The following is a 72,089-nucleotide window of genomic DNA, read 5'->3' on the forward strand; positions in this document are numbered from 1 at the left end:
GAGACTTGTGCCTTGGTAAAGTGTGAACAATGGAGATTGGGCTTCCAACTACGGTTCCACTACTTCACTTGCTTGATTTGTTAGTCAATCTTACACCTAAGTTACCAAGTAATCTTACTAGTAACAAGGTAACCAAAGTACACCAATTCTCCAAACATTTGCCATGATTGAAATGCACTAGCCTAGTTTGAGATCACTTGGTTATTTGGTGACCCAGATGATACAATGTTCCAAGTAGCTTCCAAGAACCAAATGAACCAACCCTACCTCGTCTCCAACACTTGCCATATTGGGTATGTAGTTGATGTGTTGGAGCGTGTACGGATTTTTGATGTATTTTTAGTACCTTTTTACCTTTTTATCAAGCGTTAAATTTATAAAACATGATATAGAACTACAACTCTCCAACACCAGTGCACCCATCATTGGCGTAGTATAGTGATGGTAAGATACCGAGGTCGTCCAAGGACATAAGAGCTTTTAATGCCGGTTTATCGTCAACGTCTAATCAACCCAAACTTTGAGAAAAGAGTTTTAAACATTTATAATAAAGAAAGAAAATAAAAGAAATGAAAGAAACAAATAACAATAAAGAATCACTTGGCTCTGACTTATCTATACTATATTATAAAACATTTCCTCAAAGGCTTCTTAAAAATTAAGAGGTATAAGTTTAACAGCTTCACTACTAGAAAACTAGGCAATTGCGATGAAAATTTGCGACCAACATCATGCAGTCGCAAAATTAGCGATTGGTTTGCGATCAAAACCAAAACAGTCGCAAATAAAAAGACCAACCCGGATCGGTCGCAAAACGGTCGCAAATTTTGTGACCACATTTTGCAGTCGCAATATTTGTGACCATTATATAAAAAACAAAAGTTACGACTGTCTAAAACAGTCACAAATACAAGATATATATGAAAAACAAAAGTTGCGACCGCCTAAAGCGGTAGCAAATTCAAGAAAATCAATTTGGAGTAGTACCATTTAAATATCAAAATAAATGTGTAAAGTGTGCTGCATCTAAGTGTTCACACCTGAGACCGTAATCATACACAATTAAATAAGTAGAAAAAAAACCCTTGATTTTACCCCTTGTAAACAGCATAGTAAGCTAACCCCAAATTCTCCCTTTCACACCTCTTCAACCTAACAACCACACGCCACTTACAAAACCACCTGCATCCCCAAATTGAAATTCAAAACCCTAAATCCCCAAATTTCACCACTTCTATTCTATATCCATAAATTTGTCAACCAATTCGCCTGGAAAAAGACAAATTCAGTGAATCGTCACTCATCCGGATCAGCTTTTAACAATTAATTTCGCCGTAAGCTCTGTTCCTTCACAATCTCATCATCATCGTCCTATGCTTTCTTTCTCCGGCGAGAATCACCGTCACACGTAACGGTTACGTGATGTTATATCCGTCCATTCATTTTTTGACCTATCACCTTCATGTCTCCTAACTGTTCGATCGCGTCGATGCTGTTGCGTGATGTTCAGAATTCCGTCAAACTCTGGTGACTGTAACCACGAGATCCGCCATGGTTTTACGGTGAGTTTTTAATGTTCTCATGCCTCTGTGGTATTTTAATCTCATTTATTTCAATTTTTTTTCTCTCATTGTAATTTAGTGTAAAATGTGTAATTTGATCGTGTTTGTGCTAGATATTTCAGGTTTTGCAAATTGACATGGTGAGATACTTGTATCTAATGTTTAATCTGATTGTGTTTATCCTACAAGCAAGGTAAAGCTTAATTCAGGTTCGAGTTTATTTGGCTTAAATTAGTGAATTGATGCATGTGCTAGGGTTAGTTCAGATTTTGATGTAATATGTTCTAATGAAGTTAACATTATACAGGAGTAAACGGTCTTATCGAAGCAAATCTATGGCTTCAAGTTCCGAAATAGGGCTTGCCGCAGGGATAAATATCCTTACCGCATTTGCATTTTTGGTAGCATTTGCTATTCTTCGGATTCAGCCTCTAAATGATAGGGTTTATTTTCCAAAATAGTATTTAAAGGGGTTAAGGAATGATCCACTTCAATCAGGTGCATTTGTGCAAAATTTGTAAACTTGGATTTTAGGTCGTACATAAGGTTTCTGAATTGGATGCCTGCCGCACTACACATGCCGGGGCCTGAGCTTATCGATCATGCATGCAGGATTGGACTCCGTTGTTTACTTGAGAATTTATTTAACAGGGTTCGTAATAGTCCTCATATTCCTCCTGTTTTTTCTTGTGTTGTTTGTTACATTTAACAATTTTACCAATGAAATTTTAGATTCACTAGACTTTAAGGGCTGTTTGGATGTGTTTTTAGCCTGGTCTTAGGGTAAGCTGATTATGATTCTATTGTTAGGGCTCACCCAATAGGCTTGCAATGCAAGAATAGCTACTTCTCAGTTAAGCTTGCCTGAACTGCAGTTTGGTATTATTCCTGGAGGTGGAGGTATATCATTCTTCTGAAATAAACAATAAAAATGATTTATCATGCATATTACAATGTTTATAAAGTTACTGAAAAAATCGTAGTGTAACTTATGATTTTGCATCATTTCAGGAACTCAACGGCTTCCATGACTTGTTGGTCTACCAAAGGCCCTTGAAATGTTGTTGGTAGGCTATTTACGTGCCTCTTTCAAAAATATATTTGATAGGTTCAATCGCCATAAGAAGTTGATATTGACTTGAGTCAATAAAATTCAAGTTTCAATTATTCTATCTCAAGGGAATTTCAGTATCTGACCCATTTACTTATTCTGAAAGTAGAGGTTACAATTTCAGCCCATTTAGTTATTGAATGGATCGATTCGGACTATAAAGTCTCCTAAAACGGTCGCAGTTTGTAAAAGGCATGCGGTCGGTTTACGGTCGCATCAAGACCGTCGCAACCGAAGTCCCACAAAACCAGGAACAGTCGCAATATTTGTGACCATTATTAAGGTCGCAAAACCCAGGTCGCAAACGATAGTAGCAGTCGCAACTTAGTCGGAATAGAGCAATTGCGACGGGTGTTTTTCCAATCGCAGCTCCGGTCGGAAAACGGTCGCAACAGGGCAATTGCGACTGGTTTGCGACCAAAATTGCGGTCGGAAAAACCTAGTTTTCTAGTAGTGCTTGTTATACAACACATAATGCATTTATTAATTGTTTTTGAGGGGTAAATTTGTCTTTAAACTTGCTAGCCTCTTCGTTTGTTCTTCTAACTGATATCCATCTATAGAATTAAATCATGTAATAATACTCCAGCAAATTGGATTATACGTTCAAACTTTGGACTTCCCCATCATTAAATGATTAATTAATTTATCAATATACTTCAACAAAATTATTGGACTATACCTTACAAATTTTGAGTTTCCCATCATTAAATTATCGAATTAAATGAGTTCCCCATCATTAAATTATTGGATTAAATACTAGGTGCAAGAAGAAAATTATTGAATTTTATTTGTTGTGGTGCACATATCTCACCTCTATCATATAATATCTGTATTCTGACAAACTCCCTCCCATTTGATCATAATCATTACATCTCTCTGTTGTCTGTTATCAAAACCACGGATGATAACCTATTTCAAGTTTACAGAGCCCAATCTTGAAAAAGTTCACACCATTCAAATCTGATAAGAATCTGATTCCAACAAGTTTAGATGAGTATTGTTTAATATCCAGTTTTTTCAATTTCATATTCATTTCTGCATATCGTCATTAAAGCTCCAAACATTGATGTTCATCAGTAAAATTTGGTTCAAGTTAATACAAAGCTTGTAAGCCTTTTAAGGTATGGATTTCCCGGTCTCTTAATTTTGCCATTATTATATTTTTATTTGTTCCCGTATACAGAAACTAGGCTCTTTTTATTATTGTTTCATTATTTTGTTTATTCTCGTATCGTACGGATTATGTCATGCATTATCATAGTATTATTTGCGACTCTCGCTAATCATATAGTTTCGTAACCCAATATTCGTTTTATTACATAATCAACATAAAACTTTGTTGTTTCATTATTTTGTTTCTTCTCGTATCGTACGGATTATGTCATGCATTATCATAGTATTATTTGCAACTCTCGCTAATCATATAGTTTCGTAAGCCAATATTCGTTTTATTACATAATCAACATAAAACTTTGGTTTCTTGTATTGCTGTTTACATGTTGAGTTTAATTATTGTGTTCATACAGTTTAATTACTTTGGTTTCTTTTGGGCGAAGTACATAATTCAAGATTTTAATTATTGTGATCATTGAATAAGGTACGGATTTCGTGGTCACTTAATTTTACCATTATTGTATTTTTATCATCATCATCTGGGTGTTGTAGGTTCTGGAATCAACCTAATCGTTTGAATCTGTTCTTCAGAAATTATAAACACGGTAAGCCCGTCTTCATGCATGATTCTGGTTTTTTTCATATGTTTTATTTTTATAGGAGGAACAAATGAATCAAATGATGATCGTATTTTCGATGAAGTGCATCAGCTTTTATATTCGGTTTAAGGTTTTTTTTAATCAAACCTTAATGTGTATCAATGTTTGTTTGTTTTGATTTTGATTGCATCACTAAGGTCTTTTTATTATAAAACCTCCTTTGGTTTCTTTATTTGTTGTCTTTTATCTTTATTTTTGGTCTTGAATACCAGAATACGTAAGAATCCAAAGATCAATTTAAAGAGTTTATGTTATGGCTTTTTAGCGTGGCAAGAGCTTGTTAAACAGAGAATGCAAAGATCAATTGAGAAACGTGATTTGTTATGGCTTTTAACGTGAACAAAGAGATTTTGTATGTTCATTTTATTCATAAGTTTTGCAACTTGACTTCATTGGACCGTTTCTTACAAATTGGTAGATAAATTGTGAAAATGACATCACCAAGTTAAACTTTTGACCGTAACTTGGCGTATAAAACGGAGTCCCAAACTATATTCGTTATCATAGATTTAATGATTTTTGAGGTGTGTGCAACTTGTTGGTTCAGTTCGATTTAAAGCCATAACCATAAACAAATCTGAAGTGTTATGGTTCCCCGCCGCAACGCACGGGCATCGTACTAGTCTTTTATATCTCCCTTGATGATTTCCGCATTTTGAGTTTTTAAGAGATTATCTTAGTTATAGTGGCATGTCCCTCTTTTGGAGACAACGCTACCCTCGGCTCTATTGGTCTGAGTCAGCAGGGATACATTCCCACAAGGCCGGATTATTGAAAGGTAACTAATAAGTTATTAATGCAAAATATGGCATGTCCCTCTTTTGGAGGCAACGCTACCCTCGGCCATATTGGTCTGTGTCAGCTGGGATACAGTCCCTCAAGGCCGGTTTAAAGTTTTGATAGTAGTTTGTCTATAAGGGATTAAAAGTCGTTCTTACTTCCCCCGATTTGATGCTATCTACCTCAAGGGAAGTCCTAATAAGCTTGAATCGGGTCCTCGCAAGATCTATACACTGAACGAGGCAAGAACTTTACCCAAACCACCCTTCTAACCCCCTTGTAGGCAGTTAACGCGCTTTATATAAACCGTAAAGACACGAATGAGTGAATTAACAAAACATGAATAACGATAGAATAAAAATTCACCTTCAATATAAAAAAAAACTAGTTAACAAAGTCATTAATACATACCCAATTAAAAAGTGACCAAAGGTTGGAAATCAAAAGTGATACATAAAAGATTCCGTCTTCACCAAGTGATGTAAGAGATTAGCCAAGCATGACCATAATTTGACAAAAGCTCTTACTATCGATCTTGGATCCGGAGACTACACTAACTCTAACTAAAGTGGTGGAAGATGATGGTACTGTGGTGGTGGAAGTGAGAGAAATGGTTTGCCATGGGATGGTTTGCAAGTGAGCCAACCACCTCTATTTATAGTTGGAAACAGGAGACTCACACGGCCTCGTGCCTGGTGGGCATGGCCCGTGTCTTTCATCTTCTCTGTCTTCATTTAATGCTCTTGTCAGCTCTTCTTCACACACGGCCCCGTGTGTCAATGGCACGGCCCCGTGGCCTCTATACTTGTTGTACGAACCCAGATATGCAAATCTGAGAGTTGACCACGACCCGTGCTGAGGTGACACGGCCCCGTGTCCCGTGTCCCTTGTCGTTTTTTGTTTGTCTTTATTCTCTAAGGAATCTTGAATGGGGCACGACCCATGCTTGGTAGGCACGGGCCCGTGTTGGGCTTCTGACTTGTTGCTTTCATTCTTGGGGTGAAGCTTGGAAGTCGGTACAATGTGTCAACTTCCTTTCTTCGTCTTTTATGTTGGTTTTTGTCGTTAATTTGTTCCTTTTGTTTATTTGAGCTTATTTTATCCTGAAAATCAAACGAACACAAAGAAACGAACTTTTTTCCAATATTAGTACTAAAAAAGGGTTATTTTTATACCTCATTTGATACCATTTATATGTTACATTTTGTGCATATCAGTACTCGTCGGGTTTTCCTTATTTGGCTACTTAGTAAATTATGTACTTTCAATTTTAGTTTATATTCATGACCAACCGAAATCATCAACTAAGTTGATGATTATGTACTTTGATGAATCATATAATGAGGTTTAATGGATGTTGATCATCCTAACTCCTTGCGTGACCATTACATGGTGCCTTACTTTACATTTGACTATAATATGTAATGTATCCTATTAATTCTGAATCCAACCAATCGAATCCACAACTCACACACTTCCGTTTCGTCCATCTTAGGGTATCTTCAGTGTTCCAAAACTCAAGACTCGTTAAACTCACTTATGTGGAATTACTACGCAAACTGTGAGTATACATGACCCCCCCCCCCCTCCCCTTTATTTTAAACACACTTTGGGTGTAACCATATGTAAACTATCAAATTCATGCTTACACATGCAATCACACTATTCAATCAACCAATCCAATTATGCATGTTATTATATTATGCTTAGGATACATGTATGCTAGAAGCCATTCTTGCACTATACTTGTCATTAACTTCACGAGCCTACCTTAACATGTATAGCGCTATAGGAGTAGCACACCTCCAATTTGTGGGTCATTGTTAAGTATTCAATCTTTACGGTCTTATCGCTGCGACGATAAGATTACGCTAGTGGACACGTTGGGTTGACTTGTATTTGTTGCATGTTGTATTTTATGCCTTAGTATATAGTTAATGTAATGTTTGGATTAAAACAATCTTTTATTACGTATGCTAGTATCAAACTTGTATGCTCGCCAACGCTTTATGTGTTGACCGTTACTTTAACATATGTTGCAGGAATTTGATGATGAGACGTTTCAAGAAATCAACTAAGATGAACTTAGAAACACACCATTTTAATTTTATGTATTTCTTATGTTGTTTATGTTCAAATTGCAAGATGTTGTACTTTTCTTTTCAAAACGGTGTATTTTATCCTAGTATGAAATGAAATATCGTTTATTTAAATATTTTCACAAATAGTTGTTATGAAGTCTCGAGCAATCTTGTTTTCGTCTCACTCTGATGTTTCTGCCATCGGTTGGGGTGTGACAGAGTTGGTTCCTGTAAATGCTCATGGAAGGTCAAGGGTTAGTCTCTATTTGGGACCCAGGGCAATTTGTAAATTTGGGATTATTTCAGATAACAATTTTCTGGTAGTGACTGGGGTTTTAAAAGATAGTTACTACCTCATCAACGTGGCTAACATCTATGCTCCTATGGATGCCACGGTCAGGAGAAACTTGTGGAATAAATTGCTTATGCTCCGTTTTGAGCTTTCTAGTTTATGGGTTTTGATTGGAGATTTTAACGAGGTGAGAGTGGCAGAGTAACGGTTACACTCGATTTTTGATAATCGTATGGCGTTGCTCTTTAACGAATTTATTCGAGATGTCGGTTTGCTAGAGTATTTCATGTGAGGAGTTAAGATCACTTACATGCCTTTAGACTGGTCCGACATGAGCAGACTTGACAACGCATTGATTTGTGATGATTTTATGCAAAAGTAGACGACCACTAAATTTGAAACTCTTCTGCGTTTCCTCTCGGACCACTCCCTGATTCGGGCTAACGCCTTTCAGATTCTATAACTCTTGGTTAGAAGCCCCAAGTATCTTCGATGTGTGACATATACGGTTTTAAAACACCAAAATAACCCGATTAATTTTCTCAATTTTCTGATGGTGCTAAAGGCTCTTAAAGTTAACAATAAAACTTAGAGGGTTAAGAGTAAGACAGAGGAGGAAGTTGTCATCAAAACAGCTTTGGTGAAAGTTGATTTGTTAGACCAGATTGCGGTTGTGAGGTGCCTTAACAAAAAAGAAAAGTATAAAGGGTGAATTGTAATGCTCGAATAAGGGGTTTTGAAAAAAGAAGAATTGCGGTTTTGCAACAAAAGGCACGTATTTCTTAGGAAAAATTGGGCGACGAAAACTCGGCTTTTTTCACAAGTTTGTCAATATTATGAAAGCCTCCAATCAAATCAAATCTATTGTTGTTAATGGGGTTTCTTATTGAGATCCGGTTGATATCAAGCGTAAAATAAGGGTGGCTTTTAAAAGGCTTTTTTCGAAGCCTAAAAGGTCTAGACGGAAACCCCCCTGCTGGTTTTAGTAGGCTGGACCAGCTGTCCGCTAATGCTCTCCTTGCTCCAATTTTGATTGAAGAAATTAAACGGGTGGTATGGGATTGTGGTACCCAGGTTAGACGGTTGTACCTTTAAATTTATGAAGTGATTCTGGAGCACCTTAGAGCTTTTTTTGTGAATTTGTTCTCTCTATTCCGGTAATCCGGAGGTTAGTAGCACTTGTAACTCCTCTTTTATCGCCGTTATACCAAAGGAAAAACACCCAAAAGTGGTCAAAGATTTCCACAGACTATTTCACTTATTGGTTTGATGTTTAAAGTGATTACTGAGGTCCTTGCTGTAAGACTTAAACCGGTTCTATCTTCTCTCATTTCTCTGATTCAATCCGGGTTTATAGAAGGGAGATCTATATTAGACGGGTCCCTTATTTTAAGCAAACTTATTTATTGGGCAAAGACATCTAGAAAGAAGATCCTTGTCTTTAAAGTCGACTTCAAAAGGCATACGACTCGATTAATTGAAATTTTCCTTTGGGTATTCTCAAACACATAAATTTCCCGCCGCTTTGGAGAAAATGGATGGAGAGCATGTTGAGGTCGGGTATGTTCTCGGTGCTTGTGAAAGGATCTCCCACCTCCGAATTCAAACTTTTTAGAGGCCTTAGGCAAGGCGACCCTTTTTTGCCTTTTCTTTTTGTTCTCATGCTGGAAGCATTGGCGGTAATCATGAAAAAAGCGGTGGAAACGGGTTACTTTAAAGGAGTTTCTTTGCCAAACAAATGTCCAATTTTAACCCACTTTGCTCGGGTCTTAAAGTTAATCTCCGAAAAAAGTTGTGTTTATGGAGCTGGAGTGGGAGAAGTGGAAGTTCAATCCTTGGCTAATCTCATCCATACAAAAGTCAAAAGTGGGTATGTTCATGTTTACTTTTATTTGTTTGCCCTTAAGAGCCAACATGAAGAGGGTTAAGTAGGGGTGGCAATTGTATCGGGTTGATGGGTTGACGGGTTACAGATTGGCGGGTTGGTGGTTTGAAATGTTCAACCCGAACCCGACTCATATTATTATTTGGGTCAAAGATTTCAACCTAACCTGACCCATATTAATTCGGGTTAGTCGACCAAAACCTGTTTTTTTCGTGTCGGGTTCAGGTCGGGTTAATGGGTCGTGTCAAGAATTAACGCCCCTAGGGTTAAGTATAGGAAACCTAATATTAACAAATTCAACTCCAAACATTCTAAGTTGAAGGCGGAAAACCTCTCATTGGCGGGTAAGGTTACACTAGCCAATGCGGTTCTAGGCGCTCTCCAGAATTATTATTATTTTTCTCTTTTCAAAGCACCTTTGATTGTCAATAAAAATTTGAAGAAAAATAGAAGGAACTTCATGTGGGGATATGACAATGGCGGAAAGAATATTAAATGGGTGGAGTGAGAGAAAATGGTTTATCCTATATTTAAAGAACAGGTATTTGTAGAAAAAAAGCTTCATCCTCTTTAATTTCCATACTATATTTTAGATTATCCAATGAAATATTTTTTTTGTATTTTTATTTGATTTTAGACTATAAATTTAATTCTTCAACCCGTGTAGTACACAGGTAATAACCTAGCTTAAGAATATATGAATCGCGAATTTAATTTAATCACGAATTTATAGATCGTAAACATTCAATTCTGAAGAACTGATAATAATATAAATTCATAATTAGAAAAGAGATTTAATGTGATTTTCTCACTAAAAAATTATCTATTTTTTCAAATGATATTTTATAATATTGCATACTAGTCTAAGATCCCGTGAATTTTGCGGGTGGCTTAACACCAACTAAACACATAAAACATTCTAAACGTAGCATATAAACCATAAGTATATACTTATAACTGTTCGAAAATGGTACCACACGAAATACATGGTAGAGGCATAATAATCGCCAATTTTGTCCAAACAATATTGTACGACGATAAAAACTTTAAACATGAATACTACAGGCATAATTGTTTACCACATATATTATCGAGAAAACATACATTCCCTAAACGTTGGGGTTTGCAATGAGCAAACTGACGCTCAGATCCGGCCCAATGGGCTATTGAACCTAGTCTCAGGCCTAGGGCCACCAAATTTGAAGGGCCACCAGTTTTCTAATAGATTTTCTTTATATTAGACCCATTTTAGCATATCAGGCCCAAATCTCTAATCATAAACCTAATAACCCAGTGGCATATCTCTCAATCTTTGAATATTGAAAGCACATGCAGCTGTGCAGAAGCCAAAACAGCGATATCATCAGAGACCGTCTCTGAGAGACGTTTGAGTTTACAATATGGAATCGAGCAATGAGCAATCAAAGTATCAGACAGAGACACGCAATAATCATGGCATCAGTTTTGCGATTTAATCAAAGTCCAGTGTCTCTGCTAAAACCACTCAGAAACGTGAAACAGTGAAAGGCGGCTAATGAATCAGACATATGGTTGAAGAACACAGGTAACAAGGGCTATTTTTAGTTTTTTACATACTCATCTCAATCTCGGTATATACATTGCTCAAACCCTCAAACATAAACTAGAATCAGTTTTGTGATTTGTCGATTTGGAACTTGGAACTTGAAAGACAGACGACAATGGCATTTGGTTTTGCGACTTAATCTTGTGGCTGGCTTAGAACTATGGTAGTGTGGCAATCAGGTTAGATTAATATCCTCATTTGTTGTTTAAAGTGTATTTGCATATTTGAATTAGTTATTTAAGGCTTATTCTTCTTTCATTATTTACTGGTTGTTTAGGGTATTGGTTGAATGTGACTGAGTCCTATGGGACCCCAACGGTTAGAATAATGACGTTGGTAACAAGCACGTGGAAGTTACAGAAGCTAAAAGTCAGCAGTTTGTTATTTTATTGTTTCTCTATTTAATTCAGTTTTGTTTTCATTTTTGATGCACCAGAATCAGTCGAAAAAGCTCTGTTTTATCTTGTAATCATAAGCAGCAATTGTGCCTGCAACAGTGAATAAAATTCAATCTTTCGACTGATTAATCTTGTCTTTTGCTTTCGATAATACTACCTCATACCTCTGATTCCCAACATTTGGTATCAGAGCTTTGAAAGTTCTGATCCATTTATATGCCAAAGTTCTTTCGATTCAACCCGATGTCGATTGTTACCAATTCTAACCCCTCAAAAGAAAGCCCAGTTTCGTTTCAGTGCCCGATCCTCACTGCTACGAATTATAACACTTGGTCGATAAAGATGGAGGCGATCATGGACGCCCACGGGTTGTGGGAAGCCATCGAGCCACCGACCGGAGTGGTCGTTGATGAGAAGAAATCCAAGCAAGCTCGAGCATTCATCTTTCAATCCATCCCGGACGAGGTTCTCTCGCAAGCTGCGAAGAAGAAGACGGCCAAGGAGGTTTGGGATTCGTTGAAATCTCGGTACGTAGGTGCTGAGCGGGTTCAGAAAGCAAGGTTACGCATTCTGAAATCTGAGTTTGAAGGGCTACAAATGAAGGACGGAGAGTCTATTGATGAATATGTCGGAAAGTTATCGGGTATGGTTTCGAAGTACAATAGTGTTGGAGCAAAGTTGGAGGATGAAGAATTGGTTCGTAAACTCTTCGACACTGTCCCGGAGAAATTCATTAATCTTGTCGCTTCCATAGAGCAAAGTTCGGACGTAGATTCGATGCCGTTTGAAGAAGCAATTGCTCATCTGAAGGCGTACGAAGATAGGTTGAAGTTACGTCAAACTCATCAAAATAGCGAGAACTTACTATTTTCAAAGTCTGATACGCAGCCGTGTTCGAAGGGTCATGGGAGGATACAGCAATCAGGTGGTAGAGGTAGAGGTGACCGGGGTGGTCGAAGTGGTTCACGGGGACGTGGCCGTGGTAGGAGTAATCGCGGCGGACACGTTGGGAATCACGATCATGGAAGCAATTCAAGAAACAATAGGGAGAAGAAGCACATCAAGTGCTTTAATTGTAACCAATTCGGTCATTACGCATCGGAATGCAAGGAACCCAAAGACAAGCGTGATGAAGCTAATTTGACACAAACACAAGAAGAGGAGCCAGCTCTCCTCTTGAGTGTGTGTGGTGAAGAGTCGCCCAACATGGTCCTGTTAAATGAAGACAAGTTCATTCCCAATCAAGAATTGGCTCACGGTGGTAACGCAAAGAACGTATGGTATGTCGACAACGGCGCAAGTAATCATATGACAGGTGTGAAAGAGTTCTTTGCAGAACTAGATCAGAACGTAACGGGTCAGGTAAAATTTGGGGACGGTTCGAAGGTTCCAATACACGGAAAGGGTTCTTTGCTATTTGAATCTAAAGACGGTGAGCAACTAATGGTTCCAGATGTATACTACATCCCAGCACTAACAAGTAACATTTTAAGCTTGGGGCAGTTGACCGAGGAAGGGTACGATGTAAGGATGCATGGTGATACTCTTAAGCTGTATGATGGCTCACAAAGATTGGTTATGAAGATTCAAAGGTCAGTAAACGGTCTATACAAAATTGCTCTACAAATTTCGAAACCGGTATGTTTGGCAGTAAAATTGGATGAAGAGGCATGGGTTTGGCATGCAAGAATGGGCCACGTGAATTTTGATGTACTGGAATACATGGCTAAGAAGGACCTGGTAATTGGCATGCCTTGTATAACTCATCCTAAACAAATGTGTGAGGGGTGCATGGTGGCTAAGCAAATGAGAAAACCAGTTCCAAAAGAAGCTCACTGGAGGGCATCGAAGCCACTGGAATTAGTCCACGCGGATTTGTGCGGACCTATAACTCCATCGACATATGGGGGTAATCGGTACTTTCTTTTAATTGTCGACGACTTTTCTCGTTTTATGTGGGTTTATTTGTTGAAAACAAAGGATGAAGCTTTTACCATGTTTAAGAAATTTAAAGCTGAAGTGGAGCAAAACAATCCCTATCAAGTAAAGATGTTAAGAACCGATCGCGGGGGTGAGTTCAATTCTCTACAATTTAATGATTTTTGTCAAAGAATGAAGATTAGACGGCAATTGACCGCGCCCTACACTCCTCATCAAAACGGAGTTGTAGAGCGTAGGAATAGGACTGTAGTTGAGATGACGAGGTCGTTGTTGAAGACGATGTCCGTTCCGGACCAGATGTGGGGGGAGGCCGTCCGACACTCGGTGTATCTGCTCAATCGGGTTTTGACCAAGTCGGTAAAAGGTGCAACACCGTACGAGGTATTAAAAGGTGAAAAACCCAAACTTAGCCATGTGAAGGTCTTTGGTTGTACCGCATATGTGAAAGATGTATCAAAGAAGCTTACAAAACTAAGTGACCGTGGAACTCCTATGGTACATCTGGGAAGAGCCGAAGAAGAAACAAAAGGGTATAGGCTTCTAAACCCTAAAACAATGAAAGTTGTGATTGCATCATCAAGTATTGTGGAGTTTGATGAGTTTCGAAAGTGGGGCTGGAAGGTAAGTCAAAATAATGAGTCCATTATACCCTGGTGGGCCAACATTTTGTCAACTGAACCAGAGCCCACTAATCAATCCAATGTCCAGTCCAGTGGAGCCCATCCCCAATCTCAAAATAATGCTGTGAACATAAACTCCCCAGAAAGCCCTAATTTAACTTCTATTCAATCTGTACCTGCGAGTGCGAGCAATCATGGAAGTGAAAGTCAAGCATCAGCAACAAGTATACAATCATCGAGTACAGATACCGGAGACTCTACAGTTCCGTTTGATAATAGTCCAATACAAGGATTTCGGTCACTAGATGGTGTGTATCAAGAAACGAACCCAATGACGCCGAACCAGGTACGCGAACTTTATGATAAAGAAGATGAATTGCTCTTGATCGATGGTGAACCAACTTCATACGATGAAGCTGCAACCGAAGAATCATGGTTAAACGCGATGAAAGAAGAACTGGCTTCCATTAAAAGGAACAATACCTGGAGCTTAACAAATCTTCCAGCAGGTCAAAGGGCAATCGGGGTCAGATGGGTATTCAAGTTAAAGAAGAATGCTGAAGGGAAAATTATTAAGCATAAAGCGCCACTGGTAGCAAAGGGATATGTGCAGAAAAAAGGAATCGATTTTGAAGATGCATTCGCTCCGGTTGCACGGATCGAGACTATTAGATTACTATTGGCGGTTGCAGCTAAAGAGAGTTGGGTTGTACATCATATGGATGTGAAGTCGGCTTTCCTCAACGGAGAACTCGTAGAGGAAGTTTATGTAACACAACCAACTGGATTCGAGATAAAGGGAAAGGAGCAAATGGTCTATCGATTGCACAAGGCGCTTTATGGATTAAGACAAGCACCCAGGGCTTGGAATGCTCGGTTGGACAGATCGCTTAAAGAGTTTGGTTTTAGCAAGTGTGCCCACGAACAAGCAGTTTATAAGGTACACAAACCAAACTATATTATCATTGTTGGAGTTTATGTTGATGACTTGATTGTAACTGGGTCAAATGAGGAGAAAATTCAAGATTTTAAAAGAAGTATGAAATCAGTTTTTGATATGAGCGATCTAGGAAGTTTAACTTATTACCTTGGGATTGAAGTGCACCAATCCAAGGATGGAATTGTGTTAAAGCAGGAGAATTATGCAAACAAGATCTTAAAGTTGGCAGGGATGACAAAGTGTAATGCAGCAAAGTATCCCATGGAGCACAAATTACGACTTGTAAAAGATGAGAAAGGCAAAGAGGTTAATCCCACAGAGTACCGAAGAGTCATAGGTTGCCTTCGGTATTTGATTCATACCAGGCCAGATCTTAGTTACGCTGTAGGGGTTGTGAGCAGGTTCATGCAAACACCGAAAGAGAGTCACCTTGCAGCCGTCAAGCAGATTCTTAGATACATTAAAGGTACAGTCGGGTATGGGCTGATGTATCAGAAGGGAGGAGACGGGAAGCTGCAAGGGTATAGTGATAGCAGCCATGGGTTGAACTTACAAGACAGACGAGGAACCACTGGTGTAGCATTTTATTATTCTGGCAATTTGGTCACTTGGTCATCACAAAAACAGAATACTGTAGCACTCAGTTCTTGTGAAGCCGAATTTATGGCTGCAACTGCAGCTGCTTGTCAAGGTCTGTGGTTAAGGAATCTCGTTAGCAATCTGATGGGAAGAAAGGCTGTGAAAGTGAAGCTGCTTGTAGACAACGAATCAGCCATTGCACTGATGAAAAATCCCGTTTTTCACGGGAGGAGCAAGCATATCGACATCAAATACCATTTCATCCGCGAATGTGTTGAAAGAGGTCAGATTAGTATTGAACATATCAGTGGAGAGCTGCAAAAGGCGGACATTCTTACCAAAGCCTTGCCACGGATTAAATTTGCTGAAATGAGAAGTCTCATGGGAGTTGAAGATCGGAAGAATGAGGTCACCATTCAGGGGGAGAATATTGGTTGAATGTGACTGAGTCCTATGGGACCCCAACGGTTAGAATAATGACGTTGGTAACAAGCACGTGGAAGTTACAGAAGCTAAAAGTCAGCAGTTTGTTATTTTATTGTTTCTCTATTTAATTCAGTTTTGTTTTCATTTTTGATGCACCAGAATCAGTCGAAAAAGCTCTGTTTTATCTTGTAATCATAAGCAGCAATTGTGCCTGCAACAGTGAATAAAATTCAATCTTTCGACTGATTAATCTTGTCTTTTGCTTTCGATAATACTACCTCATACCTCTGATTCCCAACATAGGGAAATAGGGCTTAATTTCTTATTTAACTTTGTTGTTTAGGCCTTTAGGGCTTGTTTGCTTATTTTAATATGTTGTTTAGGGCTCATTGTTAATCTCTTAAATAGGGGTATATTTTAGCAATATCAAACTAAATCTGAGCTTTTGAATTTGGTCATAAGAAAAAAAAAAAAAAACTTTCAGCAAGGAACTAGAAGCAAAGTTTTAACATATTACAAATCAATTGTGTAAATGAAAATAGCATGGATAAGACTCGAGCTAGGTGGCACACAAAATTGTGTAAATGTAAATTCACAAGTAGAGTAATGGTCTCTCTAATTGCTCCAAACTTTGTTTGAGTTTTCTTACTGAATCAAACAAATTTTGCAAATTAATATAAGTGTATTGTATAAATACAAATGCTAGCGCAATGATTAAGTCTAGAAAAAACTTAGCCGAATAGCATGTACTAGCGAGTGAGTATCGTCAAAGAGTAATGCACCTTTCCAAAAAAAACTAAAAAATGTAAAATTTTAAACTTCGTCAACTATAAACTTTTTAGTTTATAATTGCCGGTCCCAAGCCTAGATAAAGGAGGAGGGTTTTGTTGCTAAATATATTGAAAAGGATAATATGCAAAAGGGCCTCCAATTCGTAGTTCGCTTAGGGCCTCCAAAAACGTAGGAACGACTCTGTTAACGCATACCTAATCCTGCCATGTGCACTTTCTTCCCGCATCTCCAAAGTCATTGAAAAGCCATCTTCAGTTTGAACTGTCATTTCAACAAGGACAGAAGAATATCATCGGTCGCCGGTTGTGCTCGCCGACGGTGAACCCACCGGAATAGTGAGCGAGGAAGTATCGGCTCCGTGCCTTGAGTCTTCCTTTCTTCCTATTTGGGTCAGTTCCGATTCCATTCGACGTCCGGGGCCGGGGGTCTTTTCTTTTTTTTCTGTGCGACAGCGTCTTGTCTTTGTTATCCTAACTTCATTCCGGCGGCTCGACGAGGATGGTAAGGTCGGATTAGCGAGGGAAGTTCTGTCGTTCTGGCCGATTGGGTACAGTCCTTGACGCTACTTCTTTCTCTAATCAGATTCATGTAATCCATTCGTTGTCGGCTGTGGTTATGGAGGGATCGTCGGGTGTAGGAATCGATAAGGGGAAGGGTGCTAGAGTCCCTCAGATAACGAAGCTCTTTGTTTCTAATCTGCCAGAAGGAAGTACACCATGGGAGTTAACTTGTTTCATGCAAAGGTTCGGAGATGTTTGGAAGAGTTATGTGGCCAAGAAAAGAGACAAAGTTGGCAATAGGTTTGGTTTTATCTCCTTCAAGTATGTTATCGACTGGAAGGAGTTGGTAAAAAAGATCAATGGAGTCAATATGGGAGGTCGTAAGCTGAAAGTAAACGTTGCCAGATTTGCGGTCGAGAACAATGGTATCGATAGGGAGCCGGAGAGAAGAATGAACAGTGATGGGGAGTCGGAGAGGTTGAAAACGAATGAGGGCCAAGGTGTTGGTTCCTTTCGTCATGATGGACCGGAGTCCTTTGGTTTGAGGGGGGTAGGTCGTATAGGGATGTGGTCGGACATGGTGCGTCGGCGTCGGAGATCAGAACGGAAGGTAGTTCGTCGATGTAAACGATGTAAACGATGTTCCTTAGTCTTGTAAGTTTAACCAAGTCAATCGTCCTCCTGGTTTGACTTGGCCAAACAGTTAGTATATGGTTGTATTTTGTCTGTCTCGAAGGATAAGACATCGAAGGATGATATAGATCCTTCGATGTGCTCGAAAGTTAACCTTCGATAGTTAACCTTCAATAGATGATGTTGGACCTCGAAGGATATACCATCCTTCGAGGTATATGTGTATCCTTCGAGAGCTGGATGCTCGAAAGATGATCTATCGAGCAGTCCACTTGATCTTTCGGACAGACCTGCTGGGTTTTGGTATAAATACCCATGCAATGTGTTCACTTAGTTAGACTTGCACACAAAAGGAGAGACTTGTGAGACAGATACACACACACTCACTTGAGAGCATTCTGTCCAGAGAGAACACACACACACTAGAGGGTTTGCAAAACTGATTTGTAAACATTGTGCTTGTAACCGAAACCTTTCATTCGCATTAATACAAGTGGTGTTAATCGGTGAATCTTTGTGTGTTTGTTTCTCTACTTGCTTCATCCCGGTTTGCTTACTAGCTTGGATTCCGCACTCGCTAGTAGGTTTGTATAACAAGGTTTAGGTTCGTCATCCTCCATGAAGGGTCCTACAGTAGGTCGTATAGGGATGTGGTCGGACATGGTGCGTCGGCGTCGGAGATCAGAACGGAAGGTAGTTCGTCGAAAAGGGTGGTGGTGGTTCCCGAAGCGGTTAGTGGGTGTGTGGAATTACACCGTAGAGCAGTTGTTGGCCGTACGGTGGATTTGGACACGCTCGTTTTTTTATCGCCTTTAGAGGATTGGTATGGTCGTGAAAATTCAATACTTAGGTGGGCATTTTGTTTGTGAGCTTGTGTTTGGCCCGTTGTCTTTTTTAGGCCCATTTCGAATTTCTGTCTCTATTTATGTGTTGCTCTAGTCATTTGAACAATCAGACTTGAATTTTGAAACTACTCAATTTTTCACTTCAAATTCCGTGCCCTTTGGGTTGCAATTTGGGGGTCGGGGAAGAACAACACGGGTATTCGTAGAATCAACGTGTTTGATCTTCATTATCGTACTACGCACTACATCAATTGTTTTGTGCATTGCAACCGCAAACGTTTAAAAGATGTTTTTTCGGCAGTGAACATCATAAAGATAATTTTGCACGACTGCTTTCAAAAGATAAAATCACATTGAGGGAAATTGTAATACATATTTTAATGACATTTATTGTTGACAAGTTAAATAAAGTTTATTTTTACATCAGTTTTTTTGTGCCCCGTGACTAAAAATGTTGGATTCTTCACTGATCATGCCCAGAATATGAGCCTTGTAATCATGCATACATAGCAACCAACTATCAATATCAAAACCAAATTTTCATTGAAAAATTTTCCGTAACACACTTTGGTCCTCGATTCGTGCTTTAGCGCTATCGAGTTTTAACTAATGGATCTGAGACACTATACATGGGTTCGTTTATTTAATAGGCTTTCTTCTTTTCCTTACGGAATTAGACAATTTGAGCTTTCTTCATACTCCAAGCACTTAAACTTGAGATACTCAAACTCTTAGTGCCATTGTTGAATGCATAAAGATGTGCTTGTTCTCCAACTGCCAGTACTGGATATACTCTTGATGTAATGCAAGCCAACCCTTCTCCACCAAAGCTTTCTACAATGGAGTGATCTATCTGTAAATCAAAAAAAAATGATTAAAAAGAAAAAGTGCCTCCTCTAAATGCACATATAATCATACAAAATATATATATATATATATATATATATATATATATATATATATATATATATATATATATATATATATATTTGTAAACTAGTAATAAAAATACCAAGGTTCTCAAGGAGATCTTTGCGTATCGAGGATCAAGTGCAAGAAAAGCTCCATAGATGGGTTTGTCGATAAATGGTTTTAAAGACGACCTATTTTAAGAGGAAACAACAATGTAAATGCAGCATTAAGTGGCTTTGTAGCTATTATAATTTCTGTAGTCACATTTGAATCACTTTTTATTTATAAAAATAAATAGTTTTGCACAAAACCTGCTTGGGTCAGCACACATGAGCACTTGGAAACTGTTAGCAATTCTAAAGACACGAAAGAAGACCGCAGTGTGTTCAGTAAGGTTCTTCGAAGCCAAAACCAGCAAACCGAAAGGCCCAAATTTGCCATCTGTTGTAGCATTTTTTTGTGTACAAAGAATTTGGGGATCAACTACTTCAGCACTCAACACCTCAGCATGTTTGAGATTTGAGACTCTAAATGTGATTTCTACATCAGCCTACAACAAGAGGTAAATTATCTGTCATGGAAATTTGTGTAACCCATTGACTATGAGGTCAAATGAACTTCATCTCAGCCGCAGAGCTAATATAGTGTAAATGATTTTTGGTCTGTTTAATGTTAATTAAACGGATATACATGGTACAAGCTATACTGATAATCTAATTAGTAACTAAAACCGTATTTATTTTCTCTGTGTAAAGTAGTTTGACTTTGAAGTCAAATAACTGAATAAGTACAAGATTAGATTTAGTCACCTGTGAAGCTGTGATACCAGAAATTTCAATCATGGACCTGCCCTTGAGTCTTTTATTCTTGAAATGCACTTTTCGTGTTCGTAGTTTCTCTAGTTCCTGGACAGGCCACTGCACCAACTGATCTTCATTTTTACTAAGCCAGATGCTCCTAGGAATCGTCTGAAAACGTGTTATTAATTACATATATAGACTGTGTCTAAAATTAAAATAAACGGGTGATTTAGATTGTGTTTTATCTCCAATGGTTATGCTAAAAGATTAAACTATAAAGGAAACAATTCAAATGGGTTGAACACGTGACACATGTTGAAAGTTATTCAAAGTAGTGTATAACCACCTAAACCGCCTTATTAAAGAATGCTACATTATGAATATAGTCATAATATAGATTTTATAATAATATCAATCATCATTAGATTAAAGAAACAGATAAAAAAGGTATGCTTTTCAGCCCAGCCCACCCCAAAACATACCTTTTTTATAAAAGAAACAGATAAAGCCCACCCCAAAACATACCTTTTTTATAAAAGAAACAAATAAAAAAAGATATGCTTTTCAGCCCAGCCCAGGCCACCCCAAAACATACCTTTTTATAATCGTCACTAAATTAGACACACCCCAAATGGCAAGATAAACAAGTCTAGATTATTACCTGAAGGCCAGACCAACCTTTTTCGATAGCATCTGGTGCAGTATCACTTTCACTAACCCATGACCATAATATCCTTCTCTTCTTCTCACCATCATAAAACGACTTTGAAGCATAAAACTTCCCATAATCATACCGTAACCACTCTTTACTCTTCATGAAGTCAGCATCAACATCGTAGCGGTCACTTTCTGGATCATATTTTCCCAGTATATAATAATCCTGGTCATTAAAACTAGCTTTAAGAACATGCTTAATGTCCTTCCCTTGAACGGATATAACTGATGTATCAAGCCCGCTTTTCCCGTCAGAAATAACAGGATAAAACTCAGGACATTCCCAAAATGTTGTTATGTTAGAAAGGGGAAACGGGCTCAGAGACCTATTCCAACTGCGAAAATCCTTACTTTTGTAAAGAATAGCTGCTCCTTGATGATCAATCCGAGTTCCAATCACAACCCTCCATTCTCCATCCGCACCCATCCAACCAGTTGATGGATCTCTATAAAAGGATGGGTCAATTTCATCTGGAGGACTCAATATTGGGTTAAGTGGCCATTTTACCCATTCTTTTAGTAGCGGGTCCGATATGTTTTTGGGAAATGCCAAATTTTGCACTTGGTGTAATTTGGCATCAACACCTGTGTATAGGATCGCCGGTTCACCATTTGGTAGTATCTTTGCCGAACCAGAAAAGCACCCATTGATATCGTAATGCTCGTTTGGTACAAGAGCAATATCAAGATGAACCCAGTTGATAAGATCATGTGATATGTGTAGGTCCCTCTCGGAGGATGAGGTTCAACCTTAACCTTGTTATACTAACCCACTAGCAAGTGCGGAATCCAAGCTAATGAGCAAACCGGGATGAAACAAGCACAAACACAAACACACAAAGATTCACCGATTAACACCACTTGTATTAATGCGAATGAAAGGTTCCGGTTACAAGCACAATGTTCACAAATGTGTTTTGCAAACTCTCAAAGTGTGTGTGTGTGTTTCGGACAGAATGCTCTCAAGTCTCTCTATCTCTCGGTGTGCATCTAACTCTGTCTAACACACTGCATGGGTATATATATACCCAGCACAGGTTGCCTTGTCCGAAGGATCCGATAGATGGTTGAAGGATCATCTATCGATCACAAAGCCTTCGAAGGATTCACAGGGACCTCGAAGGATGATCTTTCGAGGTCCATCAATCGAAGCATATCTTTCGAGTAGATCGAAGGATCCACATCATCCTTCGATCTCTTATCCTTCGAGACAGACAACCATATACAAACATCTTCTAACTGTTTGGCCAAGTCAAACCAGGAGGACGGTTGACTTGGTCAACTTACAGGACTAACAAGGACATCGTTTACTTCGTGACTGAATACAGACAAAGTACAGACACAAGTGCACCAACAAACTCCCCCTTGGCTGTAGCTTTGTCTCGATCTACGATGTTTGCAAATTTGTCTCGATCTTGATCATCTTCGATCTTCATGTCTTCAAGACTCTGATGTCCTTTCAAGTCTTCAATGCCGGAGGATCTTCAAGGTCTTCACGTCTTGAAAGCAGAGAGTGTATCAACAAACTACCCGTATCATGTAGGAAGTGTGTCGACAAACTCCCCCTTAACATAAGCTCCCCTTGAGTTATGCTCGTGAATGACTTGATCTTCAATGCTTGAGATCCTTGTGGTGTTAATGATGGTCAGCGGCTAGTCGATCATTTTCATCACTTGAGTGCCTTCACGTCGTGTCTCCATTCCAAAGCTTTGTCATCGACCATGTTCTCCTAGCCTTTAGAATCTGCACATGCAAGAAATCTAAACGCGTAATGAGAACAACTGCTTGGAATTAGTTACCATAAACAAGTGACACACGTATGACCATGTTTCAATCAAACACCGTCCGACAGTTTGAAAGTTTAATAAATTTGTCAATTTTAGTTTCCAACTTTCAAAACTTGCAAATTTCGACCGTTTATGAAGATTTAGTCAATTCGGTTTTCGTTCAGGTTTCAGGTAACGAAGACTCGAGCTCCAACATCGTACGATCGAAAATAAAGTAGAAATAAAATCTTTTTGGTATTTTTGAATTTTTCAAATGTAAAGACTAAAAGCAGTAAATAAATATATACAGACATTCTTTTTGCGAGTTTCGAGGGTAAGAGAATCATATCAGTGTACGGTCATGCCAAACGCTCCTCTTGTTCAGTTAGTTAACATTAAGATAAGCATCCTATAACAATTATCGGTATTGTTGTCCACTTAAGCTCAACTTATCAGATGTAATCATGGCGAGGAGATACGTTAAGGTATGATTTATACTTACCGACCGGTGTTCATCCACATCACGACACATTCCCGTATCAAGGTATGCACGAGAGTTCATCTTACCGGTGAGTATACCGATTATCATCTGTTTGACCGTATATGATGTGAGATTCTCACTTATTTTGATTTGAAAACAAGCCCTATGTGATAGAATCACTTATTGATGAGGAACTTGATTTTCATATGCATGAGGGCACAGGAGCAAGTCCGTGAATAGGTCAGTACTTTCGTACAGCAGAGAGACGAACTTGACTCCCGGAAAGATGTGATATTTTATCACTTATTTGTAGGGACATGTGATTGTTTATCACTTATTGAGGTCAAATGCAGTATGTAATATGTACACGTATGTATAGTATCATGGAAGATCTAGACTTGCGTCCCCGTTATTTTTCGGTAAAAGATACAACCATGATACTCAGATGATAAGCAGCATAACGACCGAATATCTCAGAACCTTGGCAATCTATCAAACGAAATTTCGGTACTAAGACCATATGCCAATGAATGGTTCCCACCTGGTCTTCAGTCGATTTAAGATTTATATCACCCTGCACACTTTAAAATGATTGTGAGCCTACCGATACATCTTATATAGAGCTGCTTATCGTTTTTCATTTAAGGTTTAAAGAGGTTTGGATAGACCATTAATGTACTATCATTTTCTCTTTTGCTCACCAGGAAACTCATTTTTGTTTTTCTATTGTTTTTGTGTTTTTGAAATTTTTCGATGTTTTTATATTTTCAGATTTTTGGATTTACTCCCCCTAAAATCAATAAACTAAGACAAATTTAAAACACAAAGGTATTTACAAAAATGATTTTCCGATGTTGGTTTACTCTTGCTTGACCTTAATGCCGTTTACCAATAATAAGAAGTCAAATCTTGATTTGTCAAAAGCTTTGGTAAAAAGGTCGGCACGTTGGTCATCGGTGTGGACCTTAACGACATCGATTAGCCTTTTCTCAAAGCAATCACGTATGAAGTGATATTTGATTTCGATGTGTTTGGTCTTTGAGTGCTGCACAGGATTTCTAGTGATATCTAAAGCAGCAGAATTATCAACGTAAATAGGAGTAGTTAGGAATTCAAAACCGTAGTCCCGCAATTGTTGTTGGATCCAAAGAACTTGGGAGCAACAACTTGAGGCAGCAATGTATTCAGCTTCGCATGTTGATGTAGCGACACATGTCTGCTTCTTGCACTGCCATGTGACTAGGCGATTTCCTAAAAACTGACATCCAGCCGTTGTGGATTTGCCGTCGATTTTGCATCCGCCGAAATCAGAATCACTGAATGCAACCAATTCAAAGTTATTATCCCTAGGGTACCACAGACCGGTGTCAGGGTAAGCCTTCAAATAACGAAAAATCCTTTTGACAGCTGCAAGATGTGAGGCCTTCGGATTAACTTGATATCTGGCAAGCAGGCACGTTGGGTACATTATATCTGGCCTTGATGCTGTGAGGTACATAAGAGATCCGATCATTGCGCGATAGTTTGAGGGGCTAACAGCTTCACCCTTCATCTGGAGTAATTCTGTGATTAGTTGGCAATGGGGTACCAATGGGCGTTGCATCAGACATCTGGAACCGGCTCAAGATGTCGCCAACATATTTAGTCTGATGGATGAATATCCCAGACTCTGTTTGTTGCACTTGTAGGCCCAAGAAGAAAGTCATTTCCCCCATAGCACTCATCTCGAATTTATCCTGCATAATGCGCTCGAAATTCCTACACAAGACATCATTAGTAGAACCAAAAATAATATCATCAACGTATACCTGTACCAGAAGAAGATCTCCATCTTGTTCTTTGATGAAAAGAGTACAGTCGATAAGACCTCTACGAAAACCGTTCTCCAGCAGATAGTGAGATAAGGTTGCATACCAAGCTCGCGGTGCTTGATGTAGACCATAGAGAGCTTTGTTGAGCAACCAAACCCGATCGGGATGGATAGGATCTTCAAAACCTGGAGGCTGTTCGACGTACACCTCTTCTTCAACCACACCATGTAAAAATGCACTTTTGACGTCCATCTGGTAAACCTTGAATCCTTTGAATGAGGCATAAGCCAGAAAGATTCGAATTGCTTCGAGACGTGCAACAGGTGCATACACTTCGTTGTAGTCGATTCCTTCTATCTGACGAAAACCTTGAACGACTAAACGTGCTTTGTTTCGGATAACAACTCCGCGGTCATCCTTTTTGCATTTGAAAACCCAACGGGTACCAATCTTCTTGTATCCAGCAGGTTTCTCTATGAGTTTCCAGACACCCAGCTTCTGGAATTGTTGCAGCTCTTCCTGCATTGCTTCAACCCAAGAGTTATCTTTCAAGGCTTCTTTCCAAGTTCTTGGCTCTTCCTGTGAGACATAACACGCGAAAGACCAATCGTTTTGTTGCCCGGATTCTCGAATAGCCGCATACAAGCCTACATTGTTGTTGTTTCGCAACATGTTTCGTGTTTGAATGCCACTTTGCACATTTCCTATGATGTTTTGTTGAGGATGGGTATTATGAATCCTTGTTTCAGGATTTTCTCGAACTGGAATATTTTACCCAGGTTGTTAAGATTAAGATCAACAACCAAATCAAGGCCCAGAATTGACGAAGAGGATGATGCAGTAGCCTCAGCTGTTCTATGGGCATCCACTGGAGGAGTACCCTCTGAAGTACCATGAACTGCTGTTGTTGGGGCTTCTTGATCTGCATCTAGAAATTCATCATCCTCTGAAGATTCGTTCAATTCGTTTGCATCATGAAAATCCTCATTGTTGAGAGTATTATTGTTCACCGAAGAAGATGGTTCTTGATTAACAAGAATTGGACGAACCACCGGTGAAACTGTTGCATTGTCACTCTCGAAAAACATCCTTGCCGCAGCACTTTCTTCAACGGCTTCAACATTGATCGAATTGAAAAAGTCATCGTACTCAAACATCCACGGCTGACCAGGACATTTGACTGGCAAAGTGTGCCTTTGTACTCTGACCTCAGACCATTCCTCGACCCTTTTAGTCTCTAGATTCCAGACTCGTAAGTTAGGGGTGGCATACCCAAGAAAGTATCCATCAATTGCTTTTGCCCCAAACTTTCCATTAGGATCGATGATTGTACAAGGAGCTCCAAACGGTTCAAGATAAGACAAATCTGGTTTCCGTTTTTGAAGAAGCTCAAAGCAGGTCTTGTTGTGCCTTTTGACTGTAAGGACTCGGTTCAATGTGTAACATGCAGAGGCCACAGCTTCAGTCCAGAAGGGAATGGGCAACTGTGACTCTACCAACATTGTCCTAGCAGTCTCGATCAATGTGCGGTTCTTACGTTCAGCGACGCCATTCTGTTGAGGAGTATAAGCTGCACTAAACTCATGAAGAATACCCTTTGAAGTGCAAAACTCCGCCATGGCATGATTTTTAAATTCAGTACCATTGTCGCTACGTATCCGCCTAACCTTTAACTTATACAAATTCTCAATCTGAATGATCAAGTTTTTGATAATGCCAAAGGTTTCACTCTTGTGTGCCATGAACGCCACCCAAGAAAATCTTGAATAATCATCTGTAATCAGGAGGCAGTATTGATCACCCCGAATACTCTTGTGCTTGACAGGACCGAACAAATCCATGTGCAAACGCTCAAGAGGAACTGCCACCGTGTTGATCTTCTTTGTAGGGTGCTTCTTCTTCGTTTGTTTTCCCTTCTGGCACGAAACACAGACGTCTTGAAGATGGAAATTTTTGAGGGGAACACCATTCACCAATTCATTTGAAACCAAATGATTCATTTTGCGTAAGTGAATGTGACCCATTCGTCTGTGCCAAGAGATAGAGTCTTTTTCTGTGGCTTTGGAAACGAAACAAGTTGCTTGTGCAGACGTAGTAATAGCTTGGCTCATATCAAGGACGTACAAATCATTTATCCTTGGAGCTGACAAGAGAATCCATTCTTTTGGAATTTTGAAGCCGGGTTTCAGCACATAACATCCATTAGCATCAAAGTGTACTGAGAAATGCTTGTCACAGATTTGAGAAACACTAAGAAGATTGTGATCAAGTTGTTGCACAAAGTTGATCTTGTCAAAGCTGACAATCCCGTTGGATATCATTCCTTCACCCGTTATATATCCACCTTTATCTCCAGCAAAAGCAACATAACCTCCTCTAATAGATTTGACGTCGTAGAGAAGCTTCATGTCGCCTGTCATGTGCCTGGATGCCCCACTATCAACAATCCAATGACTACTGATAGTTCCTCCTGGAACACCCTGCACATGAACTCAAAATGATTAGTTGGAGATGGGGACCCAAGCCATTGTGGTCTTGGGTCTTCCATTTTCATCAATGACAATAACTTCTTGTCTTTGATGGTTGGTGAATTGTGATGTTCCCCCTGATTCAGTAACCGTTTTAGGTTTCCATGTCTGTTTTATTTTACCAGTGTCTTTCTTTAAAATTTTAACTTCATGGTTGTCTGAAGTTTTTGAATTTTCTGGTTTGACAGAAACAGATGATTTGTTAACCACATCGGTTTTAATTGCCTTTTCAATTTTCTTGACCTGTTGGCGTTTTTGTTTCTTTTCCCTTTCTTTTACAAGGCGGGGATCTTGCTTTACAGAAACAGATTGTTTACGGCCAGTTTGGTCACGGGGAACATCAACCTTTTCTTTTTGCTTATGAAGATATGGACAATTTCTAATTATATGTCCAATTGTTCCACACTCAAAACATGATCTTCGTTCAACAAACCCCGAAGTATCATGTGATTGTTTAGCCGATGATGTTGAACTTTGTGAACCCGAGGTACTAGGCTTTGAACTGTTTTGCTCATTTCTTTTCAGAACTGTAGCTTTCTTGACAAAATCTAAGTTAGATTTGTTTTCAAACGTTTCAATTTTGTCCGTTCCCGTCGATTTCACAAAGTTTACATTCTTGTTTTTCTTCTGATTCGGCTTCTTTTGCACTTGAGCCGGTGATTTTCCTTTTGGCTTGGTATGATTTTGTTGTTTCTGCCCTGCTGGTAATTTCTTGTTGCCAAACTGTTTTCGAATTTCGGCCTTTGGAATAGGAGGACACTGTGTAACTGTAACACGTGGTCCTGTCTTTCCCAAAAACTTACTAGTCGAATTCTCAAAGACTTTACTGATTAAGGATTGATTAACATTCTTAATAGGAAAATCTTTGTCTGAATAAATCTTATCATCACCAACAAGAGTGTACAGCAAATTCACACTCTCCGACTCGTTTTCAGACGAGGACTCGATTGCAACAGTCTTAGCGGGTTTTGCAGGAGGATCACATAGAATATGATTCTCGAGAGGTATGTCCTCATTTTTGGCTACCGCATCAGACTTTGCTGAATCAGTATCATCAAATTCATCATCAGAAGAATCAGCATCCTCAATCACAACTGGAGGATCCTGATTCTGTTCAGCAGTTACAAATGTATCTGTTGACCCATCTGAATCTGAGGATACTTCTTTCTGGTATCCGAGTCCTGCTGCAAACTCTTTCACATCTAGAGGCACAGATGGTTCAAAGAACACTCTGTCCTCCTCATCCGGCATGGCATCATAATTATGTCTCACTGGTGGTGGACAATTCTTATAGCCTATGCATGTGACGTCCCTTTTCTCCTTTTGGACATCAATGATGTGATCCAACACATAGCTAGAACTCAAATAACTATCTAACTTGAGTTGGATTGCCTCACTTTCCGTTTTTACACAAGCCATTTCTTTTTGCATTGTCTCAAGATGAGATATATACAAATTAATGTCCGTTTGTTTTCTGGAAACCATTTTAGTTAACTCGGTTTTATCTTTCTTTAACTTTTCAATTACCGATTTAAACTCCTTTTCGTGGTTTTCATAAAACATATTGGCTTCTGTGCATTTGGAAAGGTCCACAGTCAATTTCTGATTGTGGATAAAAGTCACATCATACTTTTCTTGCAAAGCTTCGTGCTTACTTTGCAGGTCACTCAAATTCTCATTCAATGTAGTATGTTTGTCTTGCAAGTCAAACAAACTAGCTTGTAAAGCATCATGTTTGTCTTGCAACTCAGACATACTTTTCTCCACATCAGCACATCTAGCACGCAATCTATCACATTCATCACAAGTAAAAGCAGTGGGTTCATCGACACATACCTGACTTGATGAACCGTCGACATTAGCCATAAAGGCTGAATGGAGAGAAGACGAAGCATAAGCAGCTTGATCCACCAGAATAGATCTTCTTTGAGTTTCTGCTGCAGCTTCCCCCAAAAGTTCATCAATATCTGCATCGATTGCTGCATTTGATGTCTCACCCATATGATCATCACCAGAACTGGATGTAACACCTCAAAAATTTACGTCCAATAATGTATTGACACGTGTCATAGGCTTTGCATATGCGAAAACAAACTTTAGAGTGACTAAAGTTGACAAACGGTGAAAACTATGGAACGTAAGGGTCCAAAGTGTCAACAATGGATAAATAGACTCTATGATAACCCTACATAATGTTTATAACCTTAAACGGATGGTTCATGGATCATACGACGCGGAAATTACAAAAAAGTGAGGAATTGCAAACTATAGGGGCCAAAAGTGTCAACATGTTGAATTTATACCTCTGAGTGAACTTTTGGCAGACCCGAAGCATTGTAATGCTAAAATATACTCACTAGAATATGTGGTAAAAATTTCGTGAAGTTTCGATAACGTATGAGAAAGTTATGGCCAAAACCGTACTTGAGGGACTAAAAGCGTCAACGTCGAATTTCATGGCTTTTCTGTTGGGCGCAAAGTTATCCGAGGAGATTTCCATGTTGGTAAATGTCCTAAGGTTCTTAAAAACCAAGTTTGGGGGTTTACGAGTCAAAATAAGAAGCCGAAACATCGCGTGCAAGTTCAGGGACCAAATCTGCCAAGTTTGAAACTTGTTTGACAGCAGCAGGGGTCAGGCGACCCGCCTGGACATGCCCAGGCGGGCCGCGTGGGACTACCAGTAACAGAAATCGCCAAAATGACCATTTTGGGTCCGAATTTGAAGTTGTAAACAGCTGTTATCACCTCTCTTTTGATCCAATGAAAGTCCTTGCATGCCTAGGCTACTGAGAACATGCTACTACCTCTGATTTCATCCATAAAACAGATCAAAAGCTCATTTCTTTGAGCTGATACATTGTGATCAAGAACATCCAACTTGTAAAACTCTCAAGACAACTTCCTGGAGCATTTCTGAACGTCAAGGCAACATCCTAGTGATAACTAAGCATCAATAGGACCTTTGTAAGCTCCTAATTCAGTCTCTAATTCGTTCTTGCATCGATTAATTGCTAAAAGTCAAACTATTGTTCTTATGCTTTGACTTTCTGATTAAGCGAGTTTTACTCAGTCATTTCTCAAATTGAAACCACACTTATGTTGGTAATTATGTGGGAAACAAACCCTCAAAAGGGTGTTCTTTGATTCCCACTATATGCATGTTAATTGTCGAGTCAAACTTGTTCAAAAAAAAGTCAACAGAAGTTGTTTTTGGCAAAATAAGCTTAAATGGTAATGTAGATGACATGCAATCTGTTTGATCATTGAAAATAACCTATAATGGATACAAGAATGTGTTTTATATTCATCAACTCGACAATCTTTGATATAAATACGAATCGGAACCGAAAGTCTTGTAAAACGACTATTTCGTAGACTATCGATTCGGATTCGTACATGCATGTTTGAGATCTGTACTGGAGAGTACTTTTGACCATTTTTATTTTAGTATAACTTTCTGGAATTTTTGTTGTTTGAGTCTATGCTTAGCCGATTCATTTGCATGTTTCCGATTTATGCTTAAAGTTGACTAATTTGCCCTTTTTGATATAAAACGTGATTTTTGGAAAAGTGAAAGAGTAGAAATCTTTATTATTAATTTATAAACTTGCACCGAAAATTTGAGATCAGTTGGTGGTCCAGATTTTGAGTTATGGCCGATAGCGTAAAACTATATCTTTATGTTAAATAAACGGCGCATTTAGCGTATAGCCTATTTAAGGCCACTTTCTGATATGAAACTTTTTACCCACTGATGTTATATAATATTTTGGTATTTTTGAAGATTTTTATTTAATTTTTGGCTGATCGTTTCATAGATCGCTAAGTCGATTCGGTTAATGCCGGTGTTGACCGTTTAAGCCATAAAATGAGTTTTATAAATCCTTTTGACCCCAAACCTTTTTCTACTGATTTTATTTGTTAAATAAATTATTTTGAGCCCTCTGGAAATATAAAATTCTCAGCTTTCTTTTAAAACCCGGAAACGGCTCTAAATCGCATTTTTTAGCGTTTTTATCGCATAGTAAGCGTTATACTCATATTAAACATATAAGACTCATACCTACTGATGTATTTAGCATATTTTCATATAATAACAGTAAGTATAAGTCTTTGAACTCAGATTTCCAGTTTTGACATTTTTAGCCCTTGCGAAATTACTAAAATACCCCTACGGTGCATAGTTTGATTTTAAATAATAAGTTTTGTATACGGGTCATACCCTACTGTTATAATATGTCGAATTAAACATATTTACTGTATAAATCAGACCCGTAACTCAGATTTCCAATTTAACTCTTTTATAATCTTTTAAATGACCGAAATGCCCTTATGAGGCATAAATTGAGTTTAAATTTATTCGGGGCATAATAGAACATAACTTGCTGATATTATATCATATTTAAAGCATATTATCTCAGGGAACTTTCATATGACTCTTTTGGCTACCCGTAACGCCCTTTTTGCGTTCGGTTCGGTTTACGTAACTAGTTTGCGTAAATTGACCGAAACGGGTCAAACGTTATCATTTTTGTCTCAAAATCCAGAATGTATTTAGTATACCCATATTATACAAGTATTCAAACTTGTCGGGTCTAAATCACGTTCTATCCGGTCTTCGCCTAATCGTGCGCTTGAACCGTATATTTCCTTAAAACTAACCGGTCTAAGCTTAGGCTTAATTAAAGACCCGTTAGTATTCTAATTGGTTATTTATACCATCGTTCCAGACTAGAGCCTTCTGGTAAATTGTACCTACGCTTACTTAAGTGAATACGGCTGAGTTATTATAACCCTTGCTATTTAAGACAGGAGCTAGCTCAGGTAAATACTCTTAACTTATTTTCCCTATTACGGGCTTGGGATACGGTAATATAAATACCGCATGGTCAGGTATGGGATTCGAAGACCAATGTGTCGGGAAATCCAAATAACCTGTTTTTAATTCGTATTGCTTGACTGAAACATTGGGGGTTAATGCGACCGTGTCCTGGATATCCTTGACTCATTAAATGCAATGGCCACGACTCAAGCACGGGGTGTAGGCATACACCTGACAGATGCTTTATGCTTATTAATTGATTATACCCAATATGGGATTCCCAATAGGGGAATAGTGGTGTGTCGGTTAATCTTGAACCGGCATAGGACCGGGCCCCGTATGTAGAGCAAGTTATGTAAAACTGATAACATGAGATATAGTTTGTCCCAAGTATAAAAGATTAATCTTGCCTTGTGCATCTTAATCAAGTGTCAAAATAGTTTTGTGCCTTGTGCGCCTAAACCAATTTTCATAAACTCTTTTCAAATGAGTCAGTTGAGTGTATTTACCAGTGAAAACTGACGTATTTTCCAAAGTCTAAGTGACAGGTACAAGTACGTAATAGGCTGGAAGCTGCTCAGGGCGTTAATAAGGAATCTTGCAAATTCTAGGCGTCTAAAGTCTGTTGAACAATACTTAAGATCCGCCTGTGGATCCTCTACTTTCCGTTGTAATAATTGATATTACATTATATTCGGATTGTAAAATATTATCTTTTGCTTCCGCTGTGCATTTTTAAATTGTGTTGTTTGACTATGATGTTATCCACTATGTCACGATACCCCACACCGGGCCCACCGGTGACACGTGGAGATCGGGGTGTGACAGGTTGGTATCAGAGCCAACGCTGAGTGAATTAAACATTATCCTAATGTGTTTAATCTCAGTGACACAATTGCACATACTTGAGTCTAGACTTAACATAGGAATACCCTCATCTCTATTCGGAGAATTTTTGTTTTCAATTCTATATATTCTTGATATCTCGTCAAGCAAAGAAGCTATAATGGAAATTCTCCCCATTAGAAGCCTAGAGAAGGCTGAGCTTCGTACCGCGACCAAGATTAACGTACGACCAAGGAGAGGACATGCAGGACAAAAATGAAGAGGAGACTCCTTTTACTGAAGATCGTTTCCATAAAGTCTTTATAGCGATATTTATCTTTTGGTCCCTTTGAGGACAACATCATTTCTTTTAAGTCCCTTTTTGGGCAATTCTATACCTCTTTTAAAATCATTGGGATGTTTTATTTAGATTTCATTTATATCATTATGTATGAATATAATATATGAAGTAAATTAAAATAACAATTCTGTTATAAGATCTACCAATATATTAAGATGGCAAAATCTAAAAAGGGACAAGACCTAGCTCAGGTGTCATTTAGGACAGAGCCAAGATGGTATCCCCATAATTAGATTCAGATCCATAATTAACGTCTCAACTTAGGATTGATCTGCGTTATGTTAAAAAGAGAATCTTAGGGGTGAAACCTAGCCACGTGTCTTCGCAGACATGGCCAAGATGGTAGAACCTGTCAAAAAGATTCCAAATTCATGTAACAGCTGAAAGTATGTTAACATACTGGGAAAATTGTGATGCAGTATAAATCACACAGGCCAAATTTGAAAATTGGGATTTATTTAAAATTCCCTGCAAGTAAAATAGCCATCCATTATGGATGAAGTGCCTACGGGTAATAAAATTGAAAATTGGGATTTATTTAAAATTCCCTGCAAGTAAAACAGCCATCCATTAAGGATGAAGTGCCTACGGGTAATAAATTTGAAAATTCGGATTTATTTAAAATTCCTTGTAAGTAAAATAATCATCCCTTAAGGATGAAGTGCCACGAGCTATAATACACTGTCCGATTGCGACATCGACAGTTGTAAATCTTTTGAGATTTCCTGTCCTAAGGGGGTGAGCTATGCTCAAAAGCCCTCTAGACAATAATCTGGTCGTCATGTCATTATTATGACCGCTGAATGACATTTGATTTAAATTAAGTACTAATCCTGCCGTCATGTCATCATTATGACAACTGAACGACAGTTGATTTAAATTAAGTACTAATCCTGCCGTCATGTCATCATTATGACCACTGAACGACAGTTGATTAAATTAATGACACTGATCATGGCGTCATGTTATTACTGTGACCGCTGAACGTATCATCAGTGCAATGACTATATGTCTTAACATCTTACGAAATGTTAATTGATAGGCCCACGGGCCAGAAATTTTAATAAAGACAGTCGTAACCTATGACTCCCTGTCAGAAAAAGGTAATGAACTAGGTTCAAACCTCAAGGCTTTGATTCTCTGAAATCCTAGCTTATAATTTATAAATGTCCTTGTGACTAGGCCTTGGTGCCACCCCAATATCCGTAATGTTTTATAACTAGGATAAATTGTAATGCCTCGATTCTCAGAAATCATGGGTTATAAATTAAACTTGTCTACGTGACTAGGCTTTTATGCCAAAGTTATATTTTCAATAAATTTGGGATAATTATAATCCTGAATAAAATAAATATCATTCCTTTCCTGCCTGCAATTATATTAAAAAGAGTCTCAAAAGGTATAACCTAGCTTGAATGTCGTTAGGGACCTGGCTACGATGGTAAGACCTGCTTAAAGAGACTCAGGTCCTTGTTAACACCTGAAAACGTGATTAACACTCCTGACAATGGGTGATGCGATGAAATCACACTTGTCATCCTTATATTAGAATTCTTTCTAACCTTAATTAGCATATATGATCGATAGGAATCATGGCTAATAAACGTCAAACATGATATACACATCTAAACATCCACCTGGGATGTATACCTACGGGCAAAGATGCATACATGAAAACGATAGTATTATTTCATAACTTCTTGACAAGACAATGAATTATGAAATTTTCCGATCTAAAGGAATCACTGATTATGTTTTAAAATTTCCCTAGTGACAAGGCATCTGTGCCATCGAAAAGTCCTATGGAACAAGCCGTTGTGCTATATAAGATGTCGCTATGACATTGACAGTCGTGACTTATGTCCCCTGTCTAGTAAGTATAAAGGATTTATTCCATTTAAACGCCAAAGATGGTTTATTTAAAAATCTAGGCAAAACATGATCAAATAAACTAAATACTATCTATTAGCCTATATGGTTTGTTTGCACCATGGCTATTTAAATTATCAAGTTCGACAATTCCCTATAATTAAGTAAGCTATTACATCATGGTTAGTTGGCCTTCAAGGCTTCACCATGGCTGACTCCTCTGGGGCTCACAATCATCTAGTTAGTCAGAATGATGTACATTGACTAGCCTTTGTGGCAAAATAAATTATCTTCCACAAGATGACGGTTGTAGTCTTTGACTCTCTGTCCAAAGGTGAAGAACTATGTTTGAACCTTAAGATCTCTGATCCAATAGGATTGCAGCTTATATATTGATGCCTTAAGTGCCATATTTTGTATGTCCTTTGTGACAAGGCCTTCGGGCCTATGATTATTAATGCCCTTCATGGCAAGCCTTCCAACTATCTAAAGATTGTCGTTATGACAAGGACAGTTGTGACATTGTGATCCCCAGTCAATAGGTAATGGACTCGGTCCAAACCATAAACACAATTGATGGTCCTTTTTGACCTAGGCTAAATATAATTGTCATACCTTCTAGTAGCATACTATAAGGAAGTTATAAACCAAACAGCCATTATGGTTTAGTAATACCATGACCTTATAAATCATCCATTATGATGATCTCATAATAACTTGCATCTAAGCATACGTTATTTTTGGTGTTAGTACCAAAGCTCCAGAATGGAGGTTTCCGACGAAGCGCACAGCAGTGCAGCGGCTAAAAACAAGAATGCAAGTATAAATATAAATGTTAATGGCACTACTCTTCAGGCCTTGATTAGCGCAGCAATTAGTGAAGTTGTGGATAAGGTGCTTGAGAACAAAAAGGAACCGAGTGTCACTCACTCAAAGATCCATACGGAAACGCATACATCAGCTCGAAAGGAGAGCTTCGTTCACTCTTCAGATGAAAAGAGCGAACCTCAGGAGTTAGTACTCTATGATAAGCCCCGTTCAACTGAGGGCGGGTGCACCTACAAATATTTCGTCTCATGCAAACCCAGAGATTTCAATGGCAAAAAAGGAGCAATTGATGCTATGGAATGGCTTGAGGAAATGGAAACGGTTGTGGACATCAGCGATTGTGCTGATAAGGACGTAGTAAAATTTGTTTCACAATCTTTTAAAGGAGAGGCTCTTGTATGGTGGAAGGCCATGATGCAGTCCACGGGGAAAATTCCCCTATACCTTATGGGATGGACCAAGTTTGCGGACCTTATCAAAGAGAACTACTGTCCACAACACGAAGTGGAAAAGGTGGAGACAGATTTTCTGAATCTCACAATGAAAAACCTAAATTGTCAGCAATATGTTACCGACTTCAACTCCCTATCTAGACTAGTACCCTATTTAATCACCCCGGAACCAAAACGCATTGCGCGTTTCATCGGTGGTTTGGCACCAGAAATAAAAGGGGATGTTAAGGCTTCAAGGCCAACCAACTATAGATCAGCTGTAGATCTATCCTTGTCTCTCACTCTAGATGTAGTGAGACAAAAGTCGTTCATGAAAGAAACTAATGACAAAAGACAAAGGGATGAGGATAACTCTCAGAATCCTAAGAAGAGCAAATCCAAGCTCAACAATAACTAACAGGATTCTAACAAAAAGCCTACATGCAAAACCTGCAAAAGAAGACATTGGGGGCAGTGTCGATTAAGCCAAAAGATAAAGCAATGTGGCATCTGTAAAAGAACTGGCCACCAGTCCCACGAATGTAGGGACATGAAGGATGCAAACTGTTTCAGCTGTGGTGAAAAGGGGCACATCAGTACTAATTGCCCTAAGGCTGCCAAGAAAGGAGCAGCTAGGTCTGGAAAGGATAAGAAAGGAACCGCCTAGACTACCGGTTGAATACCTGAGACAGTGCACATCGATAATAGCAATAGGTACGTCCTATACCATTTAGCATTGATAATGACTGCCAAGTATTTTTGCATTGATGCAAGGGATAATAAATCTTTAGCAAACCATAAGCTTAGCAAACTCTGGATTACATTCATAAGGACTCCATATATTAAATATGAGGTATAAGTTACCAATGGAATCTTTAATGACCTCTCTCCCATCCTCGAAGAAAATCCTTTCATAAGAATCTGGAGTACTCTTCCCCAGAAAGAGTACGACAATATATATTAATTATTTTATTTTATTATTTTTTTCTCATTGTTTTCTATCGTCTGCGAATGCCAAACTATGTTTGATAAGAGTACCATATGAGGATTTGCGTATCCTAGTGTGTCCCATAGATTGCTTCCATGCCTGATCAGTATGGAGGTTTAATGCATGGGATCCCCGAAGATATCCCAATTGTCATATTGTACTAAAGCCGACTAGTAGTATTCAAAGGAGATATCCAATATAAAAATGTCCTTATAAGTGTCTCTACTTAGGGCATCCTTGTAATGGTAAAGGGAATATGTCATTTATCTGACACCGAAAGCGATAGATAAGCTAAAGCCTGAGAATGCAGAAATCTCTGACATCTCTATGTATCATAATTAGCTTCCTTATAAGAATTACCATGGTTACCTTCTGAGAGGCAAGAGGATGTTAGGACAAACATCCCGCTTAGGGCTGCAGTTATTGTAAGAATCTTATATCTGTTATTACCAACGAAATAGGAAGAACTAAGAGCCAAATAAATAAGTTTTGGATAAGGTTTCGTAAAGCCAAAATTCAAGGTTCTAAGAACTCCGATTTTTTTTAAATAAGAAAGACGGTTCATCTTGCTTATGCATTGATTACCGCAACCCTATTTAGGCAATAACTAGAAATCCCCAAATTGCTGCCAGGATCGTCAATTTATTCGACTAGCTGTAAGGAACAACTATTCTTTGAGATTAGTCAAGCAGTGATTGGAATAACCATATCGCCTTAAGATAAGCTTTTCGGTAATAGTTGTTGTATAAGTATCAACGCTGCTCCTTTGGGAGACCTTGTATAGATAAGATGTTAAACATCTATTGCTAGACAGAAAATTGGTAAGTCCAATTATCGGGATCTAAAAGTTGCCTTGGAAACAACGAATAAGATCGAGCAAATCCATAACCATCTATAAGTTGCCAGTATTTGGCAGAGAATCAAGGATTCATGGAAATAGCAAACCTCCTAAGTTCTTGTTAAGAAATAAGGTTCAACAAAAGATATCACCCTGGAAAGGTGTGCCAAGCTGTTAATTGTCAGGCTAGTAAGCTCTGAATATATGAAACCATTCGAAGTAAACGAATATATCGAGATCAAATAACTTATGAGCTAAAACCTATTTAAGGAGCTTGGTGGAGCTCGCAATGTATTACACCCTAAGGATTTAAGGGTATGTTTCACCAATGAGTCATGAAGCACTATCACATAGCGGTTGGAAGACTTGTGATATAATGATAAACCCGTATCGAATGCGGATCCAAGGCGCAAAGATTTTCACTTCGAAGTAGGTGATGAAGTGTTACTTGAAGTATCGCCCTGGAAGGGGGTGATGCGATTTGGTAAGAAAGGCAAGCTAAGCCCGAGATACATAGGACCTTTCGAGATCATTGAACGTGTCGGGTCAGTCGCTTATAAGTTAAACTTGCCTGAAGAACTTAGCGCTATACATAATGTGTTCCGCATCTGTAATCTGAAGAAGTGTTTCGCTGACGAATCACTGGTTATACCGCATACAGATATACACATAGATGAAAGTTTAAGATTTGTGGAAAAACCATTGTCGATTGAGGATCGACAGATGAAGAAGCTTCGGAGGAAGCATGTACCTATTGTTAAGGTCAAAAGGGATGCCCGTAGAGGTCCCGAATACACATGGGAAGTAGAATCCACGATGAAAGAGAAATATCCTCATTTGTTTCAGTAAATCTCGAGGACGAGATTTCTTTTAAGGGGGTGAGGATGTAACACCTCAAAATTTTACGTCCAATAATGTATTGACACGTGTCATAGGCTTTGCATATGCGAAAACAAACTTTAGAGGCACTAAAGTTGACAAACGGTGAAAACTGTGGAACGTAAGGGTCCAAAGTGTCAACAATGGATAAATAGACTCTATGATAACCCTACATAATGTTTATAACCTTAAACGGATGGTTCATGGATCATACGACGCGGAAATTACAAAAAAGTGAGGAATTGCAAACTATAGGGGCCAAAAGTGTCAACATGTTGAATTTATACCTCTGAGTGAACTTTTGGCAGACCCGAAGCATTGTAATGCTAAAATATACTCACTAGAATATGTGGTAAAAATTTCGTGAAGTTTCGATAACGTATGAGAAAGTTATGGCCAAAACCGTACTTGAGGGACTAAAAGCGTCAACGTCGAATTTCATGGCTTTTCGGTTGGGCGCAAAGTTATCCGAGGACATTTCCATGTTGGTAAATGTCCTAAGGTTCTTAAAAACCAAGTTTGGGGGTTTACGAGTCAAAATAAGAAGCCGAAACATCGCGTGCAAGTTCAGGGACCAAATCTGCCAAGTTTGAAACTTGTTTGACAGCAGCAGGGGTCAGGCGACCCGCCTGGACATGCCCAGGCGGGCCGCGTGGGACTACCAGTAACAGAAATCGCGAAAATGACCATTTTGGGTCCGAATTTGAAGTTGTAAACAGCTGTTATCACCTCTCTTTTGATCCAATGAAAGTCCTTGCATGCTTAGGCTACTGAGAACATGCTACTACCTCTGATTTCATCCATAAAACAGATCAAAAGCTCATTTCTTTGAGCTCATACATTGTGATGAAGAACATCCAACTTGTAAAACTCTCAAGACAACTTCCTGGAGCATTTCTGAACGTCAAGGCAACATCCTAGTGATAACGAAGCATCAATAGGACCTTTGTAAGCTCCTAATTCAGTCTCTAATTCGTTCTTGCATCGATTAATTGCTAAAAGTCAAACTATTGTTCTTATGCTTTGACTTTCTGATTAAGCGAGTTTTACTCAGTCATTTCTCAAATTGAAACCACACTTATGTTGGTAATTATGTGGGAAACAAACCCTCAAAAGGGTGTTCTCTGATTCCCACTATATGCATGTTAATTGTCGAGTCAAACTTGTTCAAAAAAAAGTCAACAGAAGTTGTTTTTGGCAAAATAAGCTTAAATGCTAATGTAGATGACATGCAATCTGTTTGATCATTGAAAATAACCTATAATGGATACAAGAATGTGTTTTATATTCATCAACTCGACAATCTTTGATATAAATACGAATCGGAACCGAAAGTCTTGTAAAACGACTATTTCGTAGACTATCGATTCGGATTCGTACATGCATGTTTGAGATCTGTACTGGAGAGTACTTTTGACCATTTTTATTTTAGTATAACTTTCTGGAATTTTTGTTGTTTGAGTCTATGCTTAGCCGATTCATTTGCGTGTTTCCGATTTATGCTTAAAGTTGACTAATTTGCCCTTTTTGATATAAAACGTGATTTTTGGAAAAGTGAAAGAGTATAAATCTTTATTATTAATTTATAAACTTGCACCGAAAATTTGAGATCAGTTGGTGGTCCAGATTTTGAGTTATGGCCGATAGCGTAAAACTATATCTTTATGTTAAATAAACGGCGCATTTAGCGTATAGCCTATTTAAGGCCACTTTCTGATATGAAACTTTTTACCCACTGATGTTATATAATATTTTGGTATTTTTGAAGATTTTTATTTAATTTTTGGCTGATCGTTTCATAGATCGCTAAGTCGATTCGGTTAATGCCGGTGTTGACCGTTTAAGCCATAAAATGAGTTTTATAAATCCTTTTGACCCCAAACCTTTTTCTACTGATTTTATTTGTTAAATAAATTATTTTGAGCCCTCTGGAAATATAAAAATCTCAGCTTTCTTTTAAAAACCCGGAAACGGCTCTAAATCGCATTTTTTAGCGTTTTTAGCGCATAGTAAGCGTTATACTCATATTAAACATATAAGACTCATACCTACTGATGTATTTAGCATATTTTCATATAATAACAGTAAGTATAAGTCTTTGAACTCAGATTTCCAGTTTTGACATTTTTAGCCCTTGCGAAATTACTAAAATACCCCTACGGTGCATAGTTTGATTTTAAATAATAAGTTTTGTATACGGGTCATACCCTACTGTTATAATATGTCGAATTAAACATATTTACTGTATAAATCAGACCCGTAACTCAGATTTCCAATTTAACTCTTTTGTAATCTTTTAAATGACCGAAATGCCCTTATGAGGCATAAATTGAGTTTAAATTTATTCGGGGCATAATAGAACATAACTTGCTGATATTATATCATATTTAAAGCATATTATCTCAGGGAACTTGCATATGACTCTTTTGGCTACCTGTAACGCCCTTTTTGCGTTCGGTTCGGTTTACGTAACTAGTTTGCGTAAATTGACCGAAACGGGTCAAACCTTATCATTTTTGTCTCAAAATCCAGAATGTATTTAGTATACCCATATTATACAAGTATTCAAACTCGTCGGGTCTAAATCACGTTCTATCCGGTCTTCGCCTAATCGTGCGCTTGAACCGTATATTTCCTTAAAACTAACCGGTCTAAGCTTAGGCTTAATTATAGACCCGTTAGTATTCTAATTGGTTATTTATACTATCGTTCCAGACTAGAGCCTTCCGGTAAATTGTACCTACGCTTACTTAAGTGAATACGGCTGAGTTATTATAACCCTTGCTATTTAAGACAGGAGCTAGCTCAGGTAAATACTCTTAACTTATTTTCCCTATTACGTGCTTGGGATACGGTAATATAAATACCGCATGGTCAGGTATGGGATTCGAAGACCAATGTGTCGGGAAATCCAAATAACCTGTTTTTAATTCGTATTGCTTGACTGAAACATTGGGGGTTAATGCGACCGTGTCCTGGATATCCTTGACTCATTAAATGCAATGGCCACGACTCAAGCACGGGGTGTAGGCATACACCTGACAGATGCTTTATGCTTATTAATTGATTATACCCAATATGGGATTCCCAATAGGGGAATAGTGGTGTGTCGGTTAATCTTGAACCGGCATAGGACCGGGCCCCGTATGTAGAGCAAGTTATGTAAAACTGATAACATGAGATATAGTTTGTCCCAAGTATAAAAGATTAATCTTGCCTTGTGCATCTTAATCAAGTGTCAAAATAGTTTTGTGCCTTGTGCGCCTAAACCAATTTTCATAAACTCTTTTCAAATGAGTCAGTTGAGTGTATTTACCAGTGAAAACTGACGTATTTTTCAAAGTCTAAGTGACAGGTACAAGTACGTAATAGGCTGGAAGCTGCTCAGGGCGTTAATAAGGAATCTTGCAAATTCTAGGCGTCTAAAGTCTGTTGAACAATACTTAAGATCCGCCTGTGGATCCTCTACTTTCCGTTGTAATAATTGATATTACATTATATTCGGATTGTAAAATATTATCTTTTGCTTCCGCTGTGCATTTTTAAATTGTGTTGTTTGACTATGATGTTATCCACTACGTCACGATACCCCACACCGGGCCCACCGGTGACACGTGGAGATCGGGGTGTGACACTGGATGATTCTTCATCAACGCTCCTGCTGTACCCAGAAGAGTCTTCATCTTCAGAAGATTCACCACCACTGGCGGAAGATTCTCCACCACTGGTGTGAACTAACTCCTTCACAACTTGAGCAAAGCATGCTGTTCCATCTGGAGCATCACCACCCAACTGAATTGACCAGTCACAACCTTCATCCACCTGAACTGCAAGTGCCCGATTGGTTTGGTTGTTGACAGGCACCAATGTACGCTCATTGTTTCTGTTCTAGTTCTGCTGGTTGCCTTGGTTTCTGAAGGGGTTTTGGTTCCCGTGCTGAGCTGGCTTTGTGCATTCCCTTTTAAAGTGACCCCGTTCACCACAGTTGAAGCACTAAACAGCCTGTTTATCGAACCCATACTTGGTGTCTCTCTTGCTCTCCAAGCTGGTTCTGCCAGTACTTTCCATCCAATCCTTTGCCCTTCTCACAGCACTAGCAAAGGCCCACTTGATATCCATCAAGTCCATCTCTTCTTTATCAATCTGCCGATAATCTTCTTGTGTCAGATTAATGTTGCCAATCTGACCTTCTATTAACCCACAGTACGCGCTCACTACAGTGTTAAGCAGCTCCATGTGTTCCTTAGCTACTTCTACACTGACTTTAGAGAAGCTGGAAGTGTCGAGCTGTACTGTACTTGGCTTTGATTGTTGACCAGCAGATGATGTTCCTCCATAACACGCACGTTGTTGTTGAGCAGGAGGAGGAGGAGGTGGTTGTATTGGATTTCCATACATGTCTGTGGTGGGAGGTGGCTTAACAGGAACTTGCACCGGATTTCCATACATATCCGTGCTTGTGACAAACGTCGTTTGTAGAGGAGCATGTGGACCTGTTCTTGCAGACGAAGTGTTGGAAGTTCCATAATACATTTCTGGATTTTGTGGCAATGGAACTCTCTTCGCCTTTAATGTTTCCTCCTGATCCTTGTTTTCCAAAAGCTGCACGAAGTCGTTGATATTTGTAGTTCTCAACACTCCGTTATACTTTAGGATTTCCAAGAAACTGCTCCATTGGGGAGGCAAAGCATCAGCAAACTTTTTCACCACTTCTGCTTGAGTTGTCGCTACACCAAAATTATTCAACTCAGTAAGCAAATGATAAAACCGGCTTGTCATGTCTCCCAAAGACTCCTTATCCATGCACGTGAAACAGTCAAATTCTTTCTTGAGCAGATCATGACGCAATTGACGTGTTGCTTCATTCCCTACTCCTCTAGTTTTCAACCCGTCCCACAACTTCTTGGTTGTCTTGAAACTGACAAACTGGTGGTAAATATCCTTGCTTAACGCCTGAGTGAGAATGGCGTATGCTTTCTTTTCCAGATCATACGTTTTCTTCTGATCTTCAGGAAGATCGGCAAACGTAGCAGTGTCTGAAGCAGCAACCTCTATAGCTTGATCAAAATCTGTAGTGAAACGTATCCACAGTTCGGTATTTTGCCCAAGTACGTATGTACGAAATCTGTCAACCCAGCCCGGATATTCATTTAAATGCATCAACTTCGGAGGTCGATTCAAACTTCCTGTTTCGCTTTCGCTCAATAAGATACTTTGGATACTCGGAGTTTGATTCGATACTAATGCCCATTGACTTGAAGATATAGCATTTGCTTGTGAAGATGTTGATACCGGAGACTCGGCCCATGACGGTGATAGACTTGTGCACGTGTACTTTCCACTATCGGGAGCCGGTGTACCCCACCATGAGGGAGTGGAACCTGAACTTGTATATTTTCCACTGTCCGGAGCCGGATTCCACCAATTCGGATTCATGATTGATAAGAAAAATAAATGCTAAATGAATATTCCGAAAGATCACACACAGCCGAAGGATCCTGGTTCGAAAGATCTGAAAAACAGAAACTTGTTAACAATAAACAGACCACAAACGAAAGATCAACACTTGTTCGAATGATCAACAGTGGTCGAAAGATCACTGTTGACTTTCGAGCAATGGTTTCGAAAGATTCAAAATTTCGAAAGATTCACACTTGAAAGATCCTTATCTTTCGAGATAAATCCTTATCTTTCGAAATAAATCCTTATCTTTCGAACAACTATCTTTCGAATAGATTCCAGAAACGAAGGATAATGCTTAGACTTCGAAAGACTACTCGAAAGATGCTTATCTATCGAGCTGTCTTTGATCGAAAGATGGTCTTTCGAGGTCGAAGGATATCTTTCGAATGCTCACTGACACACTGACACTGATGTGAAAGGTTGGTGAAAAGGTGATGGGTTGGTGAAGGTCAACTTTCGGCAAAAGGTATGGTCAGACTGTACCTTCTTACCAACTCAGAATTTTCAAACAAAAATTACCCAAAAAGGAAATCCTTATCCAGAACCAGTCACCGGAATTATGACCGGAGTTTGGCCGGAAATCACCAAAACACTTAAAAACAAGTTTTTAAGTTACCCAACCCGCTTATGAACACTCCCGGTTAGTTTAGAACACGTTTTTCAGTTTAAAAATGCAGGAAAACCACCAAAAACGGGTGCTAAACCAAGTGTCCAAACACACCAAGAACTTGAACAAACCCGGTTTTAAACAAGGTAAAGAGCCTTAGCTCTGATACCACTTGTAGGTCCCTCTCGGAGGATGAGGTTCAACCTTAACCTTGTTATACTAACCCACTAGCAAGTGCGGAATCCAAGCTAATGAGCAAACCGGGATGAAACAAGCACAAACACAAACACACAAAGATTCACCGATTAACACCACTTGTATTAATGCGAATGAAAGGTTCCGGTTACAAGCACAATGTTCACAAATGTGTTTTGCAAACTCTCAAAGTGTGTGTGTGTGTTTCGGACAGAATGCTCTCAAGTCTCTCTATCTCTCGGTGTGCATCTAACTCTGTCTAACACACTGCATGGGTATATAGCACAGGTTGCCTTGTCCGAAGGATCCGATAGATGGTCGAAGGATCATCTAACGATCACAAAGCCTTCGAAGGATTCACAGGGACCTCGAAGGATGATCTTTGGAGGTCCATCAATCGAAGCATATCTTTCGAGTAGATCGAAGGATCCACATCATCCTTCGATCTCTTATCCTTCGAGACAGACAACCATATACAAACATCTTCTAACTGTTTGGCCAAGTCAAACCAGGAGGACGGTTGACTTGGTCAACTTACAGGACTAACAAGGACATCGTTTACATCGTGACTGAATACAGACAAAGTACAGACACAAGTGCACCAACAATATGGCATGACCCCATGACATGTTACCCCATAGTGGACCATATGGATTGTGTTGAGAGAAAAAATGGTAGACCCCCTTGTAATACATTGGTCCTGCGTTATCAATAACAAACCAAATGCACCAAATGTTTTATGTGTCATATTTCATTAATAAAAGGCAAATGGTCCATCAAGATTCAAGAATGACTTTTTTTAGAAACAAGTACTTTTCATAGAATGTGATTACATAAGATATAATTTTTAATTTTTTCACAAATGGGTATGCCAGTCCATGAGAGTGACATCTCCATGTCTTTTTTTCTTTCTTTTTCAGTTTTTAAGCATTTAATCTGTTTTTTTTTTCCTAATAACATGTAATATCAATATTTTCAAAAACTCCAAAGACACATATTTTTTTTACGTATCCATATAAGTTATATTGAACGCCAAATTGTATTAAAAAAAACGCATTTTCTGATATTACGAGACTAAAAATTATTTTGAATAAATTATATAGAACTTATATTGAAACATAGATTAAAAATATAAAACAAATCTGTGTATTTAGATTTTTAAAAATATCGCATATTAGATGTTAATATTATTAGGAAAAAAACGGTATCAAATGAAAAATGCAAAAAGAAAAATTTAAATAGAGACTTATAGATGTCACCTGTAAGTGTGGCAGCCCCATTTTTCAAAAAGTCTTAAAATGATACCCCATGTAATCACAAAAGAGTACCTATTTATTTCTAGAAAACAAAATCTAAACCAATGTGAAGTGTATAAAAGATTGTGGGTTTACCATTAGGATCTGCAAATTCCAACAGCAACCATTTGAACATGCATGTAAATAGATCAAACATTAGACCAAGGAAAGATAATTAATGAAACAAAACACATATGTTAATCCACTATATATAACATAAACTAGCAAAAAGTACAAAAACAGGGAATCCACCAAAAAAAATTGTACCATTCATCCAGTTTTTGGTAGGCTGGAAGTGATATGCTGTCCGGTAAGGCTGTGAAACATTCAGTAGCCGTGTATGGTTCCTGAAAGCTTCAACACGGACTCCATTAAAAATCAGGAAACAACACAAAGAAAACACATAAAAACCATATATCTTCATCGGGATATTCAGAGATGATAGTTTAGTTTTGAAAAGCATCGTGAAATGCAAACCGTGTGCAGTTGGACAAGTGTTGTAGGCTTTATATAGGTACGTGAGCATCAGAAGACTTCTAAAAAACGATATAATCTATTTAATCTATTGGTTCAGAGAAAATAAGCATTAAATTACTAAATTACTGATAGGTGTGATAATGACTTAAACAACATTGAAATCTCATATTAATAATTTAACTAAAAAAATGTTATTCCATAAAAATATATAATTTTCCTTTAATTAGATTTCCTTAAAAATATATGGATAAGGGATATAATAGCATTCACTTTTGAATCTTTATTCTTATCCTTATCTTAAAATCATAAGGAAATTATATAAATGTTCACTTTTTTTTCTATATGAGTTTTCTTATCTTTATTTTTCACCCATAAGATTTTAAGGAAAGGTATAATCAATCTATATATTTATCGACTCACTAATCTCCTAAGCTATGTGGTGTGGTGATTTTCCTAATCACTACCACCACCCTCCACATCATTCTTACATCACTTCACCCTCATCAACAATCCTTATCCACCACCCTATATGATGTGGTTATGATCCACTTCCTATTTTTTAATATATTTTTATTTAAAACTTATTGAATTTAATTTATTTTTATAAACAACAAATAAACCTAAATAAATTTATTTAATAACTAAAATAATAAAAGTACACGCCATTAAAATAGTGAAATTCTAGTACATGTTAAATGTATTTAAACTGCAATTTATGAATAATAATAAAAAGATAACTACTCGTCGCTGTTGACCCGAGCCATTTACCAAACGTGATCAATCAATTCCGAACGAAGATGGTTATGTGTAGCCTCATTGTATAATTCCCACGTGTTTAGGGGTGATCCAAACCGTGTTCCCCATACCCTTCAGTCTTATAATTTTTTTTGTGAGTGGAAGAGGGAGAAAGAATAGTAAAAAATGATTACAAGAGTATTATTTAATTCAATATAGATAGATAAAAAAATCAGATATTGGAGGTTATTTGAGAATCTTTAAATGGCTAAGATAAATGTGCTTTTTAGTTAAATTATAAGGATATGGATAAGAACTCGGATGTTAATGCTCTTAGTAATGTTTTTAAGTAGCTTTCTTAAATTTCATGAGTTGAGTAAGCATAAGGAATGAGATCATCTGAATGCTCTAACAAATAGTAAAACTCTTTAGCTTGTATTTGGGCTGAGATGGACAAGGATGCCAAGGACTACATTGTGGAGTAACGCATTTAGAGAAGGTGTTTGTAGGGACGTGCGAGGGTATGTGGGTAAATGTGGGGCCTGCAACCAAATTAAAAAAAAAAAAAAACTTTTTAAAACAACACTCCAAGTGTAACATTTTTTCAATTTTCATTTCCTATAAAAAATCTTTTTAAGACAACACACCAAGTGTAATGAAGAGTGGTCTAATTCTGAGGAGTTCGTTGAAGACAGTCTCTCGCGGGAAAAATAAGTATATGCTGCCGGAAAATCCCTCAGTTGAGCCAGAGAAGGAAACGTCGCAGCCTAGGGTTTCCCAACACAAATAAGATGAAAGGGTACATAGGGAAATGTTGGGCCATGGTGAATTAGGGTTGCATGGGGAAAAGAGGAATCATCATGGAGGTCAGGATTCGAATGAACAATAAGTGTTTTGGAAAAAGGTAGGGACAATGTGTCAAGGTTTATTTCATTCGAATGGGCCAACATTTTAAATTGTCCCGAGGGATCTTTTAACGGAAGGGAAAAAGACAAAAATTATGGGCCAGTTATTAAAGACGAGATGGCCTTACGGATTGTTGATGCACTTTTGTGTCTGTCACTAGTCTTGTAATTACGATTTATTTTGTACGGTCTTTTATCGTTTATCGAGTCTGTATTTGCCGTCGACCAAGTCGGATATCCTCCTATCCGCTTGTGTCCGACTTGTTTGTCTCCTTTTGTTATGTAATGGTCTATGAACAATACATGTTGCATGTAAGGGTATTTCTGTCTTTATGTGTGTTTCTTTGTGGTTTGCTGCAACTGTCTGTTTGCAGCAAACATAACACATTTTGCAGCCTTCGATGAAACACTTTGTGTTTCGTCGAACACAGGACGACGAAACAGGCTCTTGTCCATTTCAATGTGTTTCGTCGTGGTCTGCGACGAAACAAACTTGTTTCGTCGGCCTTTGGGCTTGTTCAGGCCCAAGTATATGGACCCTTGTGTTTCGTCGAGCCCATGTTGGTTTCATCGATGCCTTGAGCCCAGGTTGCTATAAATACACATTTTGTTTCGTTTAGAACTTAGAGATGAGAGCATACCCTAAAAGTCATTCTGTCTAGACTGTGTTTGTATCAGTTGGCATTCTCATCCAGTTTAATCTAACGATTGTGTTTCTTTGGTTAAACCATTGTTGTTACTGCTTTCTATGTTTGATTTGGCTTAGTTACGTGGATTCCGCACACGTGACTTTGTTTGCTATAAACAAGGATTTGGTTGTGTAAATCGATCCTCCGATTTCGGGACCTACTAGTGGTATCAGAGCACTAGGCTCTTATCCTTGTTTAAAATCAAACATAGTTCGGTTTTTATCAAGTATTTGTGGTTGATTTTCAGAAAAGTTGTTCTTGAAAACTCATAATTTCTGGAGAAAATTTCTTAAAATCTGCTTAAATATGGTTGCTTGTTAAAGAGTTTTGTTAAAAACCTTGTTAGATTGATTGTTCTTGTGAAAAACCGGGTTTTTATTGAAAGTCTTGTGCAATTTCATGTTTCGGAAAATTTGACGGTGACCGGAAAATTCATAATTTCTGGGTTTGTTCTTCATATATTCAAGAAATATTCAAGGTGTTCTTGAATATTCATTGAATTTAGATTTAAAGTTAAAACTGATAAGAATTTAAATGAACTAAAAATTGTTAACCATACTTGGTTGGTGGTCTAAGCATGGTGTGAGTTGACAAAGTCGTGGGCTTTGTCTGTTTGAGGATAAGATTTCACCTACTTCACCAACTCTCTAGTTACTTTATCAACGAATCAGGTTAACGACGAAACAAAAGCTTTTCGCCGATAACAATCTTCGACGAAACACAAAGTGTTTCGCCATAATCCATCGACGAAACACATTGCATTTCGTCGTAAGTGATTTCGACGAAACAGAATTTGTTTCGTGGGAAGTGTTTCGTCGTGTGTGGTGTCATTTTTAAACAGAAGGTTTGCAAAAGTGTTATAACATTGTGTTTTCGGGTATTTGATCAGGTATTCTACTTGTATACATCGAAGATGAGTTGCACAAGTCGTGGGATTGGAGTACGGACCCACAACCAGGTCAAGATCAAACTTCCGCAGCCGCGTGGGCAAGGAGTATGTTTCCTCAACCATCTATCAGTGCAAGTCAATGGGCGTTAATGTCGAATCAGAATCAAAGTATTCAAAATCTTCTGCTTTGCGAGAGTGAAACGGGCAGCAACAATCGCCCACCAAAGTTGAATCACATGAACGACTTTCCATCTTGGAAAGGTCGCTTTCACACATATGTTCAAGGGCAAAGCACCGAACTTTGGACATGTTTCATTAACCCATGCAACCCTGCCCTCGAAGTAGCAGCATCAACGGCGGCGGGTTTTACTAACATGCTTGAAGATGACAAGAAAGCCTATGACTTAGAGAAAAGGCATTTGCTATTCTTACACAAGCGCTTAACAAGGAAATCTATCATCAATTCTCTTATTGTAAAGACAAAAAAACATTGTGGGATGCCTTAGTAGCGAGAGGAGAAGGCAATGCAGCTACTCGAAAGTCTCGCCATGATCTATTAAAGAAAGAGTTTCAATCATTTCAGTTCTTGGAAAATGAAACCCTAAATGATATGACTACACGTTTTTATCATTTGATTAGTGAAATGTTTGCTTATGGGGTTTTGGCAACTCAACAGGAAATGGTTGCTAGGTTTGCTGATGCTTTACCTCCAAAATGGAGTTCGTTCATTGAGTTGCTGAAGCATACGGGTACTCTAGATACGGTCAATATCTATGAATTCATTCAGAAGCTGGAACACAAGAATGATGAAGAAATACGGAAAGCTAAACGAGCTCCTGCTTCTCAAAATACAGAAATGTACCTTCCATGATTCGACTCTTTGGCCAGATCCATTGTAGCTCAGCAACCAAAACTGCAAACGGCATTTGTGTCCAATACAAGTTCCTTTCCGTTTCCTCAGACAGCGCCTACTCCGGCTTTCGATCCAAGAGCTTATATTCCAACACCTCAACCTCCACCCCCAGTCAATACTACTCAACCTCAGTTTGATCCGAGGGCCTACATTCCTGTTCCATCACAACCACAAGTTCAACCACAACAGTAAGCTCATTATACCAACAATCCTCCACCCCTAAACCCTAACACAGTCAGAGTCGATACTTCAAACCTCTCACAAGTTAGCATTGAAGTAGCAAAGGAGCATATGGAACTCATTCATACAATGGTCAGTGCTTACTGCGGTTTGGTCGCAGGTCAAATTGGAAACATCAATATGACCAATGAAGATTATCAACAGATCGACCGTGATGAAATGGAGTTAATGGATATCAAATGGGCATTTGCAAGTGCTGTTAGACGAGCAAAGGATTTCATGGCTCGAATTGGAAGAACTTCGTTGGAAGGCAAGAAGGATACGAAGTACGGGTTTGATATAAATGCAGTCACATGTTTCAATTGTGGGGAAAAGGGGCACTTCAAACGTGAGTGCACCCGACCTAGCAAACAAGGCAATCAGAACCCATTCAGAAATCAGACGAGTACTTCCAATGTCAATGCCCAGCAAGAGAATCGTGAAAGGAGGATAGTAGCAGTGAACAACAATCAGAACCAGTCTGGACCATCAAACCCCAATCGAGCATTGACCGTTCAAGCTGACGAAGGGTGTGACTGGTCTGTACAGTTTGGGGAAGGTGATCAAGGAGGAGGAACAGCGTGTTATGCAAAGATCATCAATCACATCAAGCACGTTCACAAGGAAGAATTTTCTGAAAGTGACGACAGTTCGGGTTATACCGGGAGTTCTGATGAAGAAAGTTCTGTTTCGGGTGATTATCATTCTGAATCTGATGTGAAGGAAGAAGCAAGCTCTGATGTTGATGACTTATTAAATGAAGCAAAGGAGTTGAAATGTCAGAAATCAGTTCTGATCAAGAAGGCTGCTGTAGCATCTAAAGAAATGGAGAAGTTCTTCTCTGAAGATGGATCTTTTTTTTTTCAAACTGCCTTTATGGCAAATGTCTCAGCCTCTACGAGTCAGGTAAATTCTGAAACTCCTGCTCCTAGTGTTTGTAAGTCTTGTGCAGATTTGAAGCTTGAATCCGAAAAGCTTCATAGTCATAATCAAAGTTTGGTTATTGAACTGTCTAAATGCAAAGAGGCAAATATGGCTCTAGTTCGGAACGAAAAGGAATTTAAATCTGTAATTGAAACCTTAAAGAAAAGCGTTTCCGAAGTGAACAAAGTTGTTTATCATAAACAAGTTAGCATTAATGATTATATTAACATTGTTGAGGAAACCAAAAAGGAACTAGCCATTGCCAAATGCGAGCATGATGCTATTAAGCAAAAATTGGAGAGTTACTCTAACTCCCGATTTGTGCTTGATCACATTATTGACGTTCAACAACCGAAAGGAAACAAGAAAGGCGTAGGGTATAAGAAGTGTCCGCCCCCATTAAGACATAATTATACCAAATTGCCTGATGAAGAGGAAATGCCTCGGTATGAACCCAGTGTGCCTCTTGATTATGAGGAATTCACTACTGGCCTAGGGTTCAAACCGGACAGTTCTTCAAGTACATCATCTGAGCAACCAGAAACCTCAACATCTACGAAACAAAGTCCTCCAATCATTGAGGACTATGAGTCGTCAGAAGATGAATCAGAATCAGATGTTAGTGATCGGGATAAATCACTTGACAGGATGAAAGGAGTAGAAATTCCACTTGAAAATCATATTCTTTGTAATCCTGATTCTCCTGTTGTTCAACCCATTGTCAAACAAGTGATAGATCCTGTCAAAAATGACAAGACATCGGTGTCTACCATTAAGAGTAATAATGTGTTGTACACTTTGGTTGGTGATTCTAGAATCTACTCAGATCACGATTTTCCAATTAAAAATGTCAATCCATCTTCGATCGATAAAGTTTTTGAAGATAATACAAACAAGTTTTTGGGAAAAACAATTCCAGGAGTCGTTGTAACTCAATGTGATCCAGTTCCAAAAGCTGAGATTAGAAAACAATTTGGAAATCAAAAACCACCAACAAAGCAACAACCTATTGCTTCTAAGGGTAAACAACCAGAAAGTCGAGCTCAAAAGCCTAATGTTTCTCAATCAAAGTCAAAGTCTGAAACAAATGGAGCTCGTTATCAGAAGAAAAACAGTAATGTCAAATTTGTAGCATCAAAGGGTACGGATAAAATTGAGACTTTTCAAAACAAATCAAACACCGATTTTGTACAACAAGTCAAGATTTTAAAACGTAACAGTGAAAACAATTACACTCAACATACAAACGGGTGTGATGAGAAAGCAAGTACCTCAGGTTCTACGGGTTCGACATCTGTTGGTCAATCAAATTCCCCTAAGTTTTTGGAAAGGAGAACATGTTTTAAATGTGGGGAGTTTGGGCTTTAAAATCTGAAGTCAAACCAGTAAAAAGGGAACCAAGTGTTTCACAACCATTAAAACTAGAAGCTTCAAAATCTGTGTACAACACTCAATCTAGTAAACAAAAACAAACTTGGAAACCTAAGACGGGTGATAGTTCAGGGGGAGCTGTTGTTTTTGAAAATCATCAAGAAATTGAGATCACTTTCCGTGATGCTCAGGGACGACCCAAGACCACTAAGGCTTGGGTCCCCATCCTCAACTGATCTTTGAACGATATGTCCAGGATGTTCCAGGAGGAACTATTAATAGTCATTGGATTGTTGATAGTGGAGCATCCAGGCACACGACAGGCGACTTACGTCTTCTATATGATGTGAGAAATATTAGAGGAGGCTATGTCGCATTTGCGGGAGACAAAGGCGGATACATCACTGGAGAGGGAAGTATCTCCAATGGTATTGGTATTGTATGTTTCGATAAGATCAATTATGTTCGTCAAATTGATCATAATCTTCTCAGTGTGTCGCAAATCTGAGATAAAAAGTTCACCGTGCATTTTGATGATGCCGATTGTTATGTGCTTAAACCTGGTTTCAAGATTCCTAAAGAATGGATTCTCTTATCGGCTCCAAGAGTTAATGATCTCTATATTCTTGATATGAGCCAAGCGATTACGACATCTGCACAAGTCACTTGCTTTGCCTCAAAAGCCACAAAAAAGGAGTCTATATCTTGGCACAGAAAAATGGGGCACATTCACTTGAGGAAGATGAACCATTTGGTGAAAAACAATCTTGTGAATCCTGTGCCTGTGAGAAGTTTTCATCTACAAGATATCTGTGTTTCGTGCCAGAAAGGGAAGCAAACAAAGAAGTCTCACCCTTTGAAGAAAATCAACACTGTTAGCATGCCTCTCGAACGTCTTCATATGGACCTGTTTGGACCTATGAAACACAAGACAACATTCGGGGATGCTTACTGTCTATTAGTTACTGACGATTATTCTAGATTTTCTTAGGTATCTTTTATGGCACACAAGAGTGATACTCCTGGCATCCTCAAAGATCTTCTTACAATGTTGGAGAATCTCTACATGTTGAAAGTTAAGAGGATCAGAAGCGACAATGGAACTGAATTCAAGAACCATGTGATGGATGAGTTCTGTACTTCTAAGGGCATTCTTCATGAATACAGTTTCTCGCTACACTCCACAACAAGACGGTGTCGCGGAGAGGAAGAATCGGACGATAATTGAAACTGCAAGAACGATGTTGGTAGAGTCGGAACTCCCTGTTCAATTCTGGGGGGAGGCTGTGTCGACCGCTTGCTACACATTAAACCGAGTTCTTACAGTTATGAGGCATCGAAAAACTTGTTTCAAACTTCTACATAAAAGGAAACCGGATCTTTCTTACTTAGAACCATTTGGCGCTCCATGTACTATGATTGAGCCGGATGGAAAGTTTGGCGCGAAAGCTATCGATGGTTTCTTCCTTGGATATGCAACTCCATATTTTCGTGTATGGAATCTGGCAACCAAAAAGATTGAACTATGGAGTGAAGTAAAGGTTCAAAGGTACACAAGTCCTGTTAGAGCTCCGGGTGATCCTTAGATGTTCGATTACGATGGACTATTTGACTCCTTTAATCTGCCAACCTTTGACGAAGAATCTGCAGCTGCTAGAATGTTGTTCGACAGTGACAACGCTGTTGGTTCACCATTGGTTAGACCTGTTATTGTTAACCCCCAAGGTTCTAATTCGGTTAACAATACGGTACAAAATGAGGTATTTGAAGATGCTACTGATTACAATGAGTCATCGGAAGATGATGAATATCATGATGCGGCAGAAGGATCTTCAGCTCCAATTGCTCCAGTTCAAGGTGCTTCTTTGGAAACTCCTCATGTGCAGAATGTAGATACTGCTGAAGGGAATGCATCCACTTCTACGCATATTCCAGGTGTGGAATTGGTTGTTGATCTTAATCTTAACAATTTGGGTATCAATGCTCGTGTTCCTGAAAATCCTGAAATGAGGATTCACGATACCCATCCCCAGCAGAACATTATAGGAGATGTCCATCACGGTGTGCAGACGCGTAATCAGCTTAGAAATAACCAGAATGCTGGTTTATATTCAGCCATTAGAGAATCTGGTCTTCAAAATGATTGGTCCTTCGCGTGTTACGTTTCACAAGAAGAACCAAAATCTTGGAAAGAAGCCTTAAAGGATAATGCTTGGGTTGAAGCCATGCAGGACGAACTGCAGCAGTTTCAAAAGCTTGGTGTTTGGAAGCTTGTTGAAAGGCCGGAAAATTACAAGAAAATTGGCACTCGCTGGGTTTTTAAATGCAAGAAGGACGATCGTGGAGTAGTTATTCGTAACAAGGCGAGATTGGTTGTTCAAGGTTTTCGCCAGATTGAAGGGATTGACTACAATGAAGTTTATGCACCAGTTGCACGTCTAGAAGTTATTTGGATCTTTCTAGCTTATGCTTCTTTCAAAGGATTCAAAGTCTACCAGATGGACGTCAAAAGTGCTTTCCTTCACGGGATAGTTCAAGAAGAGGCAATTCGAACGTATTATGCAGGAAAAGTTCGAGATGAGCGCTATGGGGGAGATGAATTTCTTTTTGGGCCTACAAGTTCAACAAACCGAGTCTGGGATATTCATCCATCAGACTAAATATGTTGGTGACATCTTGAGCCGGTTCCAGATGTCAGATGCAACGCCCATTGGTACCCCACTTCCGCAGAATCACGGGATTACTCCAGATTTGAAGGGTGAAAGCATCAACTCCTCATACTATCGTGCTATGATCGGATCTCTCATGTATCTTACTGCTTCGAGGCCTGACATCATGTATCCAACGTGCCTGCTTGCAAGATATCAAGCCAACCCGAAGGCCTCTCATTTGTCAGTTGTTAAAAGGATTTTTCGCTATTTGAAGGGATGCCCGGACACCGGTCTTTGGTACCCTAGGGATGATAGCTTTGACTTGACTGCATACAGTGATTCTGATTTCGGTGGTTTCAAAATTGATGGCAAATCAACAACAGCAGGATGTCAATTCTTAGGAAATCGCCTGGTTACGCGGTAGTGCAAGAAGCACACGTGTGTTGCTACATCAACTTGTGAAGCAGAATACATTGCTGCCTCCAGTTGTTGCACCCAAGTCATGTGGATACAACAACAAATGCGCGACTACGGTTTTGAATTCCTATCTACTCCCATTTTTGTTGATAACAATGCTGCCTTACAGATCACTAGAAATCCAGTACAGCATTCCAAGACCAAACACATCGAAATTAAATATCACTTCATACGTGATTGTTTTGACAAAAGATTAATCGATGTCGTTCATATCCCCACCGATCACCAACGTGCCGACCTGTTTACAAAAGCTTTTGATAAATCACGGTTTGATTATCTACTTTTGGTCAATGGCATTAAGGTGATACCTGAGTAAACTTCTTTGGCTAATCGTTTTTGTAAATATTTTCTTTCAAAACTCTAAAAATACAAAAAGATTTTCCTTTTCGTAACCTTTTAGCATTTTAGGGGGAGAAAATTTCAAGAAAATACAAAAACATTTAAAAAAAATTAAAAAATCCAAAAAGATGTCTTTTCGTTCTGTCTTTTTGTTTGAAAAATTCAAAAATTAAAAAAAAATCTGAAAAATTCAAAAAAAAAAAAATTCAAAAAAATTAGAAAACCAAAAACTGAGTTTCTTGAAAAAGGAAGATGATGATATTCACTGGTGTGGTCGGTCAACGTGTTCAAAAATGTTAAACAAATGATAAGTATCTCTACTAACGATGTATCAGTAGGCTCACAATCAAACTAAAATGTGCAGGATGACACAAACCTAACAAACTTCAAGTCAGGTGGGAACCATTCATTGGCATATGGTCTTGGTACCGAAATTTCGTTTGATAGATTGCCGAGGTTCTGAGATATTCGGTCTTTATGCTGCTTATCATCTGGGTATCATGGTTGTATCTTTTACCAAAAAAAACGGGGACGCAAGTCTAGATCTTCCATGATACTATACATACGTGTACATATTGCATACGACCTCAATAAGTGATCAACAATCACATGTCCAACAAATAAGTGATAAAATATCACATTTATCCGGGAGTCAAGTTCGTCTCTTTGATGTACGAAAGTACTGACCTGTTCACGGACTTGCTCCTGTGCCCTCATGCATCGAAAATCAAGTTCCTCATCAATAAGTGATTATATCACATAGGGCTTGTTTTCAATCAAAATAAGTGAGTATCTCACATCTTTATACGGTCAAATAGATGATAATCAGTATACTCACCGGTAAGATGAACTCTCGCGCATACCTTAATACGGGAATGTGTCGTGAGTGGATTCACATCGACTTGTAAGTATAATCCTTACCGTAAATCGTATCTCCTAGTTGTGATTACGTTTGATCAGTTTGAGCTTAAGTGGACAACAATACCGGTAATCGAGGTAGTATACTTATCCGGGGCTTTAAACAGAAATCAAAATCATGTTGACTAAGACCGTAAGCTGGTCTTATCCTTGAAACTCGCAAAAAGTTGCACCTATACAGTTGGTTATTTCTTTCAATTTCTTTTCGTTTAGTTTTCCGCGCTTTAAATTCGTTTTTAGTGTAGTTGGTAAGTTCGTTTTTTTTATTAAGCCGAAGTTGTTGCTTTGTGTTTTCTGCCGGAAGCCTGAAACCTACTTCATAAAACGTCCCCGCATTTGAAAACTCAAACAACATGGCAAAATGTTCAATTAATCAAAATCTGTTCAGTGTGTGCCAAACTGTCATGCCTTAGTATTTCTGCAAAATGAAGTCGACGAAACAAATATGGTCGACGAAACATGTTGACATCGACGAAACAGCTTGGTCAAAAGTCAAAATGTCAACAATTGGTCAAACGAGTTTGGTTTTCGACGAAACAGTCCGTTTCGTCGAGGCTATAACGAAACGGAATAGCCCAATTTCTGTTTCGTCATGGGCTAAATTTCAAAGCCCAAGTCCTGCCCAACTTTCTGTTTCGTCGAGGCCCATCTCCCGTTTTGTCGAAGATATCCGTTTCGTCGGTTGAGTCGGTGTATAAGGGTCCCAACTATCAGACTTGTCCTCATTTTTTAAACCACTCAACTGTTCATCTTCTCCAAACACTCCAAACCCCATACTTTCGGTCACCCACTCAATCTCTCAAATCCCTCATTTAACCTTGAAATCATACAAAAATCAAAGGTACAGATGTTCATGATCAAGTTTCTTACATTTTGAACCGTGTATTTTTGTTTGAAACCCTCGGACACCCCTCTTTGCTTGATTTCTGCATATGCATCCTAGAAATTTGATAAATCACATAGTTTTAGGAAATATATGTTGATACATGCTTTGTTTTGGGTTTGGGATGATGTATCAAAAACAGGGGATGTGGGTTTGTTTGTTATTTGTCGTTTTTGGTGTGATTTTGATTAACAATTGATGACAATGTTATATCTAAGATTGTTCTCGGTTTGTCTTGGGTATCATAACTATCAAATAGATGGATTGTGTGATTTTTTATCATCAGTTAAAACATAGAAACCCCCAAAATCGACGAAACAGAGAAACCCTAACTGTTCATCCCTACGGCGAAACAAACAGACGGCGAAACGGAACAGTCAACGAAACGAATCTGTTTCGTCGTGTAACTGGTCAACAAAACGAATTGGATCCGTTTTGTCGAGGAACTAATCGACGAAATGAAATAGTCAACGAAACGGAGCTGGTCAACTGTCAAATTCTGTTTCGTCGAACATAATTCTGTTTCGTCGAGTGATGTCTGTTTCGTCGTCCATGCCTTAGCAAATTTCACAGTTTGGTGTGTGTTCATAGTAGATGTGTTTTGATAGGTTAACTGCCAATTGAATACATGAACTTGTATTCATACATGGATAAATGCATATGTGATATGATTGTTGCTTATTGTGGACGTTTTCACATACAGATGGCACCGAAAGATAGCACACGGAAACGCGCAACAAAGAAGGAGAACAAGACGGAAGAAGAGATTATGTCAGAGAAGCGTCATAATCAAATCGCTTATCTGGATCCGGAAGAAAAGCTCGTTGAACTGAAAGATATCGCGAAATGGATCAGGGAGTCGCGAATCAACTATGCTGTCACTTTCTCGACACATGTGTACAAATCTCATATCAAAGCTTGCTGGGATTCCGCAAGTGTTGTGCAAGTGGATGCTAAGGATGTTATTCGGGGTCGTGTGAACAATTTGGATGTCATAGTCTCTCCAGATATTCTGAACGAAGTGTTACAACTACAAGACCATCCGGACGCTCCATATTCTATTCCAATCATGTGTACACGAGGCTGCTTATTACGGATGAAGTGCACAGGCGACATTTTCAGCACACAGATCAACGAGGGTGATCTTCCGTTACGGTACAAGTTTCTCTTGCACGTCCTCATTCAATGTATTAGCAATAGACGTGCAGGATACGACATGGCAGGAAATGATCTGGTCGGTTTAATGGTGGCGTTAGTTCTTAACAAACCATTCAGCATTTCTAAATACATCTATGCCAATATGAAAGAAAATATGACAAGGACTGGTAGCAGAACGTCGGGAACAAGTTCTGGATGTATCCACGGTTTCTTCAAATGATTATGAATATTCAACATCCTGGTCTTCCTAAAGCCGACAACGATATTCTGAAAATAGAAGCAATGAACTTCAATTCCTTGAGGATAATCAAGAACCTTGCAGCCAAAAGATACAAAGAAAGCGATCCTCCAAGGAAGTTGTTCGGTGCACTAGGAAACACTGATTACGTTGCTCCTGAAGAAAATAAATGGCGTCACAATGACAGCCAATCCAATGACGAAGAGCCGGAGTTGAAAAGAAGAATGAGTGAAAAGTTTGGTCCAGATCCGGTTGATTCGGATATTTTGGGGAGTGATAGTGATGATGAAGGTGATAATTGTGGCGATACAGGTGTCGTTGGTGCATCTAGTGTTGGAACTACTGGTGGTACATCAGCAGGTGGTACATCAGCGGGTGGTGCATCAGCAGGTGATACATCAGCCGGTGATACATCAGCCGGTGGCGATGACGAGGCTGATTCTGATGATGATCATCTAATCGAGCCTGGATATGAAATGTATCTCGATGAACGTGGTGTTAAAAGATTCAAGAAGATTCGACAGGAAGATGATCCAGAATACGTTCCTTCTGATTCTGATGCAAAACGTTCAAAGAAAAGGAAAGCTGAGAGAGCTGCTGAACATCAGAAGAAGAAGAAAGCTAGAAAATACTTGAGAACCACGGCTCGGCAATCGGTTCCTCAAGAGCCTCCTGTGGTATCTTCAGCGGCTGAAACTCCAACAATAACCCCTCAGGCTGTTCCTCAAAGATCAATGGCTGAAGCAATTAGAGCAACTACCTCTCAGCCTAGTGGTGAGCGTTAAAGGATATTCTCGGAAATGTCTCAAGACGAGAAGAACAACTTCGTATTCACTCAACTTGAAGCAGCGGCAGATCATATTCAGAGACAGACTGATTTCATTAGGATCACGAAAAATGATCAGATCAGTCATCAGGTGGACATAGATAAGTTGAAGTCCACTGTTGGTGAACAACAAGCTGTAATACAACGCCAACAAGCTGAGATTGATCAACTTAAAGCTGAAAACGTCCGTTTGAAAGCTGCAGATGAAGAAAGAGAGAGGAGCAATTCTATTCTTCGAAAGTTGGCTGAAGATCTTAAAGGAAGATGTGACTTCATGAAAGAATGGTATGATTCACGAAATACAACGATAGCTGAGGGAGTCAGGAAGATAACTGCTGGCTATGATTTTCTTCGAAAGCAGGTTGCTACACTGTGGGATGATAGATGTAAACAACAAGAAGTTATGCAGAAAAAGGATGATGATCCTGAAGATCAAGGAAATCCTGATCCTTCTGCTACATCACAGCAGCCACCAGCCACTACATCCTCTGCAATCATCCTCTATCAGCCATCAGCGATCGGATCTTCTCAAGGAACCTCCAGTGGAATAGTTGCTGAAGAACAACTGCTTGAAGCCTTGACTGGTATATCTTCTGTTCCTAGAAGCGTTGATATTGCATTGCAGGTTATTCATCCATTCACTGGTGAATTGCTTGAAGAAGGTGAAATTGTCAAAGATCTCTCACATCAGCAATTGATTACTCTAAAAGCAATGAGAGATATTGATGACGAGGAGATTGAGAAGATGCCTAGTGAGCCGGAATCTACTAATGTTGAAAACATTGAAGAAATTGTCTTCGAGGGAAATGTGAAGAAGTCCTCGTATGTTCGACAAGACGGGACTGAATTCGCCCCGTTTGATGAAGATTGGTTAAAGGAGAATGTGGAAGACATTGATGAGCATCTGAAGAACCGTGATACATCAGAAAATGCCACCGATGCGTTCTCCGCGTGGCGTCAAAGGTTCTTGTCAAAGGTTTCCAAGCCCGTGCCAGAGGCCGCTCAGGTTGATTATTTACGATTCGAGAAGGCAAAGCCTAGTAGGCGAATCCTCTGCTGGATGTTCGTGAAAGAAATACATTGTGTCGCCATTAAGCGGGAGTTTGGAATCCAGTACTTTCGGTCGTTGCTGAGCATTCTATATTTGCCATTTTATGATGTGGCCGCATTAACAAAGATTGACCTCATAAATCGCTCAAAGTATGATGGTGCGACGTTATTCGAGCGACTGATTAAGATGAACAAGAAGTCAGGGTGGAAAGACAAGTCTTACAAGCCTCAGTTCCCCATATATCAACAAATCAAGTTCACTCTTGATCCAGCAACCAACACTGGCAGATACAAGCTTGTTTATGAGCCAGCGAAAGTGGTGGATAAGATACCTTTGATGCCAATGAAGCAAGACTTTCTTGGTGAAATGCGATTATGGTGCTATGATTCCGACACACACGAGGCAGTGATCGTTTTTAATGGCGATCAAGAAAATTTCAGGATGTTGGATCCAATGTGGATTGTTAACATGTCCGCATCCGACATTAACAAGTTATACCGGCATGACATTTTCTATCAAGACAAGGACGCGCATCAGGCGTTGAAATTCCAGCGCGTCGCTTGTTTCTGCTATTACCGGGGAATCCATGCGGGCAGTTCGTGGTCCGAACGACACTGAAGAAAGAAGATTCGAAGACCGAAGACAAGTAACAGACAAGGGGGAGTTTGTTGATGCACTTTTGTGTCTGTCACAAGTCTTGTAATTACGATTTATTTTGTGCGGTCTTTTATCGTTTATCGAGTCTGTATTTGCCGTCAACCAAGTTGGATATCCTCCTATCCGCTTGTGTCCGACTTGTTTGTCTCCTTTTGTTATGTAATGGTCTATGAACAATGCATGTTCCATGTATGGGTATTTCTTCTTTATGTGTGTTTCTTTGTGGTTTGCTGCAACTGTCTGTTTGCAGCAAACATAACACATTTTGCAGCCTTCGACGAAACACTTTGTGTTTCATCAAACACAGGACGACGAAACAGGCTCTTGTCCATTTCACTGTGTTTCGTCGTGGTCTCCGACGAAACAAACTTGTTTCGTCGGCCTTTGGGCTTCTTCAGGCCCAAGTACATGGACCCTTGTGTTTCATCGAGCCCATGTTGGTTTCGTCGATGCCTTGAGCCCAGGTTGCTATAAATACACATTTTGTTTCGTTTAGAAGTTAGAGATGAGAGCATACCCTAAAAGTCATTCTGTCTAGACTGTGTTTGTATCAGTTGGCATTCTCATCCAGTTTAATCAAACGATTGTGTTTCTTTGGTTAAACCATTGTTGTTACTGCTTTCTATGTTTGATTTGGCTTAGTTACGGGATTCCGCACATGTGACTTTGTTTGCTATAAACAAGGATTTGGTTGTGTAAATCGATCCTCCGATTTTGGGACCTACACGGATCCTATTATTGACACAATACTGGATTTAATGGGGACCACAATAATATTAACACAAAACTGACCAACAATGACAACCACACAACCAAAGATAATACTCCAACTCCTGCAACGGATATTAACAACTTGCACCTTAGTGATCATCCTTTCGATCTTGACCCTTTAATCAGAAGAGAACTCTCACACGTCACCACAAGTAGGAAAAAAGGGAAGAAACCATCCATAGAGGTTTACTGGAGCTTTGCTAAAACACCGGATTTAATCAAAAGACCTTCAGAGTCAGAGCTTCTGTTGATACATATTATGTGGACGCAACTCGGTTCGGTTCGACAACGCCGTTCGAAGTGAAGACCGAAGCACGACATCCCCCGTCCTGTTTCGGAATGACTTTAACTTCGTACACTTTGTAAAACAGTTGCTATATGCAATCTGTTTGTTGCCTGTTATGTTTCTGGTCTGCATGATGCAGCCCCCAACGAACCTTCAACAGTCTTGGTGGGATTGTATGTGTAACGAAGACTCATTGTTCGCTGGATGTCCATGCTCACGAAGACTGGTCTGGACGAAGACTAACTTCATGTGATGAAGAATCCATGCCACGAACCATCACCATAATGCCTTGAATGAAGAATCATGAGGACGAAGACTCCATTGTCACGAATAATCTACCAACGAAGATTAAGGTTCGTCCAGGTGTATGTCTGACGAATCCTCAAGGTTCATTCAGGATTAATGCCGATGAAGAATCCTTGCAAGTAAGAATTAATATAGACGAAGACTGATTGTTCGTGGCCCAGTCCATTCTTCGTGGATGTGCTGATCTGAATTTTCCTATATAAACAGCACATGCAGAGCACAGACACAGAGGTGAACACACAGAATAGACAGAACACAACACAGAGAAGATAGTGTGAGAAACAGGAGAGTTTAGAGGGAGAACTTTGATGTTGTTTATCTTGTAAAAACTCTTCTGATATATATACAAGTGTGCTTTACGTTGGCAGCGGAAGTTTATCATGCACATCATCACCATAACTAGAACTTGATTCATCACAAACATGTTTGGATTTCATGATGAATCAGTCGGATAATATTCGAAAGAGAGGATATTGATGTTAATATCTTCGTACCGGTTAACATACCGGTAATTCGTTTATATACATATGAGAAGGGTAGTTTATTCCGGCGGTTACTTTTGGCGCCATTAACCACCATTCAAAACCGGTGTGTCTTGAAGTGACACACCCCTTCACTAATATTCGATAATTACACATTTAATAAAAGTAATAAACATACATACATATAACAGTATATAAATATGATATAATCGAGTTTATTAGTTCTAATACTCCCCCTTAAACTGGTTTATATCCATCGGAATTCATTGAAACACTTTGGTTGGCTTCGTTTACACCCTTCTCTGCCTGCCGGAAGTCAAATCTTCGCCGCTTCTGTACCTTTGTCATTCCTCTCCAATCATTCCCAGCGAAGAGAGCATAGTGTTCTCTATCATCATCCGGTATACCTCCAGTGCTTACTGTTCTTCTTCCTCCATCTCCAGCCGTGTCTTCAGTTCTTGCTGCTACTTGAGTTTGTTCATTTCTTACATTGTCTTGAATTGATTTGAACTTATAATAGTATATAAGAACATCCAGGTACATGGCATAAACTATCCTCATGTACTCTCCATCTTCATAATCATGGCCCATATCTTTAGAGACCATTGCCCATAAGTTATTTGAAGTTACAGTACGATGACCACCTTCCCTTTTGACTATCATATAGAGTTCTAACAGATTCACCCTCTTATTATTACCCATGTAAACCGGTATCGGTCTTGAATTAATTCCCATTTTTATACGTAAAAACCAGTCGATCATCTCTTCAAATTTCCCTTCTATGTCATACTTATATTTCATCACACATTCACCATCATCTAACATATCTAACAAGGCCTTGCAATCCTGAAATTCATTGAATTTCATGGATTGCAAAATCATCACATTCCAATCTGGTTCGTTGGAAGATAAGTTTAACTTTTCGAAATAATCATTCAAGTAATTGGACTTGAATGTTTCATGATCAGATTCCTTTCCAATTATAAACTGTTTTTCCCTTGCACCGATTTCATCCTCCCTTGATAATCCCGTTAAACTGTTTTTCTTATTCAGAAGTGGTGCACTAAACGTAGGAAACAATGTACATCTTTCACCGTTAAACTTTACTGTGATTCCTTGTATTATGAGTTGATCAAGGCTGAGGATATTTCTATCCAATTCCGGTGTGTAATACACACTTTGGATTCAAAAATTTTCACTTCCTGATATAACATCCACAGCCCCTATGCCCCGTATGAAGAAAAATTGATTTTCCCCGGTGTTTGTCTCAACACCATAAATGTTTTTAATTCTTTTGAAAGAATCTAAGTTGCCGGAAAAATGACGTTTGAGTTTTGTACTCACATACCATATATCTTACCAAAAACCACCGTCGGTACCACTGATGATGAATTCTGAGTCTCTAACGTTGTCTTCTTCTTGAATTTGTGTACCGGTGTTTATGGCTTGCCTGATCAACAGAGTTGCTTCATCGCTTTCTTTTTCTTTGCAGAATGCTATTTGATGTCCCTGCATATTGCAGTAATAACACCGTTTCTGTATGACTTTGGCCATTGATCTTTCTCTTTGTTCATCAGAACAGTTCTTACATGGAAGCACTGATGCAGACTCGTATATTCTATCTCCTTTATAGTCTGGTGTGGCTCTGATACCACTTGTTGACAGCGGAAGTTTATCATGCACATCATCACCATAACTAGAACTTGATTCATCACAAACATGTTTGGATTTCATGATGAATTAATCGGATAATACACACACAACTCTCGTGAAAAGAGAATTTGAAAGAGAGGATATTAATATTAATATCTTGGTACCAGTAATTCGTTTATATATATACATATGAGAAGGGTAGTTTATTCCGGCGGTTACTTTTGGTGCCAATAACCACCATTCAAAACCGGTGTGTCTTGAAGTGACACACCCCATCACTAATATTCGATAATTACACACTTAATAAAAGTAATAAACATACATACATATAACAGTATATAAATATGATATAATCGAGTTTATTAGTTCTAATACTTTAAACGTTGAATCTTTGTGTATTCGTGTTCTTTGCTCGGTTTAACTTACCGGTTGGATTCCGCACAACCGGGTTTGTTTGTACAACAAGGATAAGGTTACTAGATCCTCCGCTAGTGGACCTACAGCTTTGCTCAGAGGTTCCGCAACAGTTCGAAATTCAAAAGGAGGTCTCTGCCACTTTGCAGATCAGAGGTAAATTAGGCCTAAATCTCAATAATTTTCAACGTGAATTGAATGCCATGGTTAGGGCGGAACTGGTTCAAAACGGTTCCTCATGAATTTCTTATCAATAAACTTGAAGGGGGCAAGAGGCTTGAAAAAGCATAATGGATTCAAAAATTGGTCCGAGGGTACAAGATTACATTTCTCTGCGCTCGAGAGTCTCAGATGTCCAATTTAGACTCTGTTTTTTAGAAGACTTTATGGTTTCAACAAGGCGGAGTTTGCAACGCTCTGCATTTTGTACTTTCTATATTTAGAAAGTTATATTCGAATTTCTATTTTTTCATCTTGTATCTGTGTTTCATACTACTCAGTCTTGTAATCCGGGACTTCGATCATAATGGAAATTCGTATTTGTATCAATCGTATCAAAATCTTACTTATGTGATATGCAATCAATCATCAAATACGTGTTGTATGCAAAACCGAGACTTAGTATACATTCAAATTGTCAATCATACATGCGCAATGCTCAACACATACTTACATACATTTTCTATACTTGAAAACATATCAAAATGGAAGTTTATTGCATAAAATAACATAACCAAACAACTATAGGGGCCAAACTTGAACAAAACTCAAACCAGTTTGGATAATGGGAGTGTCGCGTCGCGCGGCCATCTCTGCCTCCTTCATCGCGCGACGCGAGGAGGCCTAATTCGCAGCGATTTGTTTCAAGGCTACTGGTTGGTCACCTTTTTCACCTATTTTCTTCCCCAATCACCTTATATCTCCATTAAAACACTAACCCTAAACCTTTAATATAAATACAAGCCTCCCTAATACATTTTTCCTTTCCACAAACTTAAAACACTCTCAAAACTCTTAAGATATCTCTGCATTTCAGTCCTTAGGACAAAATACTTCTAAGTATTCAAGTGCGCGTTTACCTCATTTGTCCCCTACTTTCTTCACTCCTTGTTCTTAAACACTTGGAACACCTCTAGGAGTGTTTTCACAAGTTTAGCATGGTAAAATAAGGTAGAACATCACCACTTTGAGGTCCAAACTTTCTATTTTCATTAAACTTTTACAAAAACTTTCTATAACTTGTTATTCTCGTGGGAATCTAGTGACTACCTTGTTCCCAATCCAACTTATGGTTGTGGGACTTGAGTATGGTTAATTTCCATAAGGTTGGAGGTCCTAATACCTCCTAAACTTTCTGTTTTAACAAGGTTCCAAGCAACCTAAAAGTGTTGAAACAATCCAAGCTCACTGTAGGTCCCTCGGAGGATGAGATCAAACCTTAACCTTGTTATGTGAAACACACTAGCAAGTGCGGAATCCAAGCCAGAGTGCAAACCGAGATGAAACAAGCACAAACACAAGACACACAATGTTCACCGATTAACACCACTTGTATTAATGCGTATGAAAGGTTCGGTTACAAGCTCAATGTTTACAAATCTGTTTTGCAAACTCTCTAAGTGTGTGTGTGTTCTTGACAGAATACTCTCTATATCTCTCGAGTCTATCTTTCTGTCTCTCGTGTCTCTAAATGAAGTGAACACACTACATGGGTATATATACCCAACACAGGTTGTCTGTCCGAAGGATCATGAAGGCTGATCGAAGGATCAGATAGATGATCGAAGCATCATCTATCGATGTTAAACCTGTCGAAGGACCTACGTATATCTCGAAGGATGATCTATCGAGGTTCATCTTTCGAACTCATCGAAGGATCTAAACTATCCTTCGATGTTACATCCTTCGACACAGACAAGTTACAACCATTTTCTAACTGTTTGGCCAAGTCAAACCAGGAGGATGGTTGACTTGGTCAAACTTACATGACTAACAAAGGACATCGTTTTATCGTGACAAATTACAGACAAAGTACAGACACAAGTGCACCAACAAACTCCCCCTTTGCTGTAGCTTTGTCTCGATCTTTGTGTCTTCAAGTCTCTGACGTCCTTTCAAGTCTTCAATGTCGGAGGATCTTCAAAGTCTTCACGTCTTGAAAGCAGAGAGTGTATCAACAAACTACCCGTATCATGTAGGAAGTGTGTTGACAAACTCCCCCTTAACATAAGCTCCCCCTTGAGTTATGCCCGTGAATGACTTGATCTTCAATGCTTGAGATCCTTGTGGTGTTGATGATGGTCAGCGGCAACTCGATCATTTTAATCTTTTGAGTGCCTTCACGTCGTGTCTTCATTCCGAAGCTTGTCGTCGACAATGTTCTCCTTGCCTTTAGAATCTGCACATGCAAGAAATCTAAACGCGTAATGAGAACAACTGCTTGGAATATAGTTAGCATAAACAAATGACACACGAATGACCATGTCACAATCAAACACCGTCCGACAGTTTGAAAGTTTAATAAATTTGTCAATTTTAGTTTCCAACTTTCAAAACTTGCAAATTTCGACCGTTTATGAAGATTTAGTCAATTCGGTTTTCGTTCAGGTTTCAGGTAACGAAGACTCGAGTTCCAACATCGTACGATCGAAAATAAAATAGAAATAAAATCTTTTTGGCTTTTATAAAGTTTATATTAAAACTCACTTAAAATCTTTTTGGTATTTTTAATATTTCGAAATGTAAAGACTGAAAGCAGTAAATAAATATATACAGACATTCTTTTTGCGAGTTTCGAGGGTAAGAGAATCATATCAGTGTACGGTCATGCCAAAACGCTCTTGTTGTTCAGTTAGTTAACATTAAGATAAGCATCCTATAACAATTATCGGTATTGTTGTCCACTTAAGCTCAACTTATCAGATGTAATCATGGCGAGGGGATACGTTAAGGTATGATTTATACTTACCGACCGGTGTTCATCCACATCACGACACATTCCCGTATCAAGGTATGCACGAGGGTTCATCTTACCGGTGAGTATACCGATTATCATCTGTTTGACCGTATATGATGTGAGATTCTCACTTATTTGGATTTGAAAACAAGCCCTATGTGATATAATCACTTATTGATGAGGAACTTGATTTTCATATGCATGAGGGCACAGGAGCAAGTCCGTGAACAGGTCAGTACTTCCGTACAGCAGAGAGACGAACTTGACTCCTGGATAAATGTGATATATTATCACTTATTTGATATGGACATGTGATTGTTTATCACTTATTGAGGTCGTATGCAATATGTACACGTATGTATAGTATCATGGAAGATCTAGACTTGCGTCCCCATTATTTTTCGGTAATTGATACAACCATGATACCCAGATGATAAGCAGCATAAAGACCGAATATCTCAGAACCTCGGCAATCTATCAAACGAAATTTCGGTACTAAGACCATATGCCAATAAATGGTTCCCATCTGGTCTTCAGTCGGTTTAAGTTTATATCACCCTGCACACTTTAAAATTTTTCGATGTTTTTGGATTTTCAGATTTTTGGATTTACTCCCCCTAAAATCAATAAGCTAAGACAAATTTAAAACACAAAGTTATTTACAAAAATGATTTTCCGATGTTGGTTTACTCTTGCTTGACCTTAATGCCGTTTACCAATAATAAAAAGTCAAATCTTGATTTGTCAAATGCTTTGGTAAAAAGGTCGGCACGTTGGTCATCGGTGTGGACCTTAACAACATCGATTAGTCTTTTCTCAAAGCAATCACGTATGAAGTGATATTTGATTTCAATGTGTTTGGTCTTTGTGTGCTGCACAGGATTTCTAGTGATCTGTAATGCAGCAGAATTATCAACGTAAAAAGGAGTAGTTAGGAATTCAAAACCGTAGTCGCGTAATTGTTGTTGGATCCAAAGAACTTGGGAACAACAACTTGAGGCAGCAATGTATTCAGCTTCGCATGTTGATGTAGCGACGCACGTCTGCTTCTTGCACTGCCATGTGCTAGGCGATTTCCTAAAAACTGACATCCAGCCGTTCTGGATTTGCCGTCGATTTTGCATCCGCCAAAATCAGAATCACTGAATGCGATCAAGTCAAAGTTATTATCCCTAGGGTACCATAGACCGGTGTCCGGGTAACCCTTCAAATAACGAAAAATCCTTTTGACAGCTGCAAGATGTGAGGCCTTCGGGTTGACTTGATATCTGGCAAGCAGGCACGTTGGGTACATTATGTCTGGTCTTGATGCTGTGAGATACATAAGAGATCCGATCATTGCGCGATAGTATGAAGGACTAACAGCTTCACCCTTCAAGTCTGGAGTAATTCCGTGATTTAGTGGCAGTGGGGTACCAATGGGCGTTGCATCAGACATCTGGAACCGGCTCAAGATGTCACCAACATATTTAGTCTGATGGATGAATATCCCAGACTCAGTTTGTTGCACTTGTAGGCCCAAGAAGAAGGTCATTTCCCCCATAGCACTCATCTCGAATTTATCCTGCATAATGCGCTCGAAATTCCTACACAAGACATCATTAGTAGAACCAAAAATAATATCATCAACATATACCTGTACCAGAAGAAGATCTCCATCTTGTTCTTTGATGAAAAGAGTACAGTCGATAAGACCTCTTCAAAAACCGTTCTCCAGCAGATAGTTAGATAAGGTTGCATACC

General features: G+C 38.9%; 2 protein-coding genes across 2 annotated transcripts; one reads left to right on the forward strand and one right to left on the reverse strand.

Annotated features, from left to right (window-relative positions):
• The first annotated feature begins 17,382 nt into the window (after positions 1–17,382).
• On the forward strand, positions 17,383–17,925 carry LOC110932268 (RNA-binding motif protein, Y chromosome, family 1 member A1-like). Its single transcript, XM_022175617.1, has one exon. The coding sequence runs from the start codon at positions 17,383–17,385 to the stop codon at positions 17,923–17,925; it is 543 nt and encodes a 180-aa protein (XP_022031309.1).
• Positions 17,926–19,179: 1,254 nt separating this feature from the next.
• Positions 19,180–47,582, reverse strand: LOC110932269 (beta-fructofuranosidase, insoluble isoenzyme CWINV1). The gene is made up of 8 exons (XM_022175618.2): positions 47,426–47,582; positions 47,255–47,263; positions 46,475–46,563; positions 21,119–21,889; positions 20,467–20,625; positions 19,969–20,207; positions 19,758–19,848; positions 19,180–19,598 (listed from the first exon to the last, which is right to left on the reverse strand). The coding sequence occupies exons 1-8, from the start codon at positions 47,580–47,582 to the stop codon at positions 19,419–19,421; spliced, it is 1,695 nt and encodes a 564-aa protein (XP_022031310.1). The 3' UTR covers positions 19,180–19,418.
• Between the last annotated feature and the right edge of the window lie 24,507 nt (positions 47,583–72,089).

Source organism: Helianthus annuus, chromosome 3 (assembly GCF_002127325.2).
Source record: "Helianthus annuus cultivar XRQ/B chromosome 3, HanXRQr2.0-SUNRISE, whole genome shotgun sequence".
Classification (NCBI taxonomy): domain Eukaryota; kingdom Viridiplantae; phylum Streptophyta; class Magnoliopsida; order Asterales; family Asteraceae; genus Helianthus; species Helianthus annuus.

Bases quoted from the DNA above. Each gene is read 5' to 3' on its own strand.
- LOC110932269 (XM_022175618.2), bottom strand. From the start codon at position 47,582: ATGAAGATATATGGTTTTTATGTGTTTTCTTTGTGTTGTTTCCTGATT. The intron at 20,626-21,118 runs GTAATAATCTAG...ACACGTTTTCAG, and splicing joins AAGGTTGGTCTGGCCTTCAG to ACGATTCCTAGGAGCATCTG. The intron at 20,208-20,466 runs GTGACTAAATCT...CTCTTGTTGTAG, and splicing joins CTGGTATCACAGCTTCACAG to GCTGATGTAGAAATCACATT.
- LOC110932268 (XM_022175617.1), top strand. From the start codon at position 17,383: ATGGAGGGATCGTCGGGTGTAGGAATCGATAAGGGGAAGGGTGCTAGA.